Raw genomic sequence first — 72,089 nt, forward strand, 5'->3', positions numbered from 1 at the left:
TTATCTGTTGTAGGGCATTTTATTTGGACACTATTATGTATTCTGCACATTCTCCTAATAAGCGATATACTTGATGCATTAGTACGTTGGGGTGGCTCATGAAATGTTTGTAGCCGCGAGCACACACAGAGAAAAATCCGTTCTCCGGACAGCGGTATATTGTACAAATATACGGTATCCTTTTGCTTACTATAGAAATCAGTACGGAGCATACGTTATCCGTATGCTACATAATCACTGCCCTTAGATGTTACATCATGCCGTTGCAGGATGTCTGACATCTAACAGTTTTCCGTATATCACATGCATATACTTATGTTACCTTTGTCAGCTATATGTTATATACGTCCATTTGTATGTGAGATCCTGACCGCCTACATTGTTTCATACAGAAAGTACGTATAGATGAAACACTTATACAGAAAGTATTATAAAACATGCGTTTTCAGTTATACGTCTGCTGTACGTTAAGTCCAAAAACTACAGGAATTACGCATGTAACCTATCTTTTTAAGTACGCCACCTACATTTTTTTTTCTCAGTGCAGTTTATTCGGAACCTGAACGGACATTTCGGATAATAATATTGGCGAATATATCTTATTATGTATAGCTAAGTTTTTGAAAAAGAAGAAGAAGAAGAAGAAGAAGGAACTTAGCTCTTCTTGCTTCAAGAGAATACATTGAAAAGCTTGGTAAGAGTTCAAGATATTTTTCGCATCGAGGATAGATCCCCGTGTCTTTATATATTAAATAGCAAACAAATTTTGATTCAATTACTTTTAATTGGTGTGTATATTTTTCTACACTAGGATTCCATATTATGGACGCGTATTCAAGTTTGGTACGTACATAAGCAGCATATAGAATTTTAAGAACATTAGTGTTCTTAAATTCACTTCCAAGTCTCATTACAAATCCGAGATTTCTGTAAGCTTCATTTACAATTCAACCTAGGTGAATATCAAACGAGAGAGTTGATCTTATTTAGTGATGAGCAAATGCCAGACCAAGACCAAGACCCTGGTCTTGCACATCCAATCTTGGGCTTGGGCTTGCACTGGAATCCTTGGACTTGGTCTTGGTCTTGGTCTTGGTCTTGCTTGCAAGAGTCTTGCAAGTCTTGCATTAAGAAATCTTATGCTTCTATAGGCAAATTTTACTCTATATAGGGCCTATAAGGGATGATAAATTCTACAATGCGCCAATAGTAACGGAAATACAATGTATGTTTCTAAATACAATATAGTTTACCTTCGTGTAAGTATGATGATAGTGTACAATATAGGCAATGACCTTATTTTTTTTCAATGGGTGTCCACACTTCACTACTTATAAGATAAATTACAACTTTTCGTAATCTTTTTATATTTTTTAAGAGATCAATCACTCGACTGTTTCTCAAACTGGAGAGGCTACCCCTGAGACCCATGAAAGAAAATCAAGACGGCACAAGTTACTGAAATACCAGATTTTTTTAAACTTCGATTAGCTAATCTTTGTGTTGAACAAACTTCCAATTAAATACTGAGATTTTGTTTTACTGATTATAATATGTACTCTATGGGGCAGAAACATGGACATTACGCAAAAGCGAAGAAAAAATTGGAGGCTTTCGAAACGTAAATCAGTTATTTGGTCAACTCTTTGCAGTGGTATGTCACTAACATGTACTCAAATTCCAAGCAATTTCTTTTTTTCGTATAAGATATTACACTGCATTTCTCAAGTTTTGTGACAACTTGTTAATTTCATACCATTCATGAAGTACATTGATGTCATTCTGCAAATCAATGCTGTTGTTTTTTTTTTTTTTTTTTTTTTTTCGAATGTATCACGCGGTAACTTTTTAAATCGTCTGCATATAGTCGTTCTTTGACTTTATTACTTCAGGTAATTCATTAATATATAAGAAGAATAGCAAAGGTCCTAAGTTCGAGCCTTGTGGAACACCTGAATGAACTCAGAATTCAGTGGTAAGGACATTTTTGTAGCGAATACGATGTCTGCGTTCACAGAGATATAGCGATAAAAATTTACGTAGGGTACAAGAAAAATTAAATGTTACCAGCTTGCTGAGAAGAATATCGTGATTAATAACATCGAACGCCTTTCTGAAGTCTGTACAAATTGTGTCAATTTGATTTTTATTGCCACTCTCTCTTGCTAATAAGTGAGTGAACTCGACAAGATTAGTTACTGTTGATTTTCTGGGTAGAAAAACATGCTGGCTTTGCGAAATAATAGGAGAGACATGGGAGTACATTTTTGTCTGAATAATAATTTCAAATATTTTGGCAGGTGCGGAGATTACAGCTGTTGGTCTATAACTTTTTGCATCAGTATTATTTCTACTGGTTTTTGGAAATTGGACAGATTTCAGCAACTTTCCATCTTGTTGGGAAGTGAGAACTAGCTAGTGGTGTATTAAATATGGCCTGCAATGGATATTTAAGTAAATGGCAGCAAACCTTAATTATATACAGTGGGATTTTGTCTGGTCCTGAGGAAGTTCGAGGTCTGAGTCGCTTGACAGCATCTACAACTTCTTCGACTTCAACATGAGAGAATGTGAACTGATTAAGCGGATCATACTTACCATGATATGATAAAGGGTCAAGGTCATACTCATATTTATTATATGAGACTTGAAAGTCTTGCATAAATGCATTAGAAATATATATTTCAGTGTTTAATTGACTTTCTACATAATTCAGAGTTGTGCTGTCGGAATTACGGCTTCTGTTTTTAACATAAGTCAAAAAAAAAATTGGATTTGCAAGAATATTAAATTCGCAATCGTTTACGTATTTCTCATGAGCGCTTGAAATTTCCCGTTTAGATATAGCACGCAATTCTTTGAATTTATTTGAATGATACATAATATTTCCGATTCCCTGTTTCAATTTTCTTCGATGATGCTCTTTACTCGTTATTAATTTGATTATATCAGGTGGGAACCAAACAGGATATTTCTTATTAAATTTCTTACGTGGTACACATATCAAAAATATCATTTGAGGGGGCGCGGTGGCTCAGTGGTAGAGCGTTCACTTCCGGCGCTTGGGGTCCCTGGTTCGATCACAGCTCGCGCCGTGTGTACTTTGTGATGGACAAATACCGTGCTCGTGGGTTTTCTCGGGGTTCTCCCGTTTCCTCTCACTTTCTTCATTCCACCATTCCATTCATTTCTCATAATCACCGTCTCCTTTAGCCTAACCGGCATAACCGTGGGACGTAAAACTGAAAGATTTCATTTCATTTTTCTTTCAAAAATATCATTCATTATTTTATAGAAAATATCAATAGCCTCATCAGCCGTAGAACTATTAGCTACCATTTCCCAGCTAGCAAGCCACTTCCCTATACAACTGCCCAAAATTAGCTTTGTAAATCTGATTTGCTATGTTCATTTTTAGTACTTGTTTCCTTACTATAGCGAAAATCAATAAGCAATGCAGGGTGATGAGCATCTTCAGGCATTAAAGGTTGGAATTCACGTGTCACTTCAATATCATTTATATTTGCAAGAACTAGATCTAACATTCTGCCAAGTTCATTTCTAATATTATTTAGAACTTCTAGGTTATATAAATTCATAAAATTAAATAATTTCCGACAAGTGTTTGCAGAATTAAGAAAATCAAAATCAAATAATGTTATTTGTGATTGATTCCAATCGCCTATTAGGAGAATATTACTTTCCGGCTTCAAGTAGCTATAGAAGTAACCAATGTAATTTTGATACAAACAGTGGGGCAAGTTATTGGAGAGACTTAATTTGTAGCTTAGTTTTCTACTGGACCAGGGAGGAAAATGGATCTATGGTGCTTAGTTTCACTTTAGTCAACTTTTTTTCTGATTAGCTGAATCCTTTTTGATCAGCCAATCAGTGTTCAGAACCATTTTCCTGGATCCTGTTATATTTAGATACAATTCTCTCTTGATTTTACAGTGTCTGATGAAGCCAATATGTTCAGTTAGTTAGCGAAACTGCCACACAGTTATTATTTTAAAATAAATGTTGCTTTGCTCAGAGATTTATTTTTCTAGATCAAACTTTATCAGTGTTCATCGTATCTTTGTAACGTCTACAGCAATATACAGCAATTTGATATCTCAAATCGTTCCATATCTCGTTCCCATTTGTAAAAGCAACAAACGCGAATACGCTCTCGGGATCTCCAAATGATTGCTTTCGTATTATCGTCATTAAACAGAGCCTCTTTACAAGCAGCACACAACCAGAAAAACTTCGCAACCTATATTTTTCTTCCAATTTTTCCTCTTCAAATCAAAACACAAGTATAATTACATGGACCCATACATTCCTTGCATTCGAGCACCGAAGCATCTTTCTTACTTTAAGTACTACATTTCAGAGTTATTTCCTTCTTCAACTTGACTCTACGCGTACGAGGCATCATATCATTCATACTAAACACACACAAAATGTCAACAAGAAAGAACATTCAATTTATAGAATAAACAGTTAGTCACTCACTTAATACTTGCTTTATCAAGCCTATATATTTCATACAAATACAGCCTTTTCCATCATCATTAGCTCACGTTTGCATTTGTCAATCCAAAAGATTTTATTTTATTTGGTTTTGAAACAATTTTTTCACTCTAGTCAGTAGCAAAATTGAAATATATAAAAATTCTTCTCATATTCCAATTGAGTTGAGTTAATTTTCAGTTTAGCGTCCCTTTCAGCAGCGAGACTACAAGAGTTTTGCATGCAAGACCAAGACCAAGACCATGGACCCACTGATTAACGTGGAATCCAAACCAAACGAGTTTCCGCCGGGAATAGAACTGGGTCTCCCACGCCAAAGGCGCGTACGCTAACCATTTAGCTATTTTTTTTTTAAGAATTTCATTTTCATTGAAATATAGAGAAGTTACAAGAATATTTACAATTCACAGCCTCACAGAAATTTGAAAACAGTAGTCAGCTCACTTACTCAGTTCATTTTTGTTTGTTTGTCACGTTATCATAAGTTGTGAGGGCTATTGCAGATAAGTAGTTGGCAAAAAAACTTTCGATTGCATGCAGGAGAGAGCTTCTTACTTTGATATGTTAAATACATTTCATACTTTTGAATACACAATGGTCGTGCTGTTACAAGAATAATCATGAAAGTTTGTACAGTAAACCAGATCACAGCATTACGTTTGTAGGTAGGAAAGTAATGAAAATCTAGAAATAATATTACATTATATACACTCATGTCCAAAATTATTGTCGCATGTCTATAAATATGTTGTTGTAGGAATATAATTTCATAACGAATTCGCCCGGTATTTCTTATAATGTTAGTATGTGTACTAGTGATGAGCGCAAGAGTCTTAGTCTTGCAGTTTTTGCAAGAGTTTTGCATGCAAGACCAAGACCAAGACCAAGGCGTGCAAGACCAAGACCAAGACCAAGACCAAGACTCTTGCGCAAGAATCTTGCACAAGTACTGGTACTACTTGAATTTTTTTATAGAATATAAAAAAGGAGAAAAATCATTACATATTTTACTTGAATTTTTTGGCTTCAGTAAAAATGTCACTGGGGTGAATGTGTTCCCAGTAGTTTTATGCAATCCGTGTGAGTCGATCTGCCCCTGTGGCATATAGCTACAGTATATCGTTTCCTGAATTGGTTGTTCGCATTTTCTGTAGATATTGCTCATTTTCAAGATTGGCATCTTGCGCCATGTAAGCTATTTTGGTAGACAAACATCGTGTGCGTGTGTTTTCTCAGGTTTTTCCGCTTCCTGCTACTTTCTTCATTCCACCATTTCAGTCAGTTTTCATCATCACTGTATCCCTTAGCCTTGGTGCATAACTGTAGGACGTTAAACTAGATACTTCATTTCATTTCAAAGCATACTAGTGATGTTCTTCTTCCAAAACTGAAGACAAATGTAGAAATTGAACATCGGTAATCCCGTACAGCATAGGTGCCGACTACATGGGTATGGCCTTGGCTTCGAGACTCAAGCATCCGTTGGAAATTTTTAATATGTGCTCATAAAATTAATATCGAAATAACATTTTCATGACATTGACAAAAACTTAGTGCATCTGACCGCAAGTTTGATTTCATGGGGGGATGCTTGTACGTTGAATAATTGTTTATCAATATAACTTTTAGCCTCCTTAGGTATACGGCACATCGAGGATTGAGCGATGTAACATACTAAAGCAGTAAATCTATATGATAAAATTGAAAGTGACTATGTTTGTGACTCCTAATCTCTTCAACCACCCTCTCGAGATCGATCAAATTTTCAATATAGATCAGGTTTGGGCCTGGAATGTTATTTGTCAGTTCACTTTGAAGGAGCAACGTATGGGAGGAGGAGGAGGGGGAGGTATACAAAAATCAAAATAAATAAAAATAAAAGTGACTAAGTTTGTGCCTTAATCATTCTTGAACCACCAGACCGATCTTAATCAAATTTTTAACATGTATGAGGTTCGGAAATGGAAAGTTTTCTACAGTTTCAATTTGATGGTAGAACCTATGGGAGGAGGAGGGGAAAGTATATATATAAAATAAATAAAACAATAACTCTTGAAACACACGACCGACCTCGATCAAATTTTCAACATAGATGAAGCTCAGGCCTGGCACGATTTCTATCATTTTACTTTTTACGGTGCAACATAGGGGATGGGGAGGAGGGAGATATACAGGGTGGGCCATTTTAATCAATCCAAGAAAATATTTGAAAAATGATAAAACATAGAATTTTTTTTTGAAGTACACGTTATATATTGCTAAAGGGGAAAACCAATTCCGCCAAAAGTACCCCTCCCCGCCCCCCGTAAATGGGGGTAACGGGGGGTAACTTTGAAATGTCAAATGGGAACATGGGTCGAGTAATACCTCGTTCGAAAGGTCTTGGAAAACTAAGTAACGCTGTACCAAAAGATGTTTCATATTGTGCACCAGTTTCAAAATGGCCGCCATGATATGGTTCGGAAACTCCAGTACCCGTAGTATGAAAACCATGGAAGGTAAATAAATGGAACAAAATTGAAATATGTAAATATCATAGGACATATCGAATGGTGTGGTCCCTGTGATCCCAGTGGCCTCCCTGAAGGGGTCTCGGGGGTTAACTTCAAAATTTCAAATAGTAATATGAGTCGAGTAGTACCTCGTTCGATAAATATTGCAAAATCAAACGTCTTGCAGGAAAAAACGATTGAGGTGAAATGGCAGTGTTCTCAAAGGGCCGCCGAAACATAGTATCCGTGTCAGAGAAAAGGTTTAGTACCCGTAGTATGAAAGCGATTGGAGATAAATCAACAGAAGAAAAACTGGAGTAGCTAACTGACGTAAGGCACATCGAGAGGTGTTGTCGGGGTGACTCCAAGGGCCAACTGAAAGGTATCCGGGGCCAACTTGAAAATTTCAAATAGCAATTGGAAGCGAGTAACATCACGTTACATAAACAAATTAATATCAAACAGCTTCTGTAAGAATATTTTCGACATGAGACACCGTTTTCTAAATGATCGCCAAGACATGGTGAGTGTGTCTAAGAAAAGGTCTAGTGCCCATATTATGAATACGGTTAGACATAAATGAAAATAACAAAAATTAAATAGGAAAACCACGGAGGCGTTCCAATGCTCGAGAATAATACAACAGAGATAAAAAATATTAGAATAAAATTGCCATAATGTATATAGAGAAATTCAAAATCCAACTCCTACAAAATAATCTCTCCCTGCGCTCTGTATGTGAGTGGGGTGGAAAGTAACAGTGAAAGTTCAAATGAGAACTCTACTTTAATTCGCAAATTAAGGCTACATTACAAATAGGTATGAAGTGGTTGAAACATTTGTTTGTAAGGATGACGCTGTAGTGACTAAAAAAAGGTGAAATTTTATTTGAATGGTAACGCATATCTGTATGGCTGAGTATGATTTGATGCGAAAACAGAAGAAACGTTATATGAAAGAAGTTGTCGAATAATGCAGTTGCTGGAACTTACAAACGTGTGAATTTGCTAATCTCCGTCGCCACAGAAACTTTTATGCAATGCGTGCTGGTTATTCAGAAAGCATTTCGGGTTATACGTACACATCGTTTCGTCCCTCAAGCTCACGGTATGACATGAGTGCTAATAGTTAATCAAAATGTAAATATGGCCATCCGCACTAACTCTGTGCACCGATTCTCTATCCATGAAGTCTGTCTTCCAAACAGCATTGGGTAGGTCAAGCGTACGCCCGAACCGTTGTCCGGTCGGACATTGAAATTTTGAAGTTAGCCCCCAAGACCCCTTCAGGGAGGCCGCTTGGATCACAGGGACCACACCATTCGATATGCCCTATGATATTAACGTATTTCAATTTTGTTTTATTCATTTACCTTCGATGGTTTTCGTACTACGGGTACTAGAGTTTCCGAACCATATCATGGCGACCATTTTGAAACTGATGCACAATATGAAACATCTTTTGGTACAGCGTTACTTAGTTTTCCAAGACCTTTCGAACGAGGTATTACTCGACCCATGTTCCCATTTGACATTTCAAAGTTACCCCCCGTTACCCCCATTTACGGGGGGCGGGGAGGGGTACTTTTGGCGGAATTGGTTTTCCCCTTAGCAATGTATAACATGTACTTCAAAAATTTCTTCTATGTTTTATCATTTTTCAGATATTTCCGTGGATTGATTAAAATGGCCCACCCTGTATGTAAAAAAAGAAAAGTATAAGTGAGTGTCTTTGTGACTTCATCACTCTTGAACCAGCCAATCGATCTTAATGAAATTTTCAACATAGATGAGGTTCGGACTTGGGGTGTTTTCTATCATATTACTTTGACGGTAGAACTTAGGAGTGGAGGGGGGGAGGGAAAGTATACAAAAATAAACAAAACTTAATAATTCTTGAAACACCCAACCGATCTCGATCACATTTTCAACATAGATGAGGTTCGGACCTGAGATGGTTTCTGTCATATCTCTTTGACGGTGGAGCTTAGGGGACGGGGAAAGGAGAGATATTTAAAAATGATCGAAAATGACCGATATTAGAGTGAAGTCTATAGTTTTGGGGGTCGCTGAGATAAACAGTGACACTTCCGATGCTGTTTAAATCCAAATTTAACCCTCTAACACGTCCTCCGCAGCCAATATCCCAACCAGTTCCTCTTTCTCTTTTTATCAATATCTAAAATTCTTGTTATTTCTCCTACTGCTAATATTTCTAACACGGCTAATTCAATTTTTTTTTCATGCCCAGGTTTCGAAAGTCTGCAATTTTTTCCATCGCTTTTGCGTAATGTCCATGTTTCTGCCCCATTGGAATCAGTAAAACAAAATCTCAAGTTTGTTTGATACATGATAAGCTAATCGTGGTTGAAAAGAAAAATCTGACGCCTTTAAGTTTAAAAATAATTTTGCAGTTCATGGTATTTCTATAATCTGTACCGTTTTGATTTTCTTTCATTCGTTTCAGGGGTAGCCTCCCTAGTTTGGGAACCAATGGAGTGTTGGATCTGTTAAAAAATATAAAAAGATTATGAAACGTCGTGATTTATCTTATAAGTAGCGAAGCGTGAGCACCCAATATAAAAATAAAGGTCATCATTTATGTTGTACACTATTATCATACTTACACGAAGATAAACTATGTTACATGTAGAAACATACATTGTATTTCCGTTACTATTGGAGCATTGTAGAATTTATTATCCCTTATATCCAGAGTAAAATTTAAATTTGAAAAACTTAAGATTTCTTAAAAGCAAGACTTGCAAGACTCTTGCAAGTAAGACCAAGACCGGTCTTGGTCTTGCATTTGCTCATCACTAATGTGTACAATCGGCAAAGACATGTAAGTGGCAAATTTCATGTCAAAAGAGCAATAAATAAGAACAATAAAACGAAAATAAAACTTTCGTGTCCATTTAGCAACATTTTGTTTTACCCATTCTAATTTTCATATTTATAATTCTTTTCCTATGAAATTTAGCACAAATGTACATTTCCCGATTATACACATAGTATCAGTATTAGAAGTACCCTGCAAAATCATTATCAAATTATATTCTTACAACAAGACAGTTGTAGATATGCGACAATCATTTTGGAGATGACTGTGCATTAAAACGTTGGGTGAAAGAAGGCATATTCTGCTAAGTATAGTGCTAAAACTCTTCCAAATGGATGGTATGTCTAAACAGTTATGGAATCTATGTTTAAGAGTGTCTATCTGATTACAATGATGACATATATTTGTAGATGTGATTCCTAGATTAAATAATCTATCAGAAGTTTCATATACATTATTAACAATAAAATACCATATTGGGTGATATGCATAAAAGTGAGATCATACTCTTTGCTCAACATTTTGAGATTAATCTCAAGGTTGAATGCATAAAAAGCGAGACAACGTGACGTCACTTGAGGATCTCAGGACCTGACTAAATGCTCGGAACTGATGAATCAAACTGTGATTTCACACCTTTCGTATTTATAAAGTTGAATATAATTTCAACTAGCTGAAATTAATCTCCAGATTTTGTGAGCCACCTTAGTACCAAGTTCACAGTGTGTTAGAGTGGGTTGAAATTGCAGAATTTATGGATGTGTAGTCAAGAAGAAAAGTGTACAAAGTTCGAAGAGACTCTGATGTGCATGACTATAAAAGTCTATATAGATTTTAAAAACAAAATGTACAATGGATGGCACAGCGTTTGCTTGAGAATTTACTGGAAACCAGAGGTGGGGCTCTGAATAATGAGAAGAAGAAGAGAGTTTTTTTACTCTCACGTTGCGCTCTCAATGATTAAAAAATACAATAAATAAACAAAAACATGTTAAAAATAGTGGCCCAGCTTAGCGTAGCGACCTTCGGTGCGAGTGGTCCCGGGTTCGATTCCCAGTTGAGGCACTCGGTTGAAAAAGTGTAACAGCTTTTCCAGGTCAGCCATCCTGAATGAGGTTTTCCTGGATTTTCCTCATTCGCACTAGGCAAATGCCGGAGTGGTACCTAACTTATAGGTCCCAGGCCGCTTCCTTCCTTCCCTTTCCCCGGATAGTGTGCTCGCCGAGGGACGTCATCCCTCATATACGTGACGGGCTAAATGGCCTTCGATGCCGAAAGCTCAAAAATCTAAAATTCTAAATGTTAAAAAATAAATATAATGAAGAAATATGGTGATGTACAGAGGAACCACTTCTTGTTACTTAGTAATTCATAGTGGACTCCATTTTAAGATCACTAGTGCTCCGTCCACTTCCGATTCCAACATGTACGCTCTAATACTCGCTTAACCTTTTATGAGGAACAAGATTGTACTTGATGATTTTTTCTGTTTCTTATAATTTGTGAGCTAATAGATTTTTTTCTGCTTATTTATAACTTTGATTCCCGTTCTTTAACCTCTTCTAGAAGTTTTCGGGAAACGAGATTGCCATTTCTTTTTCAAAATCCGCAGAAACCCCAAGCACTGTTGCATGAGATAGAGGCACGGTGCTTCAGTGGTGCCCTACCCGCTGGTCTAGTGGCTAGCACATGCGCCTCTGGTGTACGAGCTTTCGGGTTCGATTACCGGTGAGAGAGCCTTTGAGTGTTAACTGTACTCGATGTGTCCCTGTCGTTAAGGAAGTTACTGGAAAAACTGTAGACTGCACAGTGAAGTAAACATATAGTAAAATAAAGAAATTAATTTACTGCTACTTGTTTGGTGAATCAGTTCACTTTTAAAAAAGTGATAGAGCCCTTACCTCTAGTGCGTGGGGTCCTTGGTTCGATCCCCGGGCAAGTGAGGTTGTGGTGGACAAATTGTGTCCGTGGATTTTCTCGGGGTATTCACATTTTCTTCTACTTTCTCATTCCATTAATTCTTCCATAATAATTCATTTGGTTTAATTATTGTCTCCCTTAGTCTAAATAGTATATTAGTGAGACGTTAAACTGTAAGTTTTTTTTTTTTTTTTTTTTTTTTTTTTTTTTTTTTTTTTTTTTTTTTTACTGTTGCATAAGTTAGCACTTTCGTTTTGTTTCCCTATCACAAATGCAAAATGTTTCCGAATTGGTTCCTCAAAGTGAAACAAAAGTTGTGGCCGTATAATGCAAAGAACGTGGTCGTCACTATTTTATATGCTGTACCGTAATAATATTCAAACGAAAGTAGCCGTACTTTAATCAATCTAATCCAGTAGTTCTCAAAATGGGGTCCGCGGACCGCTGGGGGCTCTTGGCACCTAGCCAGGAGGTCCGCGACGCCTAAACAGTTAAATGTGTTTTAATAAAATAAAACTCACAGCTGTTATGCAAGAAGTATTTTTTCAGTTACTAACAAAAAGCAATTAGAAATTATAACTATGTTTTTAGATTTAAATGTTCTCCTACTTCACTAAATTTCTGCCCTGAAGCTGGTCAGCCGTTATACAGGACTACTTCAAGTGAGAAAAGTTCCTTCTTTGTTAGGGCGTTTTTTTTTTTTTTTTGTTTTTTTTTTTTTTTTTTTTTCAAAAGCAGTTGTACATTTAAATTGCAGGACGCCTCGGAATTTCATGGATTTCATCTTTAAGTGGCGGAAAGCTCCCACCACTACCACCAATTCTATATATTAAAAAAATTAAGTAAATTCCTATGTTAGTAATTCCTATGCTTATAAATATCAAGCCTGCTCCCAATTCTAGTTTTTTTTTATTAAAAAAATGAGAAACCCCTCGAAAATAATATGCTCGTAGATCCGCACTGTGAGTAACGTTTGACTCAAATTGGTTTGCGTGTGCGCTGTGAGAATGAAGAATTGTCTAAAAAGGCATTGCAACATTTGATGTCTTTCCTTACCACTTACTTATGTAAGCAGACCTTTTCTGCTTTTTGCAGTATTGAAAGTTGAAAGCGAAATCGTCTTAATGTGGAATCGGACCTAAAATTGATGGTGACAAAAATTATTCCCGAGTTCAATGCAGTTATGGAAAAACACAAGGAATTTCGTTCCTCACATTAGTGACCCCCTAATTTGAGAACGCTGTTTCTCAAAGTGGATTTCCTTTTTTAAAAAATAAAAAAAAAACGTTCAGTCTTGAAAGTTACTGTCTCAAATTTCGTTCACTAAGGAACAATCATGTATCTTTAGAATAAATTACTTATTGCATTATTTTTCTTGATCTTTTTCTTGTCAGTGGTAATTCTAATATATTTTTAATACCATGTAAAATTTCAGATAGCATTGCAAGGTAGTCCACAGATCACTTTCCGAATGAATAGGAGTCCGCGCTATCGGAAAGTTTGAAAACCACTATTGATCTAATCCAACAGAAGAAAAAGTCGTGCTTTTGTGCTGGATAAATAACGCTACTCCTTTTAATTTTACTGACATGGTTTCACTTGCAACACACTTGTGAATTCCTGATTTAGAAAAGGGAAGGAAATAAACATCGCTTTCATTACGTCATTTCTGTATGAAACGTCATCAAGGCCAAGTTCACATGAGACGGAACTGCCTGTCACAGTGAGAACAATCTCATGCATATTCGTTCTTTTTATGCATACGAATTACGACTAAGAACTCACTTAAAGATTAATATCGTTCAAGAAGTGAGATTATACTCACTAGTACTTAGTCATCTTTATGCATATCACCCATTTCTTTCTGTTTGTTAGATAAAAACTTGGCAGTTAAGTTTTTCCAAATATTATTTCAGATTTTGTATGGCACGTGAATCATTATGTGTAGCGGAACAGGTAAGAACGTGCTCTGATAGTACCTGTAAGGTTCCTTCACTAAGTTTCGAGCTGCTGTCGAGCTACGATTGCATGCAGCATATCAGAACAATATCGCGCAGGTGAGGAAATTTAATCGCCCAAGGAAGAATAGGAATCGGAACCACAAGGTCAAGACACTGAAAACAGATATTGAAAACCGTAGCAGTGATTGTTACTGAAATACACCCTGTTTCAAAAAGAATATACGTATTACGAAGAATTATTTTGTCCAAACTATCGATCGCTGCGCCTCGGCTCACCTATTGGAGGAACGAATACATAGTCTAGTTTATATTAATAGCCGCTAGACGTCAGTTGTCTTCTGCTTTGCTTGGTAACCGTCATATGTTTAAAATCTCTACTCCGCAGCAGAAATCATTTTGTGTTCTCGAGTTTGCGAAGTGCAATTCCGTGATTACAGTACAAAGGCATTTCAGGTTGAGGTACCAAATTGATCCTCCGAATGGGTGGAACATTCGCAGATGGTGTCGACAGTTTGTAGATACAGGATGTGTGTATAAAAGAAAGAATCCTGGCCGCCCTAGTGTTCCTGAAGAAAATGTTGCACGAATTCAAACTGCTTTCCAACGTAGTCCTTCAAAATCAACTCGTCGTGCCAGTCAGGAGTTACAAGTGCCGACAACAACAATTTGGCGTGTTTTGAAACGTCGGTTGGTTATGAAGCCGTACAAGTTACAGATGTTACAAGCTCTGCGTCCTGATGACAAACGCAAACGTATGGCATTTTGTAACGAGATTCTAGATGCAATTGGCAATGATAACACTTTTGCACAATGCATCGTGTTCAGTGATGAAGCTACTTTCCGTGTTAGTGGTCAGGTAAACAAACAAGATGTTCGAATTTGGGGCCTACAGAACCCACATGCAGTCATTGAACATGTACGAGATTCACCCAAAGTCAATGTGTTTTGTGCGATATCCCGATCATTTGTTTACGGCCCATTGTTCTTTAATGGAAACACGGTTAACGGTCAGCAGTATCTTGCTATGTTACAAAACTGGTTGTTTCCGAGACTGCACGAAGACAACTTCATTTTTCAAGAAGACGGGGCACCCCCTTACTGAAGTTGCCAAGTGCGTGAATATCTGAATGAAACTCTACCGAACCGTTGGATTGGTCGTCAAGGAGCTGGAGCATGTCTCAGCTGGCCTCCACGGTCACCGGATTTGCCACCCTGTTACTTCTTCCTGTGGGTTTTCGTTAAAGACAACGTTTATATACCACCACTCCCACAGAACCTGGAAGAGTTGAAGAACCAGATCCGTACTGCCATAACATCAGTGACGCAGGACATGTTTGCCCGAGTATGGGAGGAATTTGAAAAATGAAATGAAATCTTTGAGTTTTACGTCGCACGATTATGCCGGTTAGGCTAAAGGAGACGGTGATGATGAGTAACGAATGAAATGGTGGAATGAAGAAAGTGGGAGGAAACGGGAGAACCCCGAGAAAACCCACGAGCACGGTGTTTGTCCACCACAAAGTTCACTTGGCGGGGGCTGGGATCGAACCCGGGACCCCAAGCACAGAGGTGAACGCTCTACCACTGAGCCACCGCGCCCCCAAGGGAGGAATTTGAGTATCGATGTGACATTATTCGTGTCGATGATGGAGGACATATTGAACATCTGTAATTTGATCTTTAAACTGTAATTTGATCTTGAGAGGATCGTAAATATTTGTGTAAAATTTCATATTCGTATGTCTTAAAGTTTAATAAATATATGCATTCGAAATACGTTTATTCTTTTTGAAACAATATTTGTTTATGAAATGTGAGCAAAACTACTTTAACATTTTTTCAGAAAATTGTCCAAAACTCTTTCCCCAAAAGTAAACTACCGAAATTACTTACATCATATTGTAGGGTTGTTTACGAAATATATATATAACAACTACTTGAGTCGCTTGCAAGAAACTTGTCAAAAAATAAGTTACCCTCAAAAGTTAAGTAACCCTTTTGGATTTTTCGTGGAAAAACAACTTATAGTATATTATATTTGCTAATGGAATATTGATTTAAGTCTTATAACAAAATTGAAAACATCGCAAATTTTCATCCACTACTCATATTTTCGGGAAAAAAATGTCTTTTCTGGTAAATCCTATATATAAAATCCTTGAAGTTTAAAATTTAGTCTGAATGAGCTGTATAGTCTGAAGGTGTACTGAGAAAAATCCGTTATCCGGACAGTGGTATATTGTACAAATATACGTTATCCTTAAATTTAGTACAGAAATAAGTACGGAGCACACGTTAACCATATTTTACGTATGTACTGCTCTTAGATGTTATATCATGCCGTTGCAGGATGTCTGACATTTAACAGTCTTTTGGATATTACATACCTATACGGATGTTACATACGTCCATCTATATGTGAGATCCTGACCACCTATATACAGTTTTTTCGTTCGTACTGAAAGTACGCTTACTTGGAACACTTATAAAGAAAGTACATATAAAATATACCTTTTCAGTTACACGTTTGCTGTACTTCAAGTCCAAAATCTACAGGATTTACACATGTAACCTTCGTTTTTACGCATACGATTTGTTTTCTCAGTGTGAGTGTATATACATTAGGAGAAGCGGGTCGACGGACGGACAGATACCAAAAAATTAAATTTTCGACATGTAGGAGCCACGAAACGCGTAAAATCCATCGAAATCTCGAAATTTTCACGATCATCGTATTAAATATTTTAGAGCCTCTGCTGCTACAATCGTCGCGGTGAGTTAGAGAGAGAGACTTTACATCGAAATCTCGAATTTTCACTATCATCGTACTTTCCTCTCTCCTATCATCGATAAAAAGTAATCAAATATGATAATAAAGGTTTACTATAATGGAACAAACAAAATAATGAAGTAAAAATTAAAACATAAAGGGAATTGTTTATTAGAAGTAGTACGTTCTCAAAACTTAATAAAAGAAATAGTTTCATATTAACAGCGTACAGAATTCAAAAGGGGAAAGTAAATGAACTAACTACAAGAGCTGTTGTGAGGGCGAGTATACCCTTCCAGCGCGAAAATCATCTGAAATTTATGAAGGGATCATCTTAGTGGCTTTGTTCCTCGAAGATACTGTTGAGAGGTCATGCATGGACTTGTATATGCATATAGATGCATAGACATATATATATACATGGTAGCAACCATGTACTAAATATTTTAGAACCTCCGCTACTACAATCGTCGCGGTGAGTTGGAGAGAAAGACTTTACAAGTGGGGGGGGTTGTTGCTCGTACGAAGCGAGATGAATGACTTATGGGTCTCGAGAGCTGGACTTGATCACCCAGATATGAACAAAGGATTAGAGATCTCAAGAGGAGGGTGAGACGGTATCTCTCATAATCCATCAACACAGACACGCGTATACCCAAGCTTTTTAGTCTGACTAAAAATTCATTTTTCTTTTGTTTAAATATGAATCATAGTTAATCAAATACGACTTTCTTGTTAAAGTAAAAAAGAAAGAAAGAAAGAAAACAAGTTGTAACTTTAAAAGGCGAGATTTGTAACGCCACTAAAACAAGAACAAAAATGGGAAATTTTAATTAAAAATCTAATTACTTTCGAACTAGCGTAAGTGGGCTACACAGTATTAAATGTAAGAATATGACTATCTAGATAGTTTATTTTAGTTTTTTTTAAAGTGCAATTTCATTCCCATCTGAAAGTGGGCGGGCTGCAGAAGGTAACGCCTTCTTTTGCTCCATGAGTATTCATTTATTTGTAGTTTCATTTGGAGATAAATAACAGGATTTATTTACTTATTGATGTGTTTGACTGGGTACAATATAAAATTACAAAACACAAAAATACAGAACAATAGAAAACAAAACAGTAAAATGCATCTTATTACAAGCGATGAAGTGCGGAGGTGCTGGAAAGGTTTCTTAACTTCATGGTAATAGCTCAGAGAAGAAATCCATGAAGATGGTGAATTTGCTGAGCTAATCTGGGGCGGCTGCTCAGAGAAGAAATCCATGAAGATGGTTAATTTGCTGAGCTAATCTCGGGCGGCTGCTCAGAGAAGAAATCCATGAAGATGGTTAATTTGCTGAGCTAATCTGGTACGGCTGCTCAGAGAAGAAATCCATGTAGATGGTGAATTTGCTGAGCTAATCTGGAGCGGCTGCTCAGAGAAGAAATCCATGAAGATGGTGAATTTGCTGAAATAATCTGGGGCGGCTGCTCAGAGAAGAAATCCATGAAGATGGTGAATTTGCTGAGCTAATCTGGGGCGGCTGCTCAGAGAAGAAATCCATGAAGATAGTGAATTTGTTGAGCTAACCTAGGGCGGCTTTCAGCTTTGGCATATAGATGTGTAACGTCTGTACTATATTGGGTCAGGTTTAAATCCTTTAGAATCTGAAGAAGTTCTTTAATAGATTGCATGATGTCTTTAGAGGATGAATTATCATCAGGGGACGTCTTCGGGTTTAAAGCTGCGATATTACGTGATACTGTAGGCCCAGGTCTTGAAGTGGATGAAGCTGTGGTGTCTTGAAGAGGTGCTGAATGTGAGATTGTGCTTGCTGGTATTGTTTTCGTTTTTACTTATACAGTAGAATTTGTTGTATTCGCGGATATCCGGAATAATTAGAAGGATGAACGCATGTAGAGTTGACACATGTCGTTGGTATATATCTGGTCTTATTGTCCAATGAGAGCCGGCGCACTTAACACACGGAGGCAGAGATTGGCAAGCTTAGTACACTATCCCAAATACTAACGAAAACTTCGAACGAGATTTCATGGAACCAAATTTGAAGAAATGTTTTCTTTAAAAAAGAAAAAAAGAAAAGAAAGAAAGAAACCTGAGTCAAATAATCAATTTAAATTGCTTACATAACTGCAATACTTCAATACCAAAATAACTTTAACTTTTCTCTTATTTTTGCTACTATAATTGACGGTGTTGAGTACTTTCACAATCTTTTTTTCAGTCTCTTGATATACGCAATATTAAATTTATATACTGTATAATACAAATTCAAAATTTTGAAAATAGTTCGGTGTTACGGTTAACACAGGCCCGGTGTTACCGGTTTGACACAAAACCAGGTGATAAGAAGCTAGGTTAATAAACGAAGGTACGCGCGAATAGAAACAGCACAACAGTGTTCTTCAATATCTTATGTGGTTCGTAACAACTCAGTTTGCATAGTGTATAACAAGCCATTAAAGTACTAATGTTGATAACTATTACTAGTCAGCAATCTGCCAAACCTTTCATTTGCTAGAACAATAGCTTAGCAAGGATATCAGAGCTGCTTTAAAATCCTGTGTATCAGATAGATACAGCTACACTGTAATTTCTAGCATGTACCTTGCCTTGCATGGATATCACAAATATTTCAGAAGTGAGCTGAAAATTTGTATTAGTTGTTACTTTTAACTATCAGCAGAGCTTTAGGCAGTATGTTTGACATTTATACCAATTAGTGAAATGAAATGAAATCTTTAAGTTTAACGTCCCACGATTATGCCGGTTAGGCTAAAGGAGACGGTGATAATGAGAAATGAGTGAAATGAAGAAAGTGGGAGGAAACGGGAGAACCCCGAGAAAACCCACGAGCACGGTGTTTGTCCACCACAAAGTCCACACGGCGCGAGCTGGGATCGAGCCAGGGACCCCAAGTACCGGAGGTGAACGCTCTATCACTAAGCCACCGCGCCCCCACCAATTAGCGAATAATCTGTTATATTGTCTATAACTTCCACGTAAATAATTTTGTCAGTATATGAATTATCTGACAAAAGGCAAGAAGAAATGAACCGAAGTAAATGAAATTGTGCACAGATATTGTAGACTCAAAAATGAGGGAATACGTGTTTCGTATTTTCCTGGGGAAAAAGGGGTGGGTGGGTCACAGACCCTTCCAAACCTTTTATTATGAAATATCAAAAGTGCAAATAAATATACATCAGAAGTGCCTAAAGGATATGGAGAATTGCAACGAAACTTTGTGTAGGGACAATACGCAAAAAATAAGCGAACACGTATTTTTATACTTTTTTTGCGGAAAAACAGTGTTGGGGCCAAGGACCCTCCGAAAAATGTAAATATACCACAGAAGTGCAGGAAGGACTGGACCGAAGCGAATGAAATTGTGTGTAGATATTGTATACGTAAAATAAGGCAATTCTTGTTCCCAAGCATCCCTAACCGATTTGCTTCAAATTTGGCACAACAACAGTAAACAAAAAATAAATCGACACCCATTTTTGTTTATGCGGGAAAACACTGTAAGTGTTAAATGAACTCCCCGAAGTACTATAAAATACGCTATAGATAGGAAACAGCTAGTGTGAAAATAGTGAACTTTTACCAATAGATATATGACCTAAAAGTAGGAATCAATACAGTGAATTTCGAGTGTGTCGTGCTTCTATTTTCAAAAGTTCAAGTTTAAAGACTGAACATTGCGCTCTCTAACGTATACTTGTGAAGCACGTATTGCCTTATTTTACATACATACAATAGCTATGCACAATTTCGTTCGCTGCGATCCACTTCTTCCTGTGCTTCTGCGGTAATATTTATTTTTGGGGGGACTTTGGTGTCTACACAGTTTTCCCAACACAAACTAAAAAATAGGTGTTCGCTTATTTTTTGTGTATTGTCTCTTAACACAGTTTCGTTGCAATTCTCCACGTAATTTAGGCACTTCAGACGTATATTTATTACCGCTTTTGATATTTCATAATCAAAGGTTTGGAAGGATCTGTGACCCAACCACTTATTTCTTTCTTTCTTTTTTTTTTCGGGAAAATATGAAACACGCATTCCCTCAATTTAAGTTCACACTATCTGTGCACAATTTTGTTCACACTTCGAATCACTTCTTCGTGCCTTCGGGCGTCAACTTTCAATTTTTTTTTTTTTTTTTTTTTTTTTTTTGCCTCTCTACATATATTTTTCCGCAGAAAATAAGAGACACATATACGTTTATTGTTTACGTGTCCCTACACAAAGTTTCTTTGAAATTCTTCATGTCTTTAGGCACATCTGACATATTGTTATTATCACTTTGATATTTCGTGATCAAAGGTTTGGTGGAGTCTGTGCCCCTCTCAACCATTTTTTTCTCAGGAACATACGAAACACGTGTTCCCTCATTTTGCGTCTACAATATCTGTGAGCAATTTCATTTACTTCTGTCCACTTCTTTTTACCTTTCGAGTGTCAAATTTCAAAAATTTAGGTGGGGGGTTTTGTCACCTAAAACCGTTTTCTGCAGAAAATACAAAACATGTATTCGTTTATATTTTGCGTACTGTTCTTACACAAAGTTTCATTGCAATTCTTCATGTCCTTTAGGTACTTCTGACACTGTTATTAGCACTTTTGATATTTCGTGATCAATGTGTAGGTATTTATTACATACTGACTCTTATCATTATTTTGTTTTCGACATACATTTGGCATCATTTAAATGTAATTAAAATTGTAAACCAAGGTTGAATTTTATTTTTTGAATAAGCAAACAAACTGTAAAGTGCATCTTTGTATTTTTTTAGAATCACATTTTCTAATATAAAGTAGACTATTAAAGGTAAAAATTAGAAATTTTTTTTGTTTGTTTTTTTAAGTCAAAAATGATTTTAAATACAATGTGGAAGACCATTTTTTTTATTTTACGGGGATAGACCTCCGATCCCCCGCTTTCCTGGTATTCTATACATCTCAGTCCCTTCGGTAGTTTGTCCCCCTCCCCAAAGTTCATATGCTGCTGACGCCCATGTCCACCACCACCCTCCGAGAATGTCGTTGGTACTTGGTAGGAGGCTAACTTCTTAGCCTGGGAGTCAGTCTGACCCCATCTACGTTAGCCGCCAAAGATGTCCGCTTTCTCCAGCGAAGAAGTGTAGTTTTTTTTTCTTCTTCGTTTAGGATGAGATCCGATAGTTTTCTCTCCAGTACTTTTAGAAAGCGACTTATATTAGCATGACTTATTTTTAAAATTAGCGTGACATACAGACTGGGACGTTTACATTTTATTATTTGGATATGCTTATAAGTCCAGGCCCAACAGCCCTTAGGAGGCAAAGTATACCTGCTTTCTTGTGGCATTGTAAAAATTCCTTAATTTGCATATTAACTACACAAAAAGTAAATGTAACGCATTTACATTTACATTGTTAATATTAAATACCAAAAATTTAGAAAGAACTCGCCAATCATAACGGTTTATGAGTTTATCGGGCAAAAGACTGCAGTAGTTGTCTGCCGTGTATATCCAGTTGACACTACTTTCTGTTCGAAATATGTTGTAGAGTCTGCTGCACCGCATTGCAGATTTATTTTTACTTTGTAGAAACGATCTCATGTGCTAAATAGTATGAACGAAAAAAAAATTCCATTATGAAAAGGTTACAAAAATGTAGGGGTAAAAGAAAACTGTCCGTGTGTCAGGATCTGACAAGGGAACATCTTATATTGATAGTAGCATTGCCCAATCAAACAATGCGCAGTTGATAAAGGAGTGAAGAAAAGTGAGAAATCCAAGGTTTTACGGGCCGACACCCAGAAATACAGGAGATAGAGAAGAAAGAAGGATCTAGAATCATGTGAAGATAGCAATGCAAAAGATACACTGATACAGAAAGAACTTCAAAATGATTAAAGTAATCAAAATAACATTTACACAACAGTATAGTAAGTAAACATTGTAGCCACAGACATGCGCAATAACCTCATATGTAATGCAGTGTTGCCAACTGAACACAAAATGAAGTTTTGTTAAATGGCACGAAACACAAATTATAACATCTAGAAAATCTAATTAGAAGTAGAACCATACCTGTGAAGTCTTGAGGCACAGTGTTGCCAACGTTTGAGGATAGACCTATATGAATTCCTATATTACTCTTGGATGTAGAGAAGTACATATAGTACACGATGCGAACTAGTTTAAATCAAAATATGAGACCACAAACAAAAATGTAATCACTGAAGTACAGAAATAACAGACGAAGTAAAGTGTCTAAGCAGCTTTGCCCAAGTGGAAAATCAGAGTAGTATCAAACACAAGACACAAAACTGAAATAATGCATGCTCTTGGATTAAAAATTGATTAGCAGTGTTTATGCTTATGTTCTTAAACGTGCGCCATTTACTTTACTGGTAATGGACTGTCTTCTAACAATGGAAACTTCCAATACTTGTTTTTAGTTTTTATTGTACCTTACTAATCGCTGGTTTTCAACTAACACTTAAAATAAACCACAAAGTACATATAACAACTTCACTGTGTTCATTGCACTTAAATAACAAACTTAACTTTACAATTCTGGAAGAAATGTTCGTGCCTCGTGCATTATGCACCTTCTCTCTTCAACACTTTCCATCTTGAATAACAAATGCAATCTAAAATTCGTAAAAACAGTGTTTCCAGTTCTTAAAAATATTACTACATAATATAAGACTTAACATGCCGCCCGCCAAAAAAGGGCTAGAGACCTTTTTTTAAAAAAAGAAAAGAAAACAAACTTTTTATAACAACAAATAAAATAGACTGAAACAGAAAATAAATATACTTTAACATGAATGACATTACGATTCATCATTATTTGGTAAAACACAAAGTCCTCTAATTGAGCGTTTATATAAACCATTGGAAGTTCTAACAGTAGCCACTCGAACCAAACCGTCAGGTCCAGAATGCACTTCAGTGATGACTCCCAATTTCCACGATAGAGGAGGTAGCTTATCTTCTTTGAGAACCACCAATTGACCTGGCTGTATGTTTGCACAGCTTCTCTTCCACTTATTTCTTCCTTGTAGTTGTGACAAATATTCCATATACCATCTTCTCCAAAACTGTTGAAATTGTTGTTGGATCCTTTGCCATCTTTGAATTGAACTAATCTTCTCGTGATGTAAGTCTCGTTCTGGTAGCGCTGTCAATGGTTGACCAATAAGAAAATGACCAGGAGTTAATGCTACTGGATCATTAGGATCATTGGATAATGCTACAAGAGGTCTCGAATTTAAGCAAGCTTCTATTTGTGTGGTTAATGTTGTTAACTCTTCAAACGTGAGATATGACATTCCCATGACTCTTCTTAAGTGGTATTTAAAGGACTTAACTGCAGCCTCCCAAAGACCACCGAAGTTGGGCGAATATGGCGGAATAAAATGCCATTGGATTCCTTCAGTAGTTGCAAAATTCTTAATCCTTTCTTGATGGTCAGCTGTATGCAACAACTTTTCGACTTCTTGAAGTTCCTTGTTGGCACCAATGAACGTAGTTCCATTGTCGCTATAGATATGCTTGCATTTACCTCGACGAGATATGAATCTTCTCAAAGCAGCTAAAAATGCCTGACTAGTAAGATCACTCACAACTTCGAGATGGATAGCCTTTGTTGCTAAACACACAAACACTGCAATGTAGCACTTCACCTTTGTTTTTGACCTTCTGGTACCAGTTTTAATGTAAATAGGACCGGCAAAGTCAATTCCAGAATTTGTGAAAGGTCTTGTTAGTTCTACTCTATGTTTTGGTAGTTGTCCCATTAATTGTTCTGGTCCAGACGCCTTTAATCTTTGACATGTAATACACCTTCTAATAACTTTCTTGATGGCATTTTTACCATTAGGTATCCAATACCTTTGCCTTAGTGATGCTAGCATTAACTGACATCCAGAATGTAGCAATCGCCTATGTTCATGTTCCATAATTAGTCTTGTTAGGTGATGATCTGGTGGTAGAATAATTTGATGTTTAGCGTCAAATTCAAGTTCAGACATTTTTAATCTTCCACCAACTCTTAGTAATTGTTGATCACATATGAAAGGATTGAGAGACAAGAGTTTGCTCTTATTGCTAACTCTTCCACTTTCTTTAAGATCAGCCATTTCCTTAGCATAAACTGAACTTTGAACTTCTCGTATTAGTCTGATTAAAACTTCTTCAATTTCTTCCAAAGTAAGAGCGTCTACATTTCTTCTCGATGCTTCTACTTTAGCATTCTTGAAAAACCGCACGCAATAAGCCAAGACTCTCTGAAGTTTGTTCAAAGTAGAGAATCTTTCGATCATACTTTTATCTTGAGTTGTCACTAAGTAACTTGATTTTAATTTCTTCTGTTCAGGAATCTCTCTGAGTGGGGCAGGCTCCGTCTTAGGCCAATCAAGTGAAGAACACTGTAACCATTTAGGACCGTTCCACCACAAGTTATTATGTATTAACTTGTCAGGACTTGTTCCCCTTGATATAATATCTGCAGGATTTTCACTTGAAGCGACGTGTCTCCATTCTCCTCCCACTTCTTGTACCTCAGCAACTCGATTGCCAACAAATGTTTTCCATCTATTTGGACTTGCTCTTAACCATGCTAAGACCACCATAGAATCTGTCCACATATATACCTGGGATATTCGTTGTTTTAATGCCTTAGTTACCTTCTTGACAAGTTTTGATGACAACACTGCTGCACATAACTCTAAGCGAGGCAGGGAAATCTTCTTTATGGGCGCCACTTTGGACTTAGCACATAATAGCATCGAAGTAACTTGACCATCCTTGTTGACCGATCTTAAATACACACATGTCCCATAAGCCTTTTCTGAAGCGTCTGAGAAAGCGTGAACTTGAATGTCTATCAAGGTACCAAACTGAAGAACCATTCTGTCTACACTGATATCTGATAATGAAGGAATGAATTCAAGTACTGTCTTGCATCTTTGCTGTAGTTCTTTAGGAAGTGTTTCATCCCACTCCAATCCTGCTTGCCACAGATCTTGAAGAATTATCTTACATACGATTGTTATTGGACTAACAATTCCCAACGGATCAAAGATTGAAGCAATAATACCCAACATCTTGCGTTTTGTTAAATTATTATTCGACCTTTGATTTAGAGTGAATCCATTCATCACTTGAAGTTGATCAGTTGCTGGATGCCAAAGTAATCCTAATGTTTTGATTTGACCCTTATCGTCTAAGCGTAATGGAAGTTGTGTTTCTCTCAATTCTTCAGAGATGGATTCCAATAACTCAGTACTGTTGGAACACCACTTTCTTAGCAAAAAACCACCCTTTTATAGCATTTGTATTAATTCGTCCTTTATCTTTAAAGCTTCCTCCACACTTTCAGCTCCTGAAATACAATCGTCAATATAGAAGTCATTCTTCAGAACTTGTGCTGCCTTCGGATATTCACAAGCTTCTTCTGCACTTAATTGCTGGAGACAGCGAGTAGCAAGGAAAGGCGCTGAGGCTGTTCCGTATGTGACAGTTTTTAATTCATATACCTTAATGGGTTCTTCTTCTGATCTTCTCCACAAGATCTTCTGGAATTTACAGTCACGCTCATCAATCAAAATCTGTCGATACATCTTCTCTATATCTGCAGTAAAAGCTATAGGGTAGGTGCGAAATCTTAATATAATTGACTGCAAATCGTCTTGCACAGTTGGACCAACTTTGAGAACATCGTTCAGTGAAATGCCACTAGTTGAGCATGCGGATGCATCAAATACTACTCTAGTCTTCGTAGTAGTACTAGCTTCCTTAATAACTGGATGATGAGGCAAGTAATATCCTTGAGTAATATTAGAGTTGCCTTCCACTTCCTTCATATGTTCCAAAGCTTCATACTCTTCAAGGAATGCCACATAATCTGTGCGTAACTTGGGGCATCTATTTAACCTTTTTTCTAGTTGTTGTAAACGCTGAACAGCTGTCTTATAAGAATCACCTAACTGGGTCACTTCTTGTTTGAATGGCAGTCTCACTATAAAGCGTCCTGTTGAATGTCTTCTAGTGTTTGCGATAAAATGTTCTTCGCACTCCCTTTCTTCTTTGGATAGAGGAGTTTCTTGAATATCTTCTATTTTCCAAAACTTCTGCAGCTGATGGCTTAAATCATCGTTGTTGTGCAAAAAGAATGTTCGATGTTCTGGCGTGAAGTTGTTGTGCTTTGGCGTCTGATATTGTCCTGAAACTATCCATCCTAACTCTGTATTTTGGAGAACTGGAAATGCTCCTGGACGCACCTGTTGTCCTGCTTTGAGTAGACTAAAGAAAATTCCAGCACCTAACAACAAATCAATCTTACCAGACTTATTGAAATTAGGATCCGCTAACTGTAAATTCGGTGGAAAGTTCCATTCTTTAATGTCAATATCAGCATCAGGTAAATTTCCCGCTATTTTTGGCAATACAAAACACTCAACATCTACACTAAAATCACTTACAGCAGAGAATACTTGTAACTTACTTCCGTATTTAACGTTGCAACTTACATTATTAATACCTTGTACAGGAACATTCATAGGATATTTCTTTAATTTTAACCTTTGAATGAGAGATTCTGTTGCAAAATGAGATTGGGAACAACTATCAAGCAAAGCCCTAACCATATGTAATTTACCATTGCAATCTTTAACTTGAACAACTGCAGTTGAAAGTAAAACACGCACATTACTTTTAGGCTTCACAGAGCAATAAGTACTAGTATTAATAACTTCCTGTCCTCGAGACATTGACTTTTCACCTACAGGTTCCGTAACAGAATCATTTTCAACACTTACAGCATGATTAGGCTTTGATTTCTTAAAATCACTATGCAATAACGTGTGATGCTTGAGATTACATATTTTGCATGCATTTAGCGAACAATCTTTCGCTACATGGTTGACAACTTTCAAGCAATTAAAACAAAGCTTGTTCTGTTTCGCAAAACTTAATCTTTTGGATACACTTAATTTCTGAAACTCATTACACTTTTGCAACGCATGACTTTGTTGACAGAACGAACACAAAACATTAGTACTTACATAAGATTGACTAGCATTTTTTACTTCCTTGACAACATTGGATTTACTGAAATGCGACTTTGATTGCGTAGATTTTACCAATTCTAAGGCCTGGCATTTATTTTCTAAAAATACATGAAGTTCTTCTAAGCTAGTAAACTGTTCCCTATTTGTTTGATTTTCAAAGTCTTTACGTGTTTGTTCATCTAGCTTTTCCAAAACTAGGTGCGATAACAATATATCCTCCAAAGGAGTATCTAACTGTAACGCCTTAAGTGCATTTACGTTACTTATAGTTTGATTTAATAATGTCCTTAAGTCCGCCACTGAATCTTTACTGACAGTTGGTAATGAAAACAATGCCTTTACATGAGCAGTTGCTATTAGCTTTGGATTATTATACCTTTTGCATATCATTTCCCAAGCAAGTTTGAAATTTTCACCTGTCACGGGTATATTCTCAACTAATTTGCTTGCTTCACCTGATAATGAGGACAACAAATAATGAAATCTTTGAATATCATCTAAACTCTGATTGTTTACAACCAAACTACTGAAAGTATCATGAAAATGTCTGAAATCTGTAACTTGACCTTTAAATGTTGGTAGCTTTATGACTGGTAATTTTAGACACCCTGTATTCGCGGTTGAATTATCTGACGAACTTCTATTGCTACTACTAGCCTTCTCAGCTGTTTCAACAATTGACGTCATTTTTGCAAGAGTATCGTAGTAAGTGGCTTCAAACAAGTCTCTATCCTGTGTGTATTCATCGTTTTCGTCCTTTAATTCAAGCTGTTTTTGCACTTCATCATATTCTTTGAATATATTGGGTAAACGTGCACACCTAACTTTAATTTGCATTACATCGCCGTCTGCTCCAAATTGTTCAACAAATGTTTTCATTCTTGTAAGGGAAGCTTTAGCTAGGCCTCTTGCCTTTATAAGAGAATTAGTATTTGAATCCATTGCTTGTGATATATCTACCTGAAGTCCTTATAACAACAGATCTTTACACAAGTAAAAAAGAAACAAAAAAATATACTTAGCTACGTGACTGCTACATTGCGCCTTTGTTTTTCTTCAGATTGCAATGCACAGCTGAATGCGTAGGCGCGTACGTGATAAGTCCACTAGGTCAATTTTGCTTCTGATTCGTAACACTCACTGTCTTTACACACACATAGTCAATATGAATGTTTGAATGATTCACTTATTCATTTTCTTGGCACAACACTTCCTCCATTCGGCACTGGAGGACCAAAAAAACTGTTTATGCTTATGTTCTTAAACGTGCGCCATTTACTTTACTGGTAATGGACTGTCTTCTAACAATGGAAACTTCCAATACTTGTTTTTAGTTTTTATTGTACCTTACTAATCGCTGGTTTTCAACTAACACTTAAAATAAACCACAAAGTACATATAACAACTTCACTGTGTTCATTGCACTTAAATAACAAACTTAACTTTACAATTCTGGAAGAAATGTTCGTGCCTCGTGCCTTATGCACCTTCTCTCTTCAACACTTTCCATCTTGAATAACAAATGCAATCTAAAATTCGTAAAAACAGTGTTTCCAGTTCTTAAAAATATTACTACATAATATAAGACTTAACAAGCAGGCTCATTTTTATAATACACGTAATATTGTAACAGCTCAGACGTTATTGGTAGTCAGTTAGTCAGTATTGCTGTGGTCCCATATTTTTGTTTCAACTAGTTCGAATAGTGTAGTGTATATACTCTTCTACATCCGAGATTCATATAGGCTTTTTTTCAAACGTTGGCAACACTGTACATCAAGACTTCACAGGTATAGTTCTACTCCTAATTACATTTTCTAGATGTCATAATTTGTGTTCCGTGCCATTTAACAAAACTTCATTTTGTGCTCAGTTGGCAGCACTGCATTACACATGATGTTCTTGAGCATGTCCTTGGTACAATGTTTGCTTACTATACTGTTGTGTAAATGCAATTTTCATTACTTTAACCATTTTGAAGTTCTTTCTATGTCAGTGTATCTTTTGCATTGTTACATGATTCTAGATCCTTCTTTCTTCTGCATCTCCTGTGTTTCTGGGTGTCGGCCCGTAAAACTTTGGATTTCTCACTTTTCTTCACTCCTCTATCGATTGCGCATTGTTTGATTGGGCAATGCTACTATCAATATAAGATGTTCCCTTGTGAAAGTGTCCTTAAAAGAGAGGGTTTCTGCAACAAAAAAAAAATCTCTCCGTATTCTGAACGTGTCTGTTAAGCGAGGTTTCACTGTATTTAATTTATAGTGCGTCCAGTAAGAGAACGTCTCTGACAGCTCGCAGTGACATTGCCAATACTCGCGTGTCAAGGTTTTTTTCGGTGTAACTGTAGTGGCAATTTAATTAATGGTATAAGACAGAGTGATCGTGGTTGGTAACATTGGTATCAAAGTAGGGGCTGCAATGTCCCACCGCATATGGTAAGAAACGTCAGAGACCATCTCTTGTTGGCCGTGCTATAACCTAACTTACTTTGAAGATTTTAGTTAATGACTTGCTTCTATTATTGCAGGAAGTTTTATGGTTCCAAACTGTATGTGGTACAGCTGGCAATCGTGAAATCATTTCTAGAAGCGGCCAGAATCGAATACCGTAAGACGGGATTACTTTGCACAAGATTTTAAAAAAATCGCATGTAACTTACAAACGTAATCATTTAGTTCACTGTATTTTAAACATATAATAGTTAGATATATATAAGGAAGACATTCGTGCAAGCGCATTAGTAAACATTCAGTATGGCCATAGTTATTGAAATATAAACTTTGGTACAAAGTTACCCCATAGGTGGCGATACTTTGCACAACATACAAAATGTATGTTTAAGATTCGAACATAATGTTTTTCTGCAATGTTTTCCCTTCAGTATTTATACATTTCACTTCCTACATAAAATTGCATGCAGTCTACAAATATTGATATTAGGACGATGTATCAGTACTTGCTGGTTAGTATGAATTATCAATAGTTATAATATATATATATATATATATATATATATATATATATATATATATGCACTTTCTGGTACCAGCACAGGAACCACATTCTGATATTTTAGCATATGCCCCACAAAAATGCCAACTCAGGAATAGTAAAAAGAAAATCACCATGGTTGCTCTTTATATCCAAGAATATCATCCCAAACGTAATCAGTGGAATATTTACATGGTTTGGGGCTAGTCTTAGACAGTAGATACGCAAAGTTCGTCAGGGATCGGGGTTCAAGCTCCCAACTTCATACAATTTGAAGTGTTTGTATACATAACTTAACGTACTAAATGCTTATTTTTATATTGCTCAAGTAGGGTTTTAATCCCAAAACTTGCGCACGCCACTAGTCTCAATAGGTGATTGACAACCGTGTTTCGTTGAATCTTCCTGATTGAACTAATATATCTTTTCAAAAAGTTGCAAGAAATCATTAGAAAATTAGAGTTTTAATTAGCCAAAGTTGATAACTGAATAAATTCCTTAAATATTATTAAACATTGTGATTTACTTTATTTTCCTTTTATTTAAAATAATCTTTGTTGTTTAGCTTGGTAGCATTTAAGAAAGCGGAACGTACTATTATTTTGGTTTAAGCTGCCATCTATACGGCAGTAGACAAACCTCATAAGTAAGACGCCAATGCGAGTAACGTACAGTGCTGACATCTGTTGAAGCTGTGGAGAATGTTTTGAAGTTTGTTTCCGTTAGTAATCCTCAAATAGTAGTTTTACATTCGATTTATTTTATTTTATTTTATTTTTTTAATTATTATTATTATTATTATTATTATTATTATTATTATTATTATTATTATTATTATTATTATTATTATTATTATTATTATTATTATTATTTGTCTTTCTTTGAATTGAAGTAATTATTTCTTCTTACGTTAGAGAAACAAATTATTTCAATTTCTCAATTTTACCTGCTTACAATATTAACACATACTGGATAGATCAACATACGTTCAGTGTTCGAAGTGGCAAAAAAAGCAGAGGCGGTATGTTTTTTATGACTTTGACTCGATACACCAGCTATCTACATGTTGAAATATAATGAGGGTATGTTGCCTAAAAAAATGCATTTCTATTTACATAATGACTAGAAACCATTGAAGAGCTTCTCTGTAGTTACGAGGGAGGAGACATGGAGAGACTTTGATCCCCGTCAACAACTTTCTGAAAAAATAAAAAATAAAAATCCTCTTATGTTGTATTATAGGGAATTATATACGAAACTGATCAAAAATTGAGTTTTATATTAATTTCCTACGGGAAAACTCCCGGTCCCCATTCGATGACGGGTATTCCAAACCCTGGAAGATCCGCCCCCACAGAGACAAAAAAAAATCCCATGCTCAAAATACAACATTTGCATTAAGGCAAGAAAACACATATATACATAAGAAAGAAACAATTCAATACGCACATCAAAATATACACTAGATGAACTTATTTGAAGACACATTTTAAAAACAAAAAGGTAGGGGGAAAAATAACAAGAATTTCGGTGTTGTGAATTTAGAAATTATTTCTACGTAAAAATAAAATATTTTTACGTGCAAAACTATTTGTCAATTACTGTGAATAAAAATAGATTTATTAAAAGCATTTAGCATCTACTTTCCAGTGACGATCTGTCTTGGTCACTGAAAAACCAGAGGCGGTATGTCTTCATCACGGAAAAACCAGAGGCGGTATGGCATACCACCGCATACCGTCTCAATTCGACCACTGTATACTTTGTTTTAAAACTATACAATAGAACTTCAAAATACCTTATTACAGATGCAATAAAAGTACTATGTGTGGCCTATTCGTAGTGAAACGTCTCGATTGTTATACCTAGGTATATACTTAATTTAAAAACATAAACAGAATTGTATTGTTTTTGAGTTAGTTGGGTTGATTTTGAGTTTAACGTCCCGTTCAGCGGCGAGGCTATATGAGACGTGGACTTCCTGATTAACGTGGAATACGAACCACATGAACTCCCACCGGGAGCCGAACCCACACGCCAAAGGTGCGTACGCTAGCCGCTTACCCACGAAGGAGCTTTGTTTTTAAGTTAGTTGAACTTATTTACATTGAAATTACAACCAACTGTGCATTTCCAGTCCGGCCCCTTCCCAGCAAAGAAAGTAATGAAATATTGAATTTAACATTACACCGGACTGTTCAAGTCGCGGGTTTTACAGGCTTCTTTGGGCTCTGGCGGATCACAAACAAGGGGACCTTCCAGATCATGGGTCAGGAAGTCTGTAACCCATTCCATCACTGAAGGACACATTCCCCGAGATATTTTCTTTTCTTTTTTTCTTTTTTTTTATTTATTTTATTTTGTCGTGTCTGCAAATGAATTATGTCAGAAAAATTTCATTGGTGTGCATAATTCTACGGCAGCCGTGGCAATGAAACGTACCAGCCATTTATGGAGCCATATATAATGCGATTAAAAGGGACCATAGATGTTGCACCTAAGTACGTTGACATATATGGACAGACTTGGATTCACATACCGCCCAGGCTTTATATATAGCGCAGTATAATATTATATATTGTTGATGTAGCTCGTAATGATTCGTTCCCCAAAATATTAAAGATAAATTCCTTATCCCCCCCATCCTAGCGTACACGCCCTCGGTGCGGAAGACCCGGGTTCGATTTTCAACAAGAGCTTTCAGATCCCACGTTGTCACCAGTGAGGACACTTGGTCGAAAATGTGTTTCAGCTTTTTCAGGTCAGCCATCCTGAGAGAAGCTTTTAGTGGTTTCTCCTCATTCACACTAGGCAAATGGCGGGATGGTACCTAACATAATAATTCCAGGCCGTTTCCTTCCTTCCTCATTCCTTTCTTCCTCTCCAATTTCCCGGACAGTGTGATCGCCGAAGGACGTCATCCGTCATATGTGTGACAGGCTAACATGGCCATAGATTCCGAAAGCCCAGAAATTTAATTCCTAATCCTAATCTAATCCAACTAATCAAACTATTTTTTTTTTCTTATTTAAGTCGCGTTTGGGACTATAGAGAAGGGTACCTTTCAAGGCTTTACATAAGCTGTTTTACAACTTATGTGGATCTAATTACATGTAACTACTGCAATAATCTGAGGTGCCACGGGATTGTGTCTTAAGTTATTTCATTATAACTATAATTTCTGGTGGGGGCATGGTCACAAAATAGTCCAAGATGGCGAGGTATTTAGGGACCTACTTGAATTAAGAAGTTATGAACTTCGCTCAAGAATAGTTATTTTTAACTGGGCAATCAATGACGTATGAGCTCTCGCAATTTGAGAAACACCACAGACAAACACTAGAGTAAAGGAAGAAAGGGAAGGGGGTAGATAACGTGCATACGTAGTATGCCTACAGAACCATTGACAAAGATGTTGATGTTCTAGTTCGTTTGTCATCATTGTCTTTTAGCAACATCTGATTACTTTCCAGCTCCTCCCCTCTCCCTGAGGTTTACCGAGAAGGAAAAAAGTAAGCTGTGACGTCACAGAGCATTCAGTTGGAAATGGCTGGCATAGGAAGCCACAGGAATAATAATGCTGGAAGCTGATATGCTGATTATAGACATACCCAAACTGGCCATATAGCCCTTTGTAGACTGTAAAACCGGAAACTTTGATTTACTTATTATCTAAGAATGAAAATAATATGAAAAGTAAGTAAAAGTACTTTTCTAGAGCTTTTTTCTAATAGTTACTTTTCTAATTATTATTTCCTAATTTTAGATTATTTCCTAAACAAATAAGTTTCGTTTAATATTCTCAAATTATGATAGTCTTCCTAACTGTACAGATCTAATACTAAAACCGGAAATGATAAATATGCCACTTCCGGTTCCAATAGAGCGATAAGGGTGGAGATGAAACCGGTTCTTAACAGCGATAATTGATAATCAACATGAAAAATATTCATCCTGTCTCTTGCTGTCTTTTCTCTATGCGGAATAAAATATTATAAAAACTGGAAGTGATTACGAAACTACTACTTCCGATTACGAAACTAGTGGCGAGCTTTTACACATGAGAACACTGAGAAAGAAAACAGATTGAGCAAAGAAAGGGACGGAAAGAATTAGGTGAAATCGAATAAAAACAAGTGTGCAGTCTGCCGTATTGGCAGTGTTCGATTAATCGTGAATCCAAGGATAATGTATCTGCAAAACCATCGAACACTCCTTCTGTGTCTTGTCCAAACTATCAATGGTAGGTTTATTACCTTCTCCATGTTTTCTCTTGTGCTTTACTGAGAATATGAGCAAGAAGCTATGACGTCAGAGAGTACCCAACCGGAAATGACTCCTCTACTGACATCAAATATTGAAAACTAACCTCTAACACCTTTAACACTTCCGTATCATTAGAGCAATAAAGGAGAACATGTAGTCTGTTTTTCCAACGCTGAATCCATATCAAAAACCATCCACAGTAGACCTACAGATCATGAACCATATCCGTTCCGTATTACTGTTCCCAAACTGAAATTACTTTTCCCACTGCAACTATACTCGGATCAAAATAAGAAATCAACTGACATTTGAAAAAGCACGTATTGCCCTGTTGCCACGTCAGTCGTGAGTATTCCACTGACGCGTCAGCTGTTTTGCGTCGACTTCGGTTGACAAACAAACACTTCCGAACATATATTACAATTTGGTAGCGTTGTATTGTTGTTGCCCCTTTCTACAGAAACCCTCCAAGTGTAATTACCACCATTACATTTATGATTGGCCCCTCTCTGGGTGACCTTTAATAATTCCGTGACGTAGCTTCCTTCCTGAAACAGTACTGCCACTTCAAGTCTTCCTAAGGGGCCGCGGTGGTTTAGTAGTAAAGCATTCTGCTCTGGTGCATGGGATCATTGATTCTCTCCCAGCTCGCGCCAAGTGAATTTGGTGGTAGACAAACACCTAGTGCGTGGGATTTCTCGAAGTTTTCCTGTTTCCTCCCACTTTCTTCATTCAACAATTTTCCTCCATTTCTCATCATTGTCTTTTTTAGCCTAGCCGGCGTGACTGTGGGACGTAAAACTTAAAAAGATTTCATTTCAAGCTTTGTTAGGGGTATGGCAAGATTGTACACGGACATAAGAGTTTCACAAGGAGGTCACGATCGCTTAGTGGTTGAACGCTTACCTCTGGTGCATGGGCTCCTTGATTCTATCCCCGGCCAAGTTCGTGATAGACAACACTGTGTTCATGGGTTCTCTCGAGCTACCACCATTTTGTCCTAAATTCTCATTCCACCAACTCCTTCATCGTCATTCACTTGCCTTAATCATCCGTCTCCCGCAAGCTTAATGACATAATCGTGGGACGTTTCATTTCATAAAAGTTTCACGTATATTTTTTATTAATACAGGGTGCTCCAAAAGTGTGTAAACACCCAAATAAAATCCAAACCCTTCAGAATTGGGAAAAAGGAAAAAACATGATAACAGACGAGGGGGAAACACAAAAAACCATTGAAAATCGGTTGAAACTTAGCAACGGTTAGTCGTAAACATTTCACCACCGGACAACTTTCCCACCCCCTTCTTGTAATATGTTCGGTTCAGTGAAGGTCAAGGTCAGAGCTCAATTTTTCGCGCAATGCCTGCAATTCTCTATAGTGAAAGTTGAGCCGTTAAGCAACACAAACTGTAAATAGCTATTGCATTCTTTGTAGCAGTTTTCACGGGCACAGTTCTTCACCGTTTGGCTTTATTCCAATTATCGTTTAACGAAAGTCAATAATTATTATTCAACCCGGCCCGACCTGAAGAGAAATCAGTGTCGGCCCGACCAAGCCCGGCCCGGCCCAAAGAAATAACAAGAGTCAGCCCACCCAAGCCCGACCCGTGAAGGTCTCTACAACAACAACAGTTAAAAATCAGATATTATCCACATTATGAACATATTTTTTTCTATATATTTTCTTCTTCGTCATCACAGTCTATACACTTTTAAGCAACACCTTTTGCCCACAATAATTAAAATTACAAAAAATGTAAGTGTTAGAAATATACAATATCGTTGTATATATGGCTCCCGAACAAGACTTCTTAAATTATCCACAATTAAAGAAAGAATCCTGAACCGACATTTCACATATACAATAGTTATCTTACTTTTCGAATAGCCCTCATATATATAAAAATCATTATATATATATATATATATATATATATATATATATATATATATATATATATATATATATATATATATATATCATTTAATCTCAATATTATTTTTATATTCATTGCATAACTCATTTTATTTTAATTCTATCAAATCATAGATAGGGAGACATAATGAAAATGTGACCAGTTTGGTAATTATTCAGGTCTACAACAGATTTTTTTTAATTCGACAACATTGAGGCTTGTTGACAAAATAATTAGTATAAGTTAGAAATACATCATGACCTAATTCTTCCATTTGGGCATAATTAGCAAAACTCTGATAAATACATAATATCGTTGTAAGTAAATATGTGATTGCTTGTAACATAGAAGAAGAGCGAATTACAAAGAAGTCGTAACAATATTCAAAGTCAAACAAAATAATAACTAATCAATATATTTTGTCGGACGTCATAGCTCTAGCTTAGGTTACATTACCAAAAGATTCGATTAGGTTGAATTAAATGGCACAATCTTGAGTACAGTCCTGTATGTTATTTCTTTCACCATTTCTGTGATTCCTATTCTGGAAATTTCTGCCATCTGTGTAATTACTGCGAAGTCTAGGATTATGTAGATAATTAGATCGATTATTTCCATTATTCCTAAAAATTGTAGAATTACCATTTCTGTTCCGTCTAAAATTAGATTCGGTCATATTTCCGTTACAATTAGGTTCAGCTATATTGCCTGTACGAGAAAACCCAGAATTACCTTTTACGTTATAATTACAATTTTCCTTAACATTAATATTGCGAATAGGTAAGTGATTGGCTTGACTTCAGTTAGAATTACTTTGCAACTTCATCTGACTTTCAAAATTTTGAACTATTGCAAGTAAATGATTAAAATGAATACACTGGGACGCTATTAAGATTTGCTGTAGCCTAAAAGGTAACAACATTCGCGATAACGCGTGATTCAGGTTGATAAGGATTGATCAATTTCAATTCATTATATGCCGTGATTACAAAATCAGTGAGATTTTTATCTAATTTAGGATCATAATGTCTACTTTTAATAATCGCTTCCCTATTTGCCATCAAAAAGTCATTTTCAAAATTTGATAACAGAGTAATTTTGAAATCTGAATAGGTACGTAAATTGTTTCTAACAGCGTTAAACCATGCCGAACAGGGTGGCAATAAAACATGCGGTAAAATTTTAAGGAAACTATGCTCACCTACGCCGATCAATTCACATTCTTGTTCATTTTTTTCTAAAAATATACGGTACTGGCCGAGATATTCTCGGACCTACCACTGAATTTGGTCAACGACTTAATTTCATTAATTTTTAAATGTGTATTAGAATACCTTGTATTTCTAAATTTGTCGTGATTAGCAGTTTCCTGTCTTAATCGTCTTTCTTGGTTTTCAGAACTGGAAGCAGCGTCCTCTTCTTCGTAATAACATTCGGGTGAAATGCTGCTCTCCTCACGTAGTCTGGTTCCGTCGGCATTTTGGTCTACACAAGTCATGTTGATGACTGGGTCAATAGATCAATCTGCTGTCCCCAATCTTTCCTTGATGTTTTGCACTTCTTCTTGCAGCTTCATTATCTGATTCTGATGATTATTGACTCTGGTTTCTACTGCTTCGACGGAGCTTTGCACTATCACAAAACTGTGAATAATCTGTCCTATTCTACTATTCGTTAGTTCCAGTTTCGTATCAATTTGTTTGAATATTTGTTCGATCTTGGTATCTGAACGTTGTATCAATTGTTCCATTATGACATCTACTTGTTCTTTATTGTTATTCAACTGCTGCGTTACTTGTTCGATTTTAGCATCCAATTGCTGCGTAATTTGTTCGTTGCTGAGATTTATCTGTTGCGTAACTTGTTCCATTTTAGCATTCAACTGTTGTCCTAAATGTCTTATAAGCTCAGTCATATTCATTGACGAATGGACATCTTCAGTTCCACTATTGGTGCTTCATCACTGTGAATATTCGTTTTTTGAATTGCGATATAGCTTTCTCTTGTTCCTTAATAAAATGTAATCCGTGATGATCAACGAATATGAGACTGTTTACTCTGAACTTCTAACAAGTCTCTAGGTCCTGGACGGAACCACTATTTATATGTAACGGTAACTTCTAAAATATAATCGTTACTTTTCCCAGTTTGCTATTATAATGCCTATAGGATGTCACGCACAATGGAATCACACAACATAATCAATCACTTACTACTTTGAAATAATACACAGTGATTTTAGACAGCGTCGGCTTTCATTATCTATATTCTTTCTTAGTATCACAATCAATCAACAACTACTGGTTGTCATAGCAACCCCGAAAAACGACGAATCTGTTATTACAATAACAACGGTTAAAAAATCATATATTATCCACATTATCAACATATTATTTTTCTATTCTCTCTCTTTTCTTCGTCATCACATAGTCTATACACTTTTAAGCAACACCTTTTGCCCACAATAATTAAAATTACAAAAAAATGGAAGTGTTACAAATATACAATATTGTACAAATATACAATATCGTTGTAATATTGAGATGCGTTTTTTTTTACAATTGATTCAGCTTCCCAATAATAGGTTTGCCTTCTCTATTAACCCTCTATTCAAACTGAAAGTGAATCAAATTAATCACTTCCGGTTTCATCATTTATCGCTATACAACATAAATAGTATTAAATAGCTACAAGGTGTTTTCTCCAATTAACTCACGGTGTCAAGAGAGTATACCATCACAACCCGCAATACTACCAGAAACGGAAGAGGTTGAAGTTTACTAATACTTACTGTTTGAATACTGACTTCCGTAGAGCAAAAACGGAAAGAAGTATCGAGATGTAGTTCTTTGTAATCGATGTCTCGCTGAAACATCTATTCAATCCGGATGTGGTTCATTTTAACGATTTCCGGTTTCAACTTTTATCGGTATAGAACAAAAAAAATGCCTAGCGACTAATAGTTTTTCGATGATATGGCTTTAGTGTCCGGCGAGGAACAGGTTCAATCTTTGATCTTATTAATCTATTGCAACCCGTTTTGTAGATGTACTTCTTCAAGTTCGAATATTGAAATCCCATAGTATGGAAGTCTACTGTAGTTTCACACTGTAAAACGAAACTCGTTTATTTTTGCAAAAGAACATGAGCATGGACTTAATTTTTTTCCGAATGTAGTAATATTAGAAATTTTTACAATGTTAGCTTAAAATAATATTCAGTGTCAAAGTATTTAATTTAGATGTATCTAGTAAGGAAATACATCTAGGAAATAGCTTCTTTTCGATTTTCTTTTTCTGTTTTTAAATTGGTTCGTTGTCTTCAACTCGATTAGTTTCGCAGTTCTCACCTATTAAATATCTTAATATTATGTAAATTCAAAACATATATTACTAAGGTATGATGATATAAGTAAATGTTATGTATTCTTTAATTTATAATAATGAAACTGATATATTTTAAAGATTAGTATTTATAAAAAAGTGCTAAATTTAGAAAACGGGTCACTTGTGACAGCCTAATATGTATTTTTAATTTATAGTTCTGCAAATAAGGCTTAAATTACACTCAATGACTTTTAATGGGGAAACTTGTTTCTATAGAAATTCATAGGAGGAAATTCATGGTTTTTGCTTCTCCATCAGAATTGATAAGGGCAACTGCACCTCTTACCCCAGGTTCCTACACCCCTGGAAAAAGGTAGAGGTTGAAACTATGTTAAAATGCTGTTTCTCGCTAAGTTGCCACATCAGAAGAACTTGTAGCTGTCATAAAAAAAAAAAAAAAAATCTTTCAACCGATCTTTATATTTACTCTTTACATGTTACAACTTCTTGAAGGCAAGAAAGGTTTCTCTACACATGCAGCACTGCACTCTAGTGGGCAAACAGTGAACCTCCTCATTAAAAACGTGTATTTTGGCTCACTTCCCCTCCCTGTCCAAACGAATACGTTGTTTCGGAAGCGGCAAAACTGGTTTTTCTTTTATGTCAGCGGGGGGCGATAGCAGGTAGCAATCAAGACGGCTCAGAAAGTTGAGCATCGTTCAACTCCTTGCAAGATGGAAAAAATGTTTTATGACCCTTTCAAGACTATGTGTATACGGTGAAATATGGTAGGGTTTCAAGATTTTTTTTTTTTTTTTTTTTTGACAGCTACAAGTTCTTCTAACGTGACAATGTGGCTTTACGATCTATCTTGCTTCAACACCTTCAGCTTATGGATGGGCAACTAAGTGTTGTTCTGAGATTTCTCATGCTTATGTATAGCATAGTTTGACAGTTTAACCAGTTTCTTATATTAGGAAAAGTAGTGAGTTTCTTTTCTGTAGTATATTATTTCACGGTCAGATAGATCTTAACATAGTGATTTTATTTATTTTCTTTTCCTCTGAATGTGGAGCTGAAATACTATTCGTGACTGCATTGGTAGTTCATTTACACTCTCACTTAGCTACCGACTATCTTCCCTCCGCACACGCTATCCAAGCCAAGCCATCCACGCGAACTAACGATTGATATAGCCAATAGAAGGGAATAGAAAAGCACGCCAGATGTTGCAAAAAAAAAAAAAAAAAAAAACCTAAGGAAGTTGGGAGAGGGAAAGGGAACAGGTAGAGTTAAAAGATGTGCGTGAGTGACAATTGCAGAAAAGTCTCCGCCTCTCGTTAAAAGAAATTAGATTTTTATCGGCCATGTTATTTCAAAAAAAAAAAAAAAAATACTGCATGTTTACGTAACGTTTCAATAATGTATATTGGAGGAGCACACGCCATCCGTACAGAAAATGTTGTCTTATTGAAATGATACAAAGACTTGTCAACCCTGTACTTAGTTAAAATGAATACTATATATTGCGTGGGGAACAAATATACGTATACGTTAAAAGGGAGGTTCAGGTAAAAGTTATCGAACTACAGCCCAAATCCTTGAATTTTCTTTTAAATGTAAGAGGTTTTGAAATAATATTCTTAGAAAATGTGTATACAATCTGGCGTTCACTCTTCTCATATTGTTTATCTAGCGTATATAAGGTGCAATGAACTGAATTCATAGACTTCAATTTTGAAACTGATTCTTTTTAAAACGTACATTACCACTCAAAGGTTTTCGAACACCCCAGGTTTTTGCGAGCATCTACTGTGACACGAGAATTTTTCTGTTGTGTGTCAAAAGTACCGTACTCCTGCCAAAATGTAACGATAGAAATCGAGATCTGAGAGGTGCTATAGACTAATTATAATTAAATTTCTTAAAATTGAAACTTAAAAAGGACAATTTCATAGAGATATTGTTTAGTATAAACGAAAGTATGGAAGGTCAGACAACGTATTAGTTTTGTTTCAAAGACCACGACAGATGCCAATGTAGCGGCAGAAATTTGAAAGAAAAGCAGTTTTCCCACTGTTGCACTTCTTTATACCTTATTGATATGCTAACGTTTAAAAGGCCAAACATACTATAGACCCTACTTTGAAAAGTGTTTACAGTAATCGGCAATCTGTGTTCAATTCTTGCTCAGCGGGACCATTGTGTAGAGATCAGCGTTGCTATTCCAACTAGTAGCAATGGGGCATACGAAACTATCATAAACACTAAACTTTTTCTTGGGTTTTTAAGAGTCTTCATCCTGGCGAAATTAAAATACCGCTAATTTTACAGTAATTATGTGATATCTTCAAATAGATAAAAAGATAATTGAAATATGGAGCAAGAGCGCAATAGACAATATTATTTTGCGTGAGGTACCGTTATCACAAGTCACCTAGTGGCTTTATGTTTTCAGCTGCTTACAAACGCGAAAATAAATGCCGATTTTCAAAATGGATCGAAATCGAAAGCAAATAAGTGAGTTGTGATAACGGTTTCTCATGTAAAATGATATTGTCTAGGGCGCTCTTGTTCCACATTTCGATTATCTTTTATCTATTTGAAGATATCACGTAATTAATGTAAAATTAGCGGTATTTTAATTTCGCCGGGATGAAGACTCTTAAACGATAAAGTATCAACAAGGTGCAAAGTTCTCTAGTTTGACAATAAACCATGTGAGATTGATGTGGACAATTCATTGTTTTTTTTTTCTCGGAGTTTTTCTGTTTCCTCCTACTTCTTCATTGCACCAATTGTATTCTTTTACCTCCGTTAATCAAAAAATCAGTCTTTAGACATTAATATTTAATTTTATTTTTTGTTTACTTGTTGTACTGTATTTGTTTTACTGGGAAGTTACTATTTAACATTTACCTGGAATGGTTAAAAACTATTAAAATCCATCCATATTCAGTGGCAACTATTGAGGGAAGTAATATCGGCAAAAAATTATAATGTTTCCTCTAAAGCTAAGGGAAGAACGTATATAATGTCCTAAGTTTCATTCCCTGAGTTTCTAGTGACAAAAATGTATTTTTTACCTACTTAACTTACTTCAAGAGCCACTACTGTCCATATCCAACATATTATTCAGATTTGTTCCTTTTCAATAGTTGTTGTTTTTTTTAAAAAAAAATATCCATCCTAATTATGAAAATAAAATTCACATCAGAGTTACAAGAAAATCTTGTACAATAAAGCCCTATATTTAAAAATATGCTCTAGAGCTTCAGCTTCATATAAGTTTACAGGCATTGAATAATTTATTTGCTTTTAGGTCCCAGGGTTGTGCGCTATAAGGAAAAGAAAACTATAGACAGTGGATGAAGATGATCGATAGAACTGTGAAGTGAAATAACACCATCGCCTCGATCTGTGCATTAGGGTAGATGATAATGGATTTTCTATTAGACTTTTGGGTCCCATATCTCTTAGGAGCACCCGGCATGTGTTCTAAATGAAAATTATAGCTAAGTGTTTGACGTTGGTCTCCAATTCATTTACTTAATTTTAAAATTATACAGTCAGGCGAAATAATATACTCAATATTATTAATGGCTCAATATTGAAAATATACTTGTATTCATTAATACGGTCATAGCTTAACATATACGAGGTATGTTCAAAAAGTATCGAACTTTACCTTTCCCGCGTAAATCAATGAAGCGCGGGGGACTTTCTTCAGTGTAGATATAGAGGGGACACTCATGCGCAGTCGTGAACTTTTTTCCACCCGCAGAAAGCGTTAGTCGCTGACAGTCGGCCAACGAGTGAAGACGTGTAGTGAGCAGTCTTTGGATTTCAGTATTTTGTAAAAATGACAGAAAAACTTGAGCAGCGATATTGCATCAAATTTTGCCAAAAGCTTGCCGATACCCAAGCGGTAACCATTCAATCGAATCGGTACATTCAATTTTGAATGCGAATTTGGGCATGAGGAGAGTATCCACGAAATTTGATTCAGGCTTTCATAGTCAAACACAACATTCCTCTGTGTCGTCAGGCTCCCTACTCACCTAACATGGCTCCGTGTGATTTTTGGTTATTTCCCAAGCTGAAAATGTCACCAAAAAAGGACCCGATTTGAGTCAAGAGAAGACATGATACGGAATGTGATGGCACAGTTGCTCACCATTCCAAAAACTGCGTTCCAGAAGTGTTTCCGACAATAGTGGGAGCGCTTGGAGAAGTGTGTGAATTAACAAGGAGACTACTTTGAAGGGGCTTAGGGTTTCGAATTTCCAAATCAGAAAAATATTTTTTTTTTTGCCAACAAAAGGTTCGATGCTTTCTGAACACACCTTGTATTTTCTTTCTTTCGTCGTTCTTAGACATACTCCGCCTTATGCAGATCGTTTTGACATATGATTAGTGTCATACTAAAGGCCTGACTGCTGCAGGAAATATATGTTAGTCGAACTCTTTAGCATGTTACTAATCAGACGTCAAAAAGACTCTGATTAAGGCCCACTGTCTCTTCGGTAGACACTGTAATTTCGTACCAACAACTTCACATAATAAATTCAACTTAGTTTTCTCCTCAAAATAAAAATGTAATTGAATGCCTTACAGTTTAACGTCTCAGGGATATACCGTTTAAGCTAAAGGAGACAAATCTTCCCTTCACTTAACAGTGTGGGACTCAAACCGAGGACTCTACACTCAGAATTCGCGAACGTAAATTCATTAAGGTAATAACAATAAAAATATACATCAAATATCAGGGAGAATATATTCCAAATAATAATAATTCACACTGTGAGGCATGTCCGTGTGTTATGCACATTAAAACAAGAAAGAAAGAAAAATATCTTTGTATCGTGCAATCGTGTCGAGAATAATTAAAAGCTTTTAACATTTACATGCGAAAAATCAATACCGTAAATTTTAGGTTCATTATAACTAATTGAACATAATGAACGGAGAAATAAAAGATATTCGTGAAAGGCATCTTCAGACTGAAAGACGATGTATATACAAAGTGATTCTCTTGGATACTACCATCAATCCACATTTTGAGTTTTCAGTTTTTCTTGTTTCTTAATCTGTATGTGATTTTTTTTTCATTAATAAATTCATTTAGATATGCATTCACTGAAAACTGAAGCTTTAAACTTAAGTTCATTTCTCTGGCTTCTCTGATTACGTTACTAATTTTATATCATATATATCAGAACGCAAAATTTCAAAGTCAGACGCACTCGCCAATCCAAAAATGATGGTCACCAATATCTCTCACGTACAAATTATGAGAGTCCCCTCCCCTCCCCAACCCCCACACACGGCCTTTGCTTTGACAAAGAAAGAGATTACATCAGGGCATAAAATTTTAAAAACACAAAATTAAATTCAGGATAATCAATTTCAATTGGACAACTCATATACAAGTTAAAAAATATCTTACCTTAAGACTTCACGTTTGTGTAACGCTCTCTCTGTCTCTGCACAGATGTACCAGTTGTTGATTGCAGTTTTCGGATCAAAGTCCTTAAGTGAAGGGCCACTGATGGAAATTATGAGCAAATCATCCAGTGTGTCAGTCTTAAGGGGATCTGCTACCTCTTCGCTTAGGTTTCTAACTCTCCATTTGATAACATGTAAAATTTAATATGGTAATTTCTAACAAAGTATTGCAGGTAATGACTTGAAATTTTTAATACAAATACACAAGACCCATATAAATCCAAGCACGGTCTCCAATTTACGTTACATGCGTTAGATTAATTGCAATATATTCTTCAGTAAGTTTGGCAACTATACCGTATATAGTATATGGATAGATCTTTTTGAAGGAATTGAGAGCCCTCGGAACCTCTAGCCCGACACGTGGTAGTGATTTATGAGCGCTTCAGGCTAAAAACCAATGTCGCCTCTGATCTTTTCTTTCTAATTTTCTTTCTTTTTTCCTTTTTTTCAAAAACTTGTTTTGGGCAGCTTTACCCTTTTGTCGGCTGTCTATAGAAATAGCAGTCATACTCCCTGGAATTGTTGATTCTCGGTTGGGACAGTCACTTCTTCTCCGTCGTGAACCTCAGTGTTAGATTCGACAAACAAAAATAAACTCGAAGACAGTAAATGTAAAAAGACAACAGCAGCAGTAGTTTGTATTAAAAATTTGGAACGAACAAAAATATTGTATCTAAATAACGTATTTGTGTTAAATGTACTTTATCATAATAAGAAATACTATATTGTTCTCGTATAACATGCTATAAATGCTCTACTTTGTAATAAAACTAAAAATAATGTCTTTGAAAGATGGTATTAGACTTGGCAAAAATTGGTTTTGTGGGGTCAATGTAATAATTTCATACATACAATATTTTTATTCAATTTTTAGACATTAGTGTATTGGTAATATACAAAGTGTACAGTACATGTAATCAGTGTACAATATTAAGATATTTTATTGATAATTGCTTTTTGGATGAGCTAACTTCAAGCATATAATCATTCTATTCTTTTCTATAATGTAATTAATATAAATGTGTACACAGAGTATGAATGTTGTTTGACAATAGTAAGGTATTTCGTTGAAAAAAATGCTTTTTGTAGGATCATTTTAATCTTAGATATATATAGTCATTCTACCTGTTTTCATAAAGTAATTAATATAAATGTATCAACAGTATAAATGTCGTTAGTGTTAGAAATATAGTGAAATATTTCGTTAATAATTGTTTTTTGTAGAATCATTTGAATTTTAACCTTATAGTCATTCAATCGGGTTTCATATTCTAATGATTAGAGCGTTTGACTCCTGATCACCTGGTTCTAGGTTCGATTCCCTGCTAGAATACTCAAATTATTGGCGTCTGCCCATCGTCGTGAGGCAAGCTGGGTGGCCATGTGATTAAAAGACATGACAGTCTATATAATTAATATAAATATATACACAATACAAATGTTGTTTGACAGTAGTGAGGTATTTTGTTAATAATTTATTTTTGTAAGATGTATACTATTTTTATAATGGTAGAATGTGTGTATACTATTTATAAGATGTAGACCTATACATTTCTTTGTATAGACTTTTATAATGTGTAATGAATTTTTATAATCAAGAGCGAAAGTTTAAAACCTTAGAATGGGCGAATCTTGCCACAAAAGCGAGATGTACTCGTAGAAAGAATAATAATAATAATAATAATAATAATAATAATAATAATAATAATAATAATAATAATAATAATAATAATAATAATAATAATAATAATAATAATAATAATAATAATAAGGGAAGGAATGAAGACGTACTAAAGGAACCTAGTAAAGGACGACAGATCATGAAGATAATAGGAAAGAGAAGAAAGAGCATGCTTACCTATCTTATTCGACACTCAGATCGGACACCGTGTTGATAGAGGAAAAGGCAGAAGAAAAACCAGGAAGGAAAGACCAAGGATAGAAAAATCTATAAGTTTTACGTCCCACAGTTATGCCTGGTAGGTTAAAGGAGCTAGTGATGTGGAGAAATGAAGAAAATGGTGGAATGAAGAAAGTGGAAGGAAACGGGAGAACCCCGAGAAAACCCCCACACATGGTGTTTGTCCTCCACAAAGTTCACTTGGTGCGAGCTGAGATCGAAATAAGAACGCCATGCATTAGAGGTGAACGCTCTACCACTGAGCCAACGCGGCCCGACCAAGGATAAATGGAGTAATGAAGAAGAGACCTTATCAAATTATAAAACAGCTCTCCCAGGGGAAAGAAAAGTTTTAAAATTTCCTTCTTGCCCATCAACCTATGATTGAAGTGAGAAAGATTATTATTATTATTATTATTATTATTATTATTATTATTATTATTATTATTATTATTATTATTATTATTATTATTATTATTATTATTATTTTATCGAGAATGTACTTCTGGGTTTCCTCCTAAAAAAAATACACACACTATTTCCAACTATGGTTATCTTACTTTTTACAAATTTGTCTAATTCAATATTGGTTTAAATAGTAGTTTTCAAGCTACGAGTTCTTTGACTAACTGAATAGTGCACGCCCCTTCTGGCTCACTCTCCACTATTTAACATTAAATTTCAGATGTCTCGATATATTTGCATAAGTTTATTATTTCTAAAATAAACATTACGTACAAGGTTTATTCAAATTGATATCAAGTTTTTCTGACATGTGTATATTACGCATATCTTTCTTAATTTGCATTACTCACATTACCCCAGAGAACGAACAAATTTTAGAGTTCTGGTTTGAACTTCTCTTACAATAATAAGCAAATATACGAGGAACAAATTTACCATTATTGACGATGCGGAGGGGAGGAGATTTTCTGGACTAGGAAGGAATGTGTGCGGGTGCAGAGCAGAGGTCAGCACGAGCCGGAACTTTCAGCCCGGGCCCGGCCCGTGGATTTACAATTGAGGCCCGACCCGAGTCCGAAATATCTCTTAGTATTTAGGCCCGAGCCCGGACTGAGCTCTGTGATAATCAAATGAGCCCGAAATAAGCCCGAATTACAGAAACTTAATTATTAATGCAGTGGTGCCCACCCCCTCAATGTCCATGACGCACCCCCCTCAATTGTCTATCCGCAGGTTTCTTCCATGAAAAAAAATCTTTTCGATTAATTTTTACACACCCTCAAACATATTTATATAGATTTTAACCATCCCCCAATATTTCCATGACGCAGTTTGCGTCATATCCCCCCCCTTGTGGGGAATAGGTGCTGATTGCCACGGGTGCTGACTGCCACAGCCAATTATTGGTGCTGACTGCCACGACTCTCGCTGATTGCAAATATAAAGGTGCTGACTGCCACGACGGCGTGCTGACTGCCACGAGCCTGGGAGAAACTATTTGGAAAGAGAAGAATTAATCCCTCATACTAAATTTATGATTATTAATTAATTTAGTAGGGATTAATTTAGTAATCATCACAGCAAATCTATGTGGCATCTTATAAGTTACAAAGTTGCTCACTAAGTCGAACTACATACACTTGGATGTTTATAAAGGGATTGTCTTTTCTGTTATATGTACAATTTGCACATTTCATTGTTTATATTAATTGTTTTATTGTATTATTTAATGGATATGATGGTCTGAAGCCAGCTGACAAGGGAAGTTTGGGAGAAGCACTCGCCTGAAGAGAAATAAGCATGTGATTTGAAGGACCAATTCATGCTGATTACAACAGGTAATAAACCTCCTGTACGTTGAGAACTGTTCGAGATATTCAGCTTGGAAATTTATGAGAAAATGAGTGGATGCACGTTTCAATGCGTTAAGTATTCTCGCCCATGGCGAAGCCTGATGGTTTGAAATTGCTATTGCTTGATCACTGGGGTCCATTCACAGACAAATTGTCTATTACAAGTTGCATGACGGATGGCAAAGACCTAATGGTTGAGAAGATACCAAAGAATTGCACACGATTTGTGCAACCATTTGATGTGTTTTGATTCTGATCAATCAAAGATTATGGCAGGAGATTTGTACATAGTATGAATCTTCTTCATCTGGACGTTATAATGTACCAACGAAACAATCAAATAAAGTTCGTGTCCATACGAATCACTTCCGATCACCGCAATACATTGGATTGTTTCAGTTTGCGTTCTGCAAGGCAGGTTACGAACAAATTATAGGCCTGTAACTTTTGAATCACTTGTCGAATTTGCTTTTTGCTTTCGTTCTGCGAACTGTTCTCTTGACGGATGCAACACAATTGCACATATAAAATGTTCATGGTGCAAGGGAGTATTTTGCCTGCGTCATATCTTCATAAAACAGAAGAACAACAGTGATCAATTTTCATCTCTAACCTATGATTATTGTGAACAATGTAATGACTAATTATATCTAACAAACCCGTTAGTTATTGCGAAACACTTTTTTTCTGTTACTTCCGATAGCTTTCAATTCGTATGTCAATATTCGTTACTAATTATGTTGTACTTAACGCGTATAAATGCATATATCCTCATTTTCTCATATAAACTTCAAAGTTGAATATCTCGAACCGTTCTCAACCGTACAGGAATTTTATTAGCTTGTTATAATCAGCATGAATTGGGACTTCAAATGACATGCTTAGTTTCTCTGCAGGCGAGTGCTTTCTCCTGAACTTCCCTTGTGAGGTACAGCCAGCAGTGCTTTTTTGATGGAACTTTCAAGAGCTGCTCGAAACAATTTGCACAGCTGTACACAGTTCATGCTGACATAGGGAGTTCAAGTGAGAATACATAAATCGTACCAATTTTGTACGCACCGCTCCCTGACAAAACTGAAAGTACACTCATGTCCAAAATTATTGTCGCATATCTATAACTGTCTTCTTGTAAGAATATAATTTGATAATTTCTTTAAATATTTATATTATGTGTATAATCAGGAAATTTATATTTGTGATAAATTTCATAGGAAAAGAATTATAAGTACGAAAATCATAATGAGTAAAATAAAATGTAACTAAATGGACATGAAAATTTTATTTTCGTTTTATTGTTCTTATTTACTGCTCTTTTGACATGAAATTTACCACATTCTTGTCTTTGCCGATTAAACACATACTAACATTATAAGAAATACCGGGCGAATTCGTTATCAAATTATATTACTAGAACAACATATTTATAATCATGTGACAATAATTGTGGACATGAGTGTACATACAGAGACCTGTTTACCTTTGTTAGGTGTTGGTCTGAACAACACGATCCTAAGGATTATCTAGTTTCTTTCATGCTTCTTGGCGTCCGGTAATGTTACGTCTAGCAACTTTCTCTCAGGCTCGTGGCAGTCAGCATGCCATCGTGGCAGTCAGCACCTTGATATTAGCAATCAGCGCCAGTCGTGGCAATCAGCACCAATAATTGGCTGTGGCAGTCAGCACCCGTGGCAGTCAGCACCCCACCCTTGTGGGCACCCCTGATTAATGCAAAATTGTATTTTTATTTACAGCAATTCGAGGTTTGATTTTGCAGTTGTGTTTTAAAAGTCCTCCAGAAAGAAAGATGCAATCTGTATCGTTTTACACAATATTTACAAAATTAGGCCAGGAAAAGTCCGAGAAATGTGGTTGTATATTTAAAAATTCACATCCCGAACCGAGGGGCGTCATTTAGGGAGCAGGGAGAGGCATTTGACTCTCTGAGTTTGAGATTTATATAGATTTTATCAATAGAATAGTAGTAAGTCAGTGAAAAACGCGAAATTTTACATATATCAAGGGGTCATGCTCCCCAAGCCAAATCTGAAATGACGCTACTGCCCGAACCCCTCCCGGGCCCGAAGTGATGCATGCTTTGTAGGCCCGAGCACGTGCAGGCCTCTAGTGCAGAGGCGTTTCAAGTGGTGGGCGACTGCCCACGGCCTTGCATCTTTAGGGACCTCGCAAAGACCAACGAGCCTAAAACGATTTGGCACTCACTTTTGTCGATGCAACAATAGAAACAAATATAAATTCGTATTTATTTACAGAAAAACAATACATAAGGCTTCAAACTAACTTTTCACCTATTCGTATATATTAGATCGCTAGCATACGCGATAGGCGGCGAGTTTATTTTAAGATTGCAATAATGAATGTGTATAAGTCTTTATCGTTGAGATGAATTGTTTTCGATATATTTTATTATAATTAGCAATTTTTAAAAAGGGGGCAGGAAGGACTCGTAAACCTTACTCGCCTTGTTGTGCAGATGGTATGGTCAAAATCAATACTGGATAGTGAAAGTGTAAGTGTATAGGTTTATATGGAACAGAGAAACAAAAGAGAACTTCTTCAGAAGGGAATTGGGAGGGGAGGAGAGTACAATACTGTAACACTTGAAATGCGTCTTGATCTGTATACTTCAACATACTTTCCTTATTAGATTACGCAATTTCTAGTTTCTTACTCCGATTATTCAAAGTATTCAAAAAATGAAATGAAATCTTTGAGTTTTACGTCCCACGGTTATGCCGGTTAGGCTAAAGGAGACGGTGATGATGAGAGATGAGTGAAGCGGTGGAATGAAGAAAGTGGGAGGAAACGGGAGAACCCCGAGAAAACCCACGAGCACGGTGTTTGTCCACCACAAAGTTCACTTGGCGGGGGCCGGGATCGAACCCAGCACCCCAAGCAACAGAGGTGAACGCTCTACCACTGAGCCACCGCGCCCCCCACATCAAAGTATTCAAATGTTCTCGGAGGGAGTGATCGCCCCTCCCTTTAATCCGTCCGTGGTGTCATTCAGTTTTGCTTTTTGCTACTAATTCAAAATTCTTTCCGAAAAAAGTTGTCTTCTTGTGACTGCAGGGGGTGGAAGAAACAAACAAACCGTGAAAGGAAGAAGTGGTTTTGGGCTCTTACAGTCCAGACCATTCTAACCACTGAGAAGTGAGAATCACAACGTGGTTTTTCTGGTAAGAGCGTTCTTTTAAAAACAGCTAACAAGCAAACAGATGGTCAGCCCTCTCCCCTCTGCAGCATACTTTTTATTCTCTGTTGCCAAACTTACTGAATAATATATTGCAATTAATCTAACGCATGTAACGTAAATTGGAGACCGTGGTTGGATTTATATGGGTCTTGTGTATTTGTATTAAAAATTTCAAGTCATTACCTGCAATACTTTGTTAGAAATTACCATATTAAATTTTACATGTTATCAAATGGAGAGTTAGAAACCTAAGCGAAGAGGTATCAGATCCCCTTAAGTGGATTCCTGTAGGCAGTCATTACTCTGTTGAGACTGCTGAAGCCTCTCTCATATGAAGCTGTACTCACAAATAAAACTGCACAAAATATGACCATTTCAATTGAGTATGGGAAAGAAGGGGCGAATCACAACCATGTGAAGACTTTGCTTTCCATGTCCGTTGTGAAGACTTCCCACTCCGTGTTTTCTCCCACTCAGCGACAATTATTTTTGTGGGAAACATAAACTGCGCAGTAGGGCGGAGCGAAAAATCACTTTTTTATATATCGAAGACGCAATAGTGCGGAAAAGTTGCCAATTGATATTGATAACATACTGTAAAAATTTCGTTTCTGAAATCAAATATCTTCCGGTGGCGAATCGCCAAAAAAGATTTTGTATCTTTATAGGGTATGCAAACCCGCCGTACATATCACTTTTTTGTGTTTCTACAATAAATGAACGAATTACTACCTATATTTCTTAACGTAAGCAGTCTATAAAATCGAAGAAATAATTTCTAGATGATTTAGGCAGATTTGGAACCATAAAATAGCCCATTTTAGCAAAATATAGTATTGCATCTCATATAGTGTACTTGTGGTTTCCTATAAGGTTCTAGCATTAAATTAATATGCCGATAAATGTGTTCATTGTTCGTTATAATTTTTCCTTCAACACTCTTTTTCCTTTTAAAAATTTTCGTACTGCTTTATAGAATTTAATTTCCTCCCCTGAATATGAATTCAATTTGGATTAGTCCAATTGATAGTAGTAGTATTAAAAAGAAACAATGTTAGTACTCGATAACTGTTCGAATGTGGAAGACGATCTTTTCAAGGTAATTTTACGGTGTTAACATTTCGTTTCAGTGTTTACTTCGTTGTGCGTAGTTGGTAAGTGTATAAACAGTTTGCTTTTGTACTGTAAATTAAACTTCATGTAATGTGTGTGAGATCTGTACTTTATATCAATATTGAAACTCTAACCATGGCGAAGATAAGAACAAGATTAATAACGACTCACCCCGTGCTTGGACATTCAGCTGAACTTTCAGGTGTGTAGTTGCCCACAAAATTAGATGCAATGAAGCATTATTTTCAATTGGTAGAGCTGGAAAAGTGTGAGAAAGGGCATGATCCATCTGTAAAGAAGTTGATGAGAGACGTTGCTCAATGTGTAAAATCTGTTTAGGGCAAAGCTTCCATCCCTACTTTGTCGTTAGAACGTGTAGTTCAGTTTCTACTTGCTTTGCACGGAAAGTATATAAGAAGTTTGTTAAATCTGAGAAGAAAACGAAAGCTTCTGCTAGCTTCCAGAAAAACTGGATATATTTAAACAAGATTACACGAAGTCTTTTGATATATGTTCCTGAACTTTCCATGTGCTTATGTGAATTAAGAAAGAAAATACCTAGGAAGGAGTGGACATTTCTGCAAGATCAGAGAACAACACAAGTAGCCAGAATAGAGGGAGTTGACTACGAGGAGACTTTAAAACTAATCATACTCACTAAAAGTAAATCACGAGAGACCACCTGCCAACAGTCTGCTTACACATCACAAACGAGTATTTCTAATGAACTCCAGACATCATCTTCTGATGGCGATGAGTTAGGTGTTGATTATTAATTTGTAAAACAACAGAATATTAGAGAGAAAAGAAACAAGTAGCAACGACATGTCCTTAGACTTCTTGGTATGCTGGCAGACCGATTTCGAACATCTGATCGTGCAACTGCTTTTGATAGCAACAGCTACATTGCAATCTTTTGGAATAATTGATCCACAAAATGCTGGCTATATGACAGACTGCCCAAAAGCCCGGCGAGAAAAGTAAAATATAGGACAAAAGGAAGTGCTAATGGCCAAAGGAAAGGATCTTAGAGACTTGTACCTTGATGGTCTTAAAGATCAAACTGTATGCAGGAAAGAGACTGGAGTCGCTGATTTTCAGTAAAGAGATACGCTATTTGTAAAGATGGAACTAAACACGTGTGGTTAATGAGAACTTCTTCAAGGTACATATAACAAAAGGAACGGCAATTGATTCAAGAAGTGCATAATCCAAAATAACTGCTATTTCGCACACCCGGAGAATTTATATTGCCTTCTATGGTTGACGATGAAAGACTTCACGTCAGAAAAGAGGCATAGAGAAAGATAGTCAACGTAATGGGAAAAGCTAGGAATGAGAAGAGTAGATAATATGACAGTAGTATCAGTAGGAAGACAAAACGAGGAAGACCAGCTAAAGAAGACAATGAGTCACTTGTAAAAAAATGTATGCTACCAAAGCTCAATTTCAATGCAAATGATTATACAGACCTTATTAATTGGGAATCAGTTGAAGTGAAGCATCCTCCAGCGTTGTCTTATTTTCCAACAAAGAACTTGAAATCTACAATAATAACCGTGAACATCCAGTCATAAAAAGAGCTTTAAAATATTCCTATCACATTACGAGTACAGAACGCTGCGTGAAACTTGTAACAGAAGCATCTGCAGCAGTTTGTGGCAGTAATGGTTTTATCAGACTTAAACTAAAAATACCGATTTGTAAACACAAAAGTAGAAACAAAGGCAAACTATGCTCTGCAAATAGCCAAAGATCTAAATTTGAACATACGTGTATCAATGGTACGATGAGCATGGTAGGGACCTGACCGGCACCCACATCCTCGTCGTGGGTCCTGGCTCGTTTCGCTGAAACAAGCAGAGAGGTGCAGAAAAAATATGTATTTTGTATTAAGTAGATTGTTATTTTGATCAAATTGACTAGTGTGTGATCCAAAATGCGCCTAAATCATGCAGAAAACATTTCTTAAATTTTATATATTACTTAACTTAAGAAATGTAGATTATACTTTTGTTCATTTACCGTAGAAAGGCCAAAGAGTGATGTGTACGGCGGGTTTGCATACCCTATAAAGACACAAAATTTTTTTGGAGATGCGCCACCCGAAGATATTCGATTTCAGCGACGAAATTTTTACAGTATTTTATCAACATCAATTGACAACTTTTCCGCACTATTGCGTTTTCGATATATAAAAAAGTTATTTTTCGCTCCGCCCTACTGCGCAGCCCTATGAGTTTAGGCAGAAATCATTCCTACTGAACACAGGTCGCCAGCTCCAAATTTCTAGTCGGTGATCTGGCGACCGGAAATTTTGCGCCCTAAAATATATATAGATATAGATATATATATATATATAGATATAGATATAGATATAGATATAGATAGATAGATAGATATAGATATAGATATATATATATATATGTGTGTGTGTGTGTATGTGTGTGTGTGTGTCGCTACATATAAGGGACTCTTTCTCTTTTTTTTTTAATTGGGGGGCGCGGTGGCTCAGTGGTAGAGCGTTCACCTCCGGTGCTTGGGGTCCCTGGTTCGATCCCAGCTCGCGAAATGTGGACTTTGTGGTGGACGAACACTATGCTCGTGGCTTTTCTCGGGGCTCTCCCGTTTCCTCCCACTTTCTTCATTCCACCATTTCACTTATCTCTCATCATCACCGTCTCCTTTAGCCAAACTGGCATAAGCGTGGGACGTAAAGATTTCATTTCATTTTTTCTTTTTTTTTAAATCGATGGGCCGCGATGGCTCAGTGATAGCTTTCACTCTGGTGCATGGGGTTCTTGTTTCGATCCCAGCTCGCGTCAAGTGAACTTTGTGGTGAACAAACACCGTGTGCGTGAGTTTTCTCGGGGTTCTCTCGCTTCCTCCCACTTTCTTCGATTCCACCATTTCATTTATTTCTTATAATCACCATATCCTTTAGCCTAGCAGACATAATCGTGGAACGTAAAACTTAAAGATTTCATTTCTTTTTAAACCGAAACTCAAGGAAACAAAAAAATCTTCGAATTATCCAAAATACGAAACATACTAAAAATCAAGCAAACCAAACTACTGTACAAGGGGAAAAAACATGCAGTAGGCAGTACAGGTACTTGCGTGATCCAATACTGCAAACGAAGAAACGACATTTACTCGCATGTAAATTAAGCCACACGTAGCAATGAAAGAACATTCACATTACACTGAATCAACGCATAAAATCACATACACGAGCAACACCATTACTTATCTGTTCTCGGTTCAAGAAGTTCATGATCTTCGTTTCTTTTGATTTAATTATTCTTACACGGTCAACTAAGTGTTTGATTTCATTTATTGCGTGAAATCATCATAAATAACATTTGCTTGAAAATAAATAAAGTATCTTAAATTCTCTACCATTTCCGAAAACTCAGATGAGTTTGACAAATGTTTTTTGTTTACTTCATCGTCTATCCCTTCTTCATCATCAAGTGGATTGTATTTTCGTGCCGAACTTTTCTAGAACTGTATCTGGATTAACTGAAAACCAGTTGAAACTGCTTTATTTCGTTTGCAATCTGTCCAACACTAAAGATCGTTGTACTATATTACTTCAGATTATCCTGATTATTGAGAAGTTCGACTTACCACGATTTTTACCATTTGTTTTCAAAATAGTTTTCAAGAGGAATAATAACAGTTTCTGAGCAAAGCAGATTTTTTAAAAAAATAATTATTAAAATATTGATGTATAACACTTTCGCCAACTATACTTCTACCGCTGCTACTCCCGGTCTGGACCAACCTCGCTGACCTAAAATCACGTAAAGTTCATGCTGTGTTACAATTTAGCGCTAAGTCCTGAACTTCCCCAGCTGTACAGATTACGCTTATTGGCGTGACGAGACAACTGCCGAGTGCTTTTCAAGAACAAAGTCATCAGCAGCTAACGACAAGCGCGCTGTCTTCTGCTTTAAACGGTACTTGTACGTGATTGGGGGATGGTTCATACAGCGATACAACTATATAACTGAACTTTTGACTTATCAGACACATCAGATAATGTTTGATTGGTTTGATTTTGAGTTTATCGTCCCTTTCAGCAGCGAAGATGAGACTTGGACTTAGAGCTTAACGTGGAATCTAAACCACATGAACTCCCACCGGGAATCGAATTCGGGTCCCAAAGGCGCGTACACCAACCGCTTAGCCACGCGAGAACTCATATCAGATAATGTGTTCCTAACAATTGTCACATATTATGTAGTTCCTATAACATTTTTGTAGTATTATGCCAATGGGTCTTAGGGGCCGTCCACAGATTACGTAACGTTATTTTTGACCAATTTTTATCCCCTCCCTCCTTCTTGTCACACTTCGTAACGCAAGGCCGAGCACCTTCCCTTTGTTACTTAACACTTTTTGATTTTGATTTTTTCATTAATTTTGCTTATTTTGGGGGTTATTACAATAAAAACCATTTTAATAGTAGAACTCTTTATAAAAATGCTTGTATTCTGAATATGTATGTAGTATATTTTTCGCCTACAAATCAAAGTATTAGAAAATGGTAGAACCATAATAATATGTAACCCTATAAGGTTGTTTAATTAACCAGTCCTAATTCTTCAAAACTGCACACAGTCGTTTCCCAAAGGAAATCGCACCCACTTTTTTAAGTTATCGATAATGGCAAGGAGGAAATACTACTGAAAGAGGCAGGTGAAACAGGATCTAAAGAACTGACATCGATCTCTTTTTCAGGGATCCAGGATGCTTCGTGCATTTAAAGTTCGCCAGAGTCAACGATACAAAGTTCTCTTTCTACACAGATTCGAAAGGACTGCACACGTGAAGGAGCAGAGACATCTAGCTTGTAAACAAGCTTTCGAGCATTTTCTTTGGACTTTACACTCCTAAGCCAATGCGAGAATGCGAATAAATTCGATTTCTCCAGAAATATTCAAACCCAAAAATAAAAAAGAAATTAGTACGAAATGAATATCCGACAGATTAGGTTATACATATCTTATTTTAGTCTGCAAATCGTGGGTCGTTCCGTTACGGAAAATATTATCTCACAAAACAAAAAGTTTCATCCGTTTCATGTGCGAAACACCGTAGGAGAAAAGAATGGGTAATGATTCAAATCAAAAGTTTTAATAATAATCTCAGAAGCACCGATACGAGTGGGAACGCGAGAGCATTTTCAAGTGGTGGTTACGATCGCTAACGAGTAACTCCGGCAAAGAGTGTGCCGTAACTGCAATGCTGCGATAGCCACAAACGAAGTTTTATTGTATTGTAATACTCGCAAGGTAATTCACCAGTCATGCTGGTGTCTAGGACGTCTTCGAATCCCTTCTGTATAATTCAATTTATATAGGCTATAGTTTGAAATTTTCCAAAACGGAAATATTTATTTATGTATATACTTAAAAATGAAAGTAACTATGTTTGTAACTCTTGAACCACCCGACTGATCTCAATCAAATTTTCAACATAGATGAGATTCAGGCCTCGGATGCTTTTTATAGTTTCACATAGTGTCAAATCAATAGCTCTCGGGGTCACTGAGATGAACAGTGACACTTTCCATGCCGTTTAAATCCATATTCAACCTTGCAACTAGGGCGAGAGAGAGATATATGTATATTAAATTATCGAAAATGACCGATATTAGTGACGAATTCATAGTTTTTGGGGTTCCTAAATTGATTGGTGACAGTTTTGGTACTCTTTATGTCCAAAATGAAACGTATTCTCGTGCGAAGAGTTGGTATTCTGCTAGTTTATGCATTAAAAAAAAACTGAATAAAATTATTTGTTTAAAAGATTGCGTATAAATCTGAGAATAAAATTAAAAATTACAGAAAAAAAAACGTGTAAACTCCCTCCTTCCCCTTGTCACACTTCGTAAAGCAAGACTGAATCCCCTTCTGCCTTTGCCGCGTTATGTATTATGTGCACGACCCCTTATAAAATTGTCATGTTAGTATATAACAAAACAAAAGTTAATTTTCGTATTGAACAAAAGTTAATTTTTAACTTTTTTTTTCTTTCAAATGTAGTAGAAGTTAAACATCTTGCCATAAGATAGCAGCAAACGTCCTTCAGTGGTTGACATCTATTGTCCGTTCACTCTAGGATGGAAAATTGTTTACAAACAACAATTGTAGTGCGAGCGTCAAAACCTTGCTTCTCACCCCTTCATGGTTAATTCATGGTTGCCAGGCACATGAATCGCCGAACCGAATGTACCTATTTCTGCACAGTCATGGACCAATTGCTATTACTACATAAATTGCTGCTTTTGAGATGACTGAGATATTAACGTTATGACAAATCGACTTAGTTATTATGTAATACAATCTTACATATAATGCACACTCAATTTTGTACAAGTGTTCTTGTTCGAAAGTGTGCGAAAACCTTGTACGCCTGGCAATATTGGAAGATGGCAGTTTGTGTTGTAAACAATAAACAGAGAAAACGAAGACCGTTAGGTTCGCTGGACAGCATTGTTTTCATGATAAGGCGACAGAAACATATTGTACTCATTGTAAACAATGGCTGGGAATTTCGATGCGAGTATAGGTGGAAATATTCTCGCCACATATTGCCTGTTGGTGAAGGTTTGCAATGTTGCAAACTGCTAAGTCTAGAATTTCATACTAATTGACCGAGTTTTGAAAAGGATTAGTATGATGCAATAATTATAAATACTAACAACCATAGACTTAGAGTATTAGGAAATAAACCATGCTGCTGTAAGAAGAATATAATACACATTGAATTACGTGTTCAAAGTACAGTAAAAAGCGAATTTTAACATTTAAATATTTTAAAGCTGTACACATTTGCCCTGTTTGGGTGCCCTTACCAGACATTGTGCAACACAAAAAAGGCATTAAAATAGGTAGATCGAGCGAGCGTGGGCATGAACCCGGCTCTAGCCGGTATTCCTTATTAAGGTTTTCCTCAGTCCCACGAGGTGAATGCCTAGATGGTAGCTTCTGTAAGGCAGGGGCGGATCCAGGACGGACTCCTGGGGGGCGGTGAGTTTTAATACTGCTACTTAGAGCTACTTTTAAGAGCTCAAAACTCTGGGATTGGGTTTTATTTAAATATATAAAATGAGTAAGTTTCCTTTCCTGGGGGTGCAATCGCCACGATCGCCCCCTGGATCCGCCACTGCTGTAAGGCCAGAATTGGGCCAAACACTGAGGCCCCAGAATTGGCGGGAAATACATTCCTTCAGAATATTATGTTGCCTACACTTCCACAAATATTATGGTGGTGGGTTCCGATATCCCTTTTTCGTTTATATCCCTTTTTCGCTTATATGTGCTTAAATTCATTATGAAGTAAATGTAGAAGTGTTTCTTTCATTCTCTTTTTTTCTTTCTTCTCATCTTTCTCATCCTTGCTCTCCTTTCCCCACCTTCTTAAAATTTGAATACTATCCTCCTGTAAGAGTGTTTCTCTCCACAGCCCAAGGTTTAAAGAAACCAACCTAATATAGTTAACTATTAGCAGAACTGTACCAATAAATTCACATTAGAGACAGCGCCGTAACTTAGATTTTTTCTGGGGGGCAAGCATTAATACGTGTATTTGGGCCTCCTAGAAAAAGTTGTTTTTCTCATCTTGGGCCCCCCTCTTTTTATCTTTCTCTTACTATTTATGCCCCCCGGAACCTGTGGGCCCTCCCTCACGGCAAGGTCTGCGGGGCCGTTACTTACGCCCCTGGGCTCGTTCCATGCATGACAAATTAATTAAGGGGACAATATTGACAAATCTCAAAGCCATGCGAATAAATGTTATTTCAAGGCCCCTAATAATAGACGTTTCTTACTGAAGTGGGCCCACGGCTCACTTTTTTTTATTTACCTTTTGTGCGCTGCTTTATGTAATGTAGTGAAACTGTTTGATGCTTCATTTATAATTTCATGTTCGTATTGTATATGGATTAAGAAAATTTTGTCTCGAAATGGGCCCCTTCGAACGGCGGGGAACCTCCCTGTGGAGCAGTTGCCCCTCCCCTGCCCCACACAAGTTACGGTCCTGATTAGAGAAAAAGTAAATTCTTTCGAAATTTACGCAACTTGCAAATACCAAACCCTACTAGTGCTAAAATTGATAAGTTAGTGCCACTGTTACCACTGCTACAAGGGAAAAGCAGGGGAAAGACTGTTAAGATTCGCTGGCCAGGTTTTGTGTCAAAACACAGCGCCAAGCTACAGTAAACGGACAATACCGAACGAAATGAAAACTTCTGATACGTGATCCTTTTTACTGTCTGGCAGAGTTTATTTTTTTAATTTTTATAATTTGAATTTAAAAAGCTTAAATATGAAGGTGTCAGTACATACTTGAATGTAAAATATCATTAGAAGTATTTAAAAAAAAAAAAGAGAGAGAGAGAGAGAGAGTATCACTGCTCTAAGAAACGTTGCTCCATCCCTGTCATAGTTTACTGTTGTCATTGTTAGTTTGGGAGCATATATTCATTACCTCGCTTTGTTTCCAACTTTTTAATTAAGTTTTTGTATTTTCCGTTCTTATGCAACACTGAAGTTACAAAGGACGGTTTCCGGCGTGAGTTCATATCATTCTAACTCAACTAACATTTGTACAATTTCTTAACATAACTATACTTGTTTAACAGAAAAATGATAGATGTAGCCTAAAGATCTTCCTTTCCTTATAAAAATAATCTGCCTAGATATTTTCTGAGGATATAACTGACAATAATTTGCCTTTTCAGGTGCAGAATAACATAGGTTTAATGCTGTATAGACGTATTGGACTCTCAACCCTCCGAACAAAATATTTTGCGTGCACACCTGCTGTAGCTGCACGTCTTAAATAGCCTCGCTACTGAAAGGGACGCTAAACTCAAAATCACATCATACCTATGAAGGAGCGTACCGTTATTAATATGAAGTCCGAATTACGACCGCGGTTTGGACCCAGCGCAGTTTGCGAGTGCACAGACCATCAAGCAAGAGCAGATCAACCTTCAGTCCTACCACAATACCTTGTATTCGAGAGCGCTGGATTACCCAACTACCAACATTACTAGCAACGTAAAGGTTACGAACGATCGATGGTTTAAATAATAGGTTTGAGGCACAGAGGTCACCAAGGAAGCAACAGCGAATTTTGAGGGATGTCACATCTGTAATATATATATATATATATATATATATATATATATATATATATATATATATATATATATATATATATATAGCTATAAGCACAAGCAGGACCGAATTAACTTATCTGAAGGACCGGAGCTAGAAAAAATATGTGACCCTTGCTGACTTTCCGTAGAAGTACAGTAGGGAAGTTAAGGGAAACACGTAGTTCTACATCAACATGCCATGCATTATATAATGGAACTTTCCAAATACATAAGAAAAACCAATTTACCCTATTCTACATATAAATGTTATAAACAAAAAAGCAAATACTGTACCTCAGAAATTTCTTTCCATAGCTTTCGTCCGAGAAATATCTTCAATCATATCCAGAAAGTCAATAGAACTGGTCACCTCATGTTCAATTGATAACAAGGCAAGAGCGGAATGCATTCTTGCTGCAACGTAGCAGGTTTTTTTTTAATTTTATTTATTTATTTATTTATTTTATTTTATTTTATTTTATTATTATTTATTTATTTATTTATTTATTTATTATTATTATTATTAGGTCTAGTTTGGAGAAGCCTCTGTCAGCCTGAAGGAATATAACCTATTTTGCATCTACGCAGTGACTTAATTTTTCTGCCAGATTGGGACTGGATATTCTATAATTACATGAGACTACAGAATACTTTTATTCAACGTAAAAATATCGTCGCATGAGAACCAGAGAAACGTAAATCCATTTTCATAGGTTTACAGGAGAGAGGAAAATAAATTATTTCAAAAGCAAAAATAATAATAAAAAAAATAAGATGGTAAAAATATGATTGAATAGTAATCAAGGCATTACAAAATGGGTTTCAATACTTATTACTCAAATGACAGGATAGTTTAACAAAATAGTAATTCAGTTTCGCGCTACATACTATTGAAACGAGATACGTTCCTCTGACTCTAAGCAAATTGTTTTAAAGGAATTGTTCTTGTGGACATACGCTTAGCAAATTATAATAGTCTTCAGTTTTCTTATTACGAGCTCTAACTAGAAACACTAAACATTGAAATCTAAATGTTAAAATATCATCACTAAACACTAAAATAACATTTAATCACTATCACCATCATCATCACTACCTCAGCGCTACACGCGCTGCAGAGATGGCGTGGGTCAATGAAAACTTGACTTAAGACCCACTGACCCACCACTTATCATGACTCATGACCCACTATGATCCATCATAACCCCCTTTGATCCACCATGATTCATATTGATCCACCACCCACCAAAAACCATCATCATCAACTCTGACCTATGATCCATGCCCCCCTCCCAACTGAACAAAGAGTTTACACTTGTAATAAAACAAGCCTGTGAAATTATCACTATCGGAGTTCGAATGTCTACGGTCAAACGCTCAAGCACCGCTCTGTTACAATAACGGTGGATCTGACCTTTACGACATAAAATGGTAAAGTGTTTGTCATGGGCCAAATTACGATGAATATCAATTTAATTATCATATACTGTATAATTACTTCCTTGTTGAATTACAGGTAGTTTTCAGTAGAAAGTAGGATGAAATTTGAAAGTCTCAAAAATCAAGATAAAGTAGGCCAACGTAAAGAAAAAAGCTGTAAAATTTTCCATATTATTAAACATACCGAAAAAACTTAAAATTTCCATGTAAACTCACAATGTAAATTGTATGTCTATTTTTCTCACGACTCTATGGCTTGATTGTTTTGTGCTCTGAACGCTCCATATAATAAACATAAGCTTCAGCAATTATTATAATAGAAAGTAGTTAAAATGCGAAGCACTATAGTTTTTGTTTCTCAATTCTATTTCAAATGTGGCTGACCCGGACCACTAAATTTAGTTATCAATTAATAGGTAGATGATATTTCAGATCAGCATGTGAAACTAAAGTATTCGTCAATAAATTCTTAAAATTCTGACCAATGTTTTGAAAGTGTATACAAACATTTTCCTGATTTCAATTCATGATGTTTATTGCTAACATTAAGGATAACTAAGAATAGATTTTAAAAATAACTATTTATTTTATACAGTCTTAACCTAATTAATTCCAGTGGGTATTACGACATGATCCAATCACCCTTCGGTACTTCAAGTATATTAAGTATCACCAACTTCCAAACTAGGAGGTAAATTATCCAAAGTTTCAAGAAAATAGGCAAATGGATTATAAGACTTAGAAGATAGGATAATCAGTAGTTTCCATATACCCTACGCTTAATAAAAACCAAATTAGGTATTCAACTGATTACAATTTTTAATCTATTTCATTCCTTATTCATGATGTGAAGAAAGTGTGCGTGAGAGGTGATTCTACGTATAAAATATTCCAGTAAACGGCTTCTATTCAGAGATAAAGAATAACTGGAATCATTTGAATTATTGCTGACTTATTTAGGATCGATTGCCGCATCAGCTCACCGAGTCGTTGTTTTGGTAACAGAGTACTTCAAACTAGAAACCGCGTTCTGGATTTTGTTGCATAAGCTTTCCTGTTTCCTTTCTTGTATAGGAGCACTTAGTAGAGCCATGTACTCTATTTACAGCCTGGATATTTTTCCATGATTTTTATACGAAACAATATTCAAAAAGTTCAATAAGAGAGTCATTTTTGTAACACTTTTTTAATGACCGCAGTCAGACACGTACTCAGAAATTCATTTCGAGAAGGGTTCAAGGCTTTTGCGTACGACCAAATTCAGAATGAGTGTAAATTTTACACGTGTCGACAATTGTGGTACCGGTAAGCCTATATTAATATATATATATATATCGGAATTTCAAAGAAGGGGGCTTGACAGTAGTATCAAGCAAATGAAACCTAGTTTCGTAATCTCTCACCAGTTCCTCCTAATATTGTGTCTCGTTTGGATTAGTTGCCCTTCTTTTCCTCTTGAGTCTAGGGTTGTCATCATCTGATGTTGATGATAAAGATTCCGGGCCAACACTAAATACATAATCATCACTTGAACACAAGGGTAAAAGTGGATCTGAAAAGGTAGGGGATGCATGACGTCACGCCGTCCTCCGTGACCATCTTTGCTCATTATTATTATTTTTTTTTTTTTAAAGGAACTTGGGGACGTCAAGATATTTTGTGGAAGTGGGGGACGACGTCTCACTGCGTTCACTCTCACCTAACCCCTGCTTGAACATGAACTCAAAAGATCTTCGTTTACAATACCATTAGATTCAGTGTTTTCTTCACCCGCTTTCTTGGCGTTATTCAATTCTGTTGTTCGATTCCAGATCAGCAATAGGCACATAATTATTACTCAAACACGAACCCAAAAGATCTTGTTTTGTTTTCTGTACCGACTTAAAGTTTTCTTCTACTGTTTTCTCGGTGTTATCCTATTTGATTTACTCGAGAACTCTTCCCGCCCTCGAAGTCATTTTGTAATTCATAATCGAACTATACGGGATGACGTGCTAGTCAGCAGCTACACTTCATCCAATCACTACTCTCTTGTTTTTTGCCATTCTTCCTTAGGAACTAAAAAATCAAAAGTCGGCAACAAAAGACTGTCTAAAAATAGCTTCCATTGTTGCAGACTAGTACTTGACAAAAATGTAATTTGCACATTTTCCTAGGGAGTAAAAAGTGAATCGACATTTCATTTTGCTTATGTAATATTTTTTAAAATATTTTATTTACTTGTTTTTAAAATAACGAAACAACATTGTGCTTTCAGTGTAAAAATTACTTGTCCCAGCTTAAAGTATTGTTACTCACTAACACGTATTTTTGAAAATTCATCTTAGTTTTCGAGTTAGAGAAACGTATTAGCCAATACATCTCTTTGGTCCTGAAAACTGAATGAGCTGTTTTGGGACAGAAGAACGTATTGGATGATACGTTCCTCTGACTCTAAGATCAGTTGGTAAATGAGAGACGTTACTGTCTTAACAGCAAAGAGAAGAGATAGAGTTAACGTCGATTTGTCACCAAGTGGGCCTTTCAAAATTATGTAGGTGTATATTTTTTAAAAATCCTACTTTTGGAGTTTCGTTCCTGTGATTCTCATATAACGATATGAATCACGATTCTCATGCATTATATTCAATCTCTTTTTAAAAGCTAATTTATACTAGTAGCTATATTAAGACGATGGATGTAACAAACGAAGAAATTTGCTTCATATTTTTGGTTTATCTTATGATGATTATATCTTGTAATATTCCTTTTAGTCAGCAGTTGAGATTTTGATCAGCGTGAAGACCCTCGTCTACTAGAGGCCCGCGTCTGCAGTCCCCTAAGCTCTTCTTTCCTTAATCCTGCCCTGGTTATAAGCTAAGTGAAAGATGTTTCAGACAGCTTTCGAAAACTGTATACAAAAACTAATACATTAGGTAAGCATTTTTATCTTATCTTGTAGCGGCAAAATTTGATTTTTTAAAATCAATATGACTTCCCTGAAAAGCCATCGCTGCAGAGAACCGTAAAGCATAAAAACAATTAAATTCATAGCAAACGATCGTCAGTGATACTATAACATTCTAATGATGATGATGATGCATGAGAAATTACAAACTGATAAAGAACAGAACTTTAAAAACTGATAAACAATTTATTCCGATACGATCAATGTAAGACATGAAAATATGTATGCATTATTTTCTCTTATTATTTGCTTATTGGAGTAGGTTCGTAAACGTGAAAGACTATTATTAATTGAATAATCTGGTCAACTTCCGATCAACGCTCCATGCACACCACCAAGCGACTGACCTAGTTCTAGTGTCCACTTATTTTATTTGTATCTTCGTATAGTTATTATTATTATCATTATTATTCAAGATTTCTTCGTGTTTACTTTCTGCTCTATGCTACCAGCGAAGAATACCTTTCTCTAACACTGTTTTCATCGATTTCGAAGAAAGAAAATCTTGGACATTTTTAAAAATAGGTATAATTTATCCTAATTTGCATAAATAATTTCATGTAACTTGTGGCGATATTCTTTTTCGGAACTGCAGAAAAAATTCATGATAATATGCTACAATTTATGCGGAAGAGTTGATATATATGTAATTGTAACGCTCTTTGACTTCCTGTTGAAGACACGCGATAAGAGATGTCACTGACATTTTCATTAAAAGCGTCGCTCCCAATGAAAGCTTATAATTAATATTATTTTAAAACGTTTCGCTCTCTTTAGAAAATAAATAAGAGATTTTATAGCAGGAAACACACTTACCAAACGTGGAATGTGAAAAAGAAAACAGAAGATTGAAAGATTTGATTGTTTTGTGTTTAAACACATTGATCTATTTATTTCTACTTTTTTAGTTGGAATAAGGATTGCCTCCTAATATTCTTAATTCGGCAATTGTGCTGTTCAACTAAAAAAAAAACCGAAAAAATAATTTGACATCATACATAGAACCATCATCCGTCTCGATTTTGGTGAAAATGTCCTGCTTTCTGACGTGAAAGACATCTGAATTTTTGTCAAATCCATTATATACATTTTTTCTGATCCTGAAGATTTAGTGTTCTAATATCAGGGAAAAGAATTTCTGGAGTATAACGAAAATTTTAGTGCTGATTCGTAGTGTGGAAATACTTCTTTCAGTTTGATTCCAATCACAATCAGGGGTTTTGTTGTTAGAAATAGAAAGGTTCTAGTAGTGATGATAATATGGGGCAAACTAATATTTTAAATGAAGTTCCAAAATGTTTCATATTTACCATTAAAACTAAAATGAACTCGAAGAATAAAAAAGCCTAACAGATTCTGTATTTTGTCAAACTTTGACCCTTTACTTTGCGCAAGGTGAAATTAGGGTCGTAGATTAAGACGTGTAGATTGAAATAACATCTAAATCCAACTCATAAAATGAAAATATCTATAAATACTTATACGTACTTTCGACAAAACTTTGACTCCTTATTTTGCACAAGATGAAATTTAGTGTGAGTGTGTGGACTAATTAAGATGTAAAGAATTAAATAACTTCCAATTCGAACTCAGAAAGTCAAAAGGCTTTAAAATCCTCATCGACCCTTAGGTCTCAAACGACAAGTAAACAATTATTTTAAAAATCTTTCTTGTTGTTCATTTCAAGATAACTTTAATATACTATATTGTGTTGACATGAAAATTAATTTCTCGGTGTTTTCAGTACTTCAATAAATAAAGCATTATCACTTAAGACCATATAACCATTATGTACTACTGTTATTACTACAGAAATTAAATTTATAGCGCAAAGACATTGTTGAGGTTTATGACTTTTCCTTACACTTTGAGAACCAGGTCAACACTGTTAGAATGATCTTACAAGTAGCATTGTAGATAGGAAATGTTCTGTGTTGATCTCCATTAGATAATCTGGAAAGAAGTATTGTAACAGGAACATACAATAATTACTGTGCAAATGCTGTTCTTTATGTGTATTAAAAACTGTTGTTCTAGTGCAATAAAGGTAATAATTGCACTGTCGGCAGAGAAACAGCTTACTTGACAGACTAGCGATAATGGCAACAAGAACACCGACGTTTCATAATAGAAAGTTATATTGTATGTTCGTTTCCTAGTTTTCATATCGTTTCCTTTGGAAAATAAAATGAAAACATATGCATTTAAAAATCTTCATAGCAGTAATTTTTATTCATAAATTACTTATTTGTGTGTAATGAAATCATTAAATTATGTAGTAAAATAGTTTATGTTGTTTGAAATTATTTAATTTCATCATCATAAGTATTCTGCTATTATTGGCAGGTCACTTGCCGCAAAAGAAGTTTCCATGCTCTACGGTCTTCCGCTAATCTCTTCGTCTTCACGTACGATTTGTTTTGATATTGTCCATTAATAGTCTCCTTCGCCCCCTCCCTCTCTTTTCTGCCACCATACTCTCTAAAACATCCCTCATGATATAACTAATGTAAATGTAATAACTAGCGCCACCGACGCAAATGACGGGGGAGATGAGGGGGACATGTCCCCTCCAATCTTGGAACTGGGGGCACTGTCCCCCCAATAATCCGATTTTTGAAATGTGTTTTTTTTGGGGGGGAAATGTGATGATTTGTGTCCGATTGCCACAAAGGAAAGTGAGATGAAATTGATGTCCCCCAAAAATAAGCCTCAAATCTGCCCGCCTCCCAATGTTGAAGACAACTCTGCTCCCTGATTCTCCACAGGATTATTTTTAAACCTCACAAATATTTTGAGCATCGCTTAACAAAAAAAGAAAGAAAGAAAGAAAGAAAGAAGAGAAAAGAAAAGAAAAGAAAGAGAAAAAAGAAACGGTCTTACTTGCCTCACCTTCCCCAATGTTGAAGACAGATTTGCGACGCTGACTAGCGCTTGTCAAATATTTTACAGGTTTTCCTCCCCTGAGTCATCCAGGTTGAGTTCACGCACGTGAATAAGACGATGTATAAGACAAGGGTCACCATGCGTTCTGTTGTGACCGGAATAATCCCGATTTGAAAGATACTGTCCTTGTATCTAGTAATGGTAGAGAGATCGAGTTGTCTCCTTTCGTCTCGAGATCAAGATGGACACTTACAAATCAAGACGAGACTAACACTCAACATATCGAGACAGCCGAGACAAGACCAAGTCCGAGACAGACACTTGTATTTCGAGACGCAACCCCAATCTCGGTCTTGTCTGTAGTATTAAAAGAAATTACTGAAAGTTAATTTTTAGTCAAATTTCGTTGCATGTTAAGTTATATGTAAGACAATAGAATGATTGCCCTTGAATTTCCATAATCATAGGCGTGTATGCACAGGAGAAAGTGGGTGAATGCCTCTACTGATCACTTGGAATCTAAATATAACGGAATTTTTTTTAAACAGTACATAATTTTGAGTCGGATTTTAATATCTATTATTCTCTTTCCAGTCATTTAAATCAATGACTCTCAAGGTGAGCCTTAGGACTCCAGGGGCGTTCTTGTTTCTATAGGGGACACATGAACAAAAAGGAGCAATGGGAGGCGATAGACTATGTAGGAGGCGTTAGAGAAGCAATAGAACTAAATGTTATATTCTTTGATACAATATTTAACATTCAAAAACTATGAACGGTAGTTTTTTTAAATCATCAGCCACTTAATAAAACCTAATCTTTTGCTGCATTTATGTTCTGTTTTATATAAATATTGTTGGATCATCACCGCTTTTTTAAAAAAGTCGATCAAAGAAACACTCGTTCGGCTTCTCTCTTTTGTAAAGTCAGAAGGGCAAGCATTTGTGTAAAAAAAATATTTAAAAAATGTATTCCGAATTATAAACTTCGGGGGAAAATGTAAGGGAAAAGAAGTCTAAAATATATACATATATGTATGAGGTGTATCCAAAAACAAAGCTTTTAGAAAAGTGAGCCAAGCGGCAGAGGGAGTGCGCTGCAGCTACTGAGCACATCTTGCGGTAGGTTTAGACAACAAATTGCCATTTGCCGCGCTTTGCTATGACCGTTAGTTGGTGACCTACAGCCTCAGACGTGAGCAATGTGCCCAAACTGTTCGTCAGATTAATGATACAGTGACAATTAAAGAGTTTGAAGAATAAGGCGTGTGTGTGAAATTTTGCTACAAACTTGGCAAAACATTTACAGAGACATTTCAATTGCCTTTCAATTCATTGAGGGTCTCCTGGTCCAAAGTAAAAAAGCACGCATAAGTCTGTCAAAGATCAAGGTGATGTTGGTTGTGTTTTTTGATTGAAAAGGCATTCTTTATCATGAATTTGTATCGCATGGTCAGATGGTAAATAAACAGTTGTACCGGGACATTTTAGAGCGGTGTTGACGGATGTTGTGTGCAGGAAAAAGTCTGAATTGTTGGAAAACCAGACTTGGATGGTGTACCGTGTCATTGCTTCTATTCACGCTTCACTCGTCATCCACAGTTATATAGCAAAAAATCAGACACCTGTCGTAACCCATACACCCTATTCTCCGGACGTAGTCCATCTGACTTATTCCTGTTTCCCAAACTTAAAAACACTTTGTAAGGACATTGTTTCCAAACCATATAGGAGATTCAGGACAATGTGACGAGAGACCTCCACACCATCGTAGGAGGCTTTCCAAAGATTAGAGAAACGTTGAGAACGGTGTATTGCCAGTAAAGGAGACTACTTTTGGGGGAACAGTGCTTAAAATCTTGTACAATGAGCATTAAAGATGTTATAGCAAAAGTTCGGTTTCTTTTCTAACACATCTCGATATATATACATACACATGTTATGTATGTATACAGGGTGTTTCAAAACGACACCGACATTTGAGAGTTGATTCC

The 72,089-nt window shown here is 36.2% G+C and overlaps 2 protein-coding genes across 2 annotated transcripts; both read right to left on the reverse strand.

The window, feature by feature from the left end:
• Positions 1–23,346: 23,346 nt before the first annotated feature.
• On the reverse strand, positions 23,347–25,620 carry LOC145661116 (uncharacterized). Its single transcript, XM_081726563.1, has one exon. The coding sequence runs from the start codon at positions 25,618–25,620 to the stop codon at positions 23,347–23,349; it is 2,274 nt and encodes a 757-aa protein (XP_081582689.1).
• Positions 25,621–25,839: 219 nt separating this feature from the next.
• On the reverse strand, positions 25,840–38,262 carry LOC145661117 (uncharacterized). Its single transcript, XM_081726564.1, has 3 exons — positions 38,043–38,262; positions 28,224–28,553; positions 25,840–28,040 (listed from the first exon to the last, which is right to left on the reverse strand). The coding sequence occupies exons 1-3, from the start codon at positions 38,260–38,262 to the stop codon at positions 25,840–25,842; spliced, it is 2,751 nt and encodes a 916-aa protein (XP_081582690.1).
• Between the last annotated feature and the right edge of the window lie 33,827 nt (positions 38,263–72,089).

The sequence above is a fragment of the Thermobia domestica genome, chromosome 9 (assembly GCF_964235325.1).
Source record: "Thermobia domestica chromosome 9, izTheDome1.hap1.1, whole genome shotgun sequence".
NCBI lineage: Eukaryota > Metazoa > Arthropoda > Insecta > Zygentoma > Lepismatidae > Thermobia > Thermobia domestica.

What these genes read in the sequence shown, in the direction of transcription:
- LOC145661116 (XM_081726563.1), bottom strand. Translation starts at nt 25,620, where the DNA reads ATGTTGGGTATTATTGCTTCAATCTTTGATCCGTTGGGAATTGTTAGT.
- LOC145661117 (XM_081726564.1), bottom strand. Translation starts at nt 38,262, where the DNA reads ATGACTTGTGTAGACCAAAATGCCGACGGAACCAGACTACGTGAGGAG. An exon ending in GTCGTTGACCAAATTCAGTG is followed by an intron (nt 28,554 to 38,042) that starts GTAGGTCCGAGA and finishes TGTTGTTATAAG; the next exon opens with GACTTCAGGTAGATATATCA. An exon ending in GGCTAGTAGTAGCAATAGAA is followed by an intron (nt 28,041 to 28,223) that starts GTTCGTCAGATA and finishes CCTCATTATCAG; the next exon opens with GTGAAGCAAGCAAATTAGTT.